This window comes from Panthera pardus, unplaced genomic scaffold, assembly GCF_024362965.1.
Source record: "Panthera pardus isolate Hobbes unplaced genomic scaffold, ASM2436296v1 HiC_scaffold_1, whole genome shotgun sequence".
NCBI lineage: Eukaryota > Metazoa > Chordata > Mammalia > Carnivora > Felidae > Panthera > Panthera pardus.
The window spans coordinates 22,159,712-22,231,800 of record NW_026526654.1 but is presented as its reverse complement, the minus strand read 5'-3'; the positions used below and the strand labels follow the sequence as shown (position 1 = coordinate 22,231,800).

The window sequence follows — 72,089 nt, the reverse complement described above, 5'->3', positions numbered from 1 at the left end:
GAGTAGTACAAAGAAGCTGCTGAAACACATTATTTTACAGGTCTTTTAGTGACTATGCATACACATTTCTGTTGTGTATACCTGGGGACAGAGCTGCTGAATAATGAGCTCTCTGTGCCCAGCTTTTAGTAGACATGACTTCAGTTTGCCAAAGTAGTTGTTCTTGGGGAGCTCTTCTGGAAGGACTTTATGCCTATGGTGAATTTGCATCAAGAGCTTATATATCAATTACTTCTGGGGCCATAAGGAGCCACACACCAAAAAGCAATGGCTTAAAACAACAATGTTGCTGTTATTCATGATTCTGTAGGCCAGTAATTTCAATGGCTAAACCAATCAGGTTTTCTGCTAGGGCCATGTGGCTACAGTTATTCAACAGCTCTCCTCGGGTCAGATAGGATAAAATGTCCTCACTTAGGTCTCAGCTGAGCCTCAAATCTTCAGCAGCAAACTTGGGCTTTTCATATAGAGCAGCATTTCAAAAAGACAAGAGCTGAAGCTGTAATATCTCCCAGGTCCAAGGCTAGGACGACGTACAGCATCACTTCTGCTGCCTTCCACAAGTCAAAGCTAGTGAGAAGGCCAACCCACCTTCAAGAGCAGAACAATAAAGTCCACTTCTTGATGGAAAGGCCAGTAAAATATTATGCCCTTTTTTTTTCAAGTTACTAACATCTTCTACCTGAATGCAATATTTATTTTCCTCTCCCATGCAAAATATACTCACCCCACCCCAGGATCCCCATGTGTCTCATCCAATTATGGCATCATCCTCAAAGTATAAGATCGCATCATCAGCATCCGGTCCGGTGAGGCCCCCTGGGTATATCCTCAAGTGCAGTTTCTCTCAATCTGGGTGACTACATAAATAAAACTGCAAACTTTATGCCCCTCCCCCCAAATATACAGAAGGCAGTCCTAATCAAGAGGGAAACTGGGAGAGGTGTAGAAGTCACTGTTCCATGGCAATTCTGAAGTACAGGCACCAGAAGTAGGGAATGTTTCTTGATTGGAGCCATTGCCGCTCTTTGGGTATAGAAGCATCCAGTCCATTTGTCTTGGAGACTCTTAGCTCTGTGCCCTGGGATAGTGGCTTCACCGTCTGAAACAACTTCTCTTTTCCATCAGAAATGGCCCATTTTGCAGCTGAGTAGCTTTCTCAGTCTGCCTTCTACCTATAGAGAGTTGGGAGCCCATTTTGACAGTCTCTGTCCCTTTTAATCTAAACTGGCAATTCTTCTGCCAGTAACATTCCCTTTAAAATTGTGTGGATTTCCTATGACTCTGATACAGGTCTACTCAATGGGGCCAAAGTCACATTTCTGATTCTTTTTGAGACAAGTCTCTTTCTATTTTGGGTCATAAGTCAGGCAATAGTGGGACAATGTTCTTTGGTCTCCTGAGAGAGTCTAGCTGGCACTGCCTTCAACTTTTCAGTGATCTTGAGCATAATCTGGACCTTGGCCCCAGGCCTCATTTCATTTTGAGAATCTTTTATTGTCTGTGGACACTGGGGGAAATAAGCGATTTTATTTTCCAGCCCAGCAAATCTTGGACCCTTTGTATTTTCTCTGAATTTTGCTTGCAAATGCAATAGTTGCATTTTGACCTCATCTGTCTCTTCTTATACCTTATCATATGCATCCAGATCCAACAGACTGACACTTTCCACATTCTGCCTGGTGATTTCTTTAGCCAAATCCAAAAGCTTATTAGAAGCATTTCCCATCTTCCAAATTATTACAGACAACAGTTTTGCAAATTTTGGTACCACTACCTAATGCCCTTTGCCATTTACACAGATTCCCAGAGGAGTTTCCTCACGGCTTTTCCAGTCTCTGCTAACACTAGCTTTGCACACATCCAGCCTTTACCAGAAGTTTTCTCATCACTGTCTAATCTTTCTCTGGGGCAGGATTGTCTGTTTAGCTGGTAACCTTGAGAGATGTAAGATCTCCCTGGAGACAAGAAGCAGGCTTGGTTGCTGCTTGCTTGAAAAGAGGCGGGTTCCCCAAGCTCTGTGTTTCTCAGCTGCATCTGAAACCCACTGCATGGATCACATTCATCTGGGCCATACCACATTGACCCCAGGACTTAGGGGCAAGGAGGACCAAGGCAAATGTGTGGATACTCATGCTGCTTTTTCTGCCAGGAATAATAAAGTGTTCTATCTCAGGCCCAGCAATCTGTCTCTATTGCCAGCACTTCCGAAACAGCAACAGGCTCATCTCCTGTGGCCTGTATGTAGGGAGCATCAAGTCCCAGACCTTACAGTCTCCATCAGCAGAAGGCATTCTCCATTTAGCTTTCAATAAATCTTGACTTGGGGTGTGTGGGTGGCTCAGTTGCTTAAGTATCTGACTCTTGATTTCAGTTCAGGTCATGATCTCACGGTTCATGAGTTAGAGCCCCACGTTGGGCTCTGTGCTGCAGTGCAAAGCCTGCTTGGGATTCTCTCCCTCTTCTCTCTCTCTCTCTGCCCCTCCCCAGTTCTTTCTTTCTCTCTCTCTCTCTCTCTCTAAAAATAAAGAAATAAACTTAAAATAAGCAAGTAAATAAATAAATAAATCTTGACTTAACACTACCAAAATCTGGCTTTCCAAAGATAAGATTGGAGGCAGCAAACTTTTTTAAAATTCAAGACTACATCAGAATTCAGAGATTGAAACAAATCATATTAACGACTCTGCACCCACGTTATTGCATGTCTCCAGAGCTGGCCTAGCCTCAGATTCAGAGAAATATTGCAGCATTGTTGAAAATTGTGTATTCTCTTCAAGAAAATTTTATCTGTTGGGCCACTTATCAATCTAGCAACAGAAAAATCCAACAACTGTCCAACGTCAATGGTCTAGGCAATTTCTAGATAAACATTGTAATTTTGTGTATGTTTATTTATTTTTGAGAGAGAGAGACCCAGAGTTAGAGCATGGGAGGGTCAGAGAGAAAGGGACACACAGAATCTAAAGCAGGCTCCAAGCTCTGAGCCATCAGCACAGAGCCCAATGCAGGGCTTGAACCCATGAACTGTGAGATCATGACCTGAGCTGAAGTCAGACACTTAACCGACTAAGCCTCAGGCACCCCACATTGTAATTTTTTTTATATTCATTTATTTTTGCAATAGAGAGAGAGAGAAAGAGAAAACGAGTGGGGGGGAGGCAGAGAGAGAAGGGGAGAGAGGCTCTGAAGCAGGCTTTGCACTGACAGCCCCAGTGCAGGGCTCAACTGACCAAGCCACCCGGGTGCCCCTACAAACACTGTAATTTTTAACTCTCTGGTTCCCAAATGTGTCTGTCTCACAAACTAATAAGTCAAAGGGAGTACAGGGATATTAGAAGGTGGAGAAAGGATAAGTAACACTCATATAAGAAAGACAAATACTGTGTGATCTCACTTACGTGTGGAATTTTTAAACAGTTGAATTCACGGAAGCAGAAAGTACACTGGTGGGTACCAGGGGCTGGGGGACAGAGGGAATGGGGAGATGTTGGTCAGTGGGCATGAACTTCCAGTTACAAGATGAATAAGTTCCAGGGATGTAATGTACAGCATGGTGACTGCGGTTAACAATACCATATTGTATACTTGAAGGTTGCCAAGAGCAGATCTTAAATGTCTTTACCACAAGAAATAAAATGTTAACTATGTGACCTGATGGATGTGTTAACTAACCTTACTGTGGTAATCACTTCACAATATATATGTATATGGAATCACCACGCTGCACGCCTTCAACTTCTACCACGTTACATTCCAATTATATCTCGATAAAGCTGGAAAAACAATTCATGCCATATGCCAAGGAACCGCAGAAAGTACCTTGCTGACATTTAGATGAAACCTTCTTATAACTGTTGTCATATCAATTTCCCAAGAAATGCTACAGCTTAGGGCCTAGGAACGCAGGCTCTGGAAAGAGACCACCTTTGCAGGTAATGAGCTCTGTAACGAGGCCTTTTTTTGCAGGAATATTCTCTATGCCTTTGTTTCTTCATCTGCAAAATGGGAATATTGGCTCCTACTTCATTTGGGTTTTTGCTTTATTTGAGTTCAAAGGGTTAACAAGCACTGTAAAGTGCTTGTAACAGTGCTGTTTTGTTACAATAAATAGTATCTACGTCAAAGATAGTTGGTAGCTGAAGAGGATGAGGGGAAAATGTTATAATGCACGGGAGCAAGAATGACCATTTGCTGTACACTCTGCAAATTCCAAGAAACTGGGATGAAGAACTAAAGTCCCTGAATGCCTGAATTTCTTGATAACTAAGAAACCAACTCCAAAAACTTTTCTTTTGCTTCAACATCTTTCTAAAATAGAGGAATTTAGGGGCGCCTGGGTGGCTCAGTCGGTTGAGCGTCCGACTTCAGCTCAGGTCATGATCTCACAGTTTGTGGGTTCAAGACCCGCATCAGGCTCTGTGCTGACTGCTTGCTCAGAGCCTGGAGCCTGCTTCAGATTCTGTTTCCTTCTCTCTCTGCCCCTCCCCCGCTCACGCTTTGTCTCACTCTGTTTCTCAAAAATAAATAAAATGTAAAAAAAAAAATTTAAAAAATAAAATAAAATAGAGGAATTTAATTCCTAGCTCTTGGATTTCTAGCCTCCAGAACTATGGGACGATACATGTGTTCTGTTTAAGCCACCCAGTCTGCGGTCCCATCGTGATGGCAGCCACAGGAAACAAGTACAAGATACTATGTCGGACCGTTTTTTTCTTTCCTAGTTTTTTCTTTTCTAATCAAAGTAAGACATAGTAACAAAGTGCTTATAATGACAAGGAACACCTTCTCACCCCATCCCTCCTCTCTGTTGCACCCGGAAGAGGCTTTTTCTTTTAAGTTTACTTATTTATTTTGAGAGAGAGAGCATGCATGCATGCGCAGGCAAACGGAGGAACAGAGGGAGAGAGAGAAGCCCAAGCAGGCTCTGCACTGATAGGGAGCCTGATCTGGGGCTTGATGTGGGGCTCTAACTCGTCAACATTGAGATCATGACCTGAGCTGAAACCAAGAGTCGGACACTCAACCGACTGAGCCATGCAGACGTCCCCAGAAAGAGCCTTTTAAAAGATTCTTATATGGTCCCCTCTTCAAAGCCCTTCCCAGCTTCCTGGAAATGAGCTGTTGGGTTTCTCATTTTTAGTCAAATTACTCTGATATGAACGCTTCCCTTTGAGGCACAGGAAACTCTTATGCCACGCCTGTCATAATAGATGTTTTTTTTTTTTTTTCTGTGTTTGAACTACTCCAAGTCAGTCTCCTTTGGAAAGAGGTTTGTTGTTGTTTTTGTTTTTTGGAAGCTTGTAAACCTATTTCACCCAGAGGTGCCGCGGCCAAGTGCAAATAGCAGAGGCTTCATGCTCAGGCCACTTGGCCCCCTACTCTATCTGCCACTTAGCCGGGCTATTTCAATGCCTTACTCATGGTTATTAATTTCACAATGGATGTAGGGGACTAATATCTCAAAACACTAAATTCAATGCTCTTCCTCTCTTCTTATCTTAATGATTGCATTATGAGATGCAAAGCAAGCACAGAGCTATGTGTCCAGGATACGTGTGATTCTAAAGTAACCACTACCCAAGTCAGAAGAACAAACATTGCCCTGCTCCAGTGATATTCAACATCACCAAACACTAAGAGGATGCAGACTAGGACCGTGACGATCTATCACTGCACACTCTATCAAAACAGCTCAAATTTAAAAATAACAGCAAGGGCGCCTGGGTGGCTTAGTTGGTTAAGCAACTGACTCTTGATTTCGGCTCAGGTCGTGGTCTCGCCGTCGTGAGATTGAGCCCCACGTCGGGCTCCGTGCTGAGTGCGGAGCCTGCTTGGGATTCTCTCTCTCTCTGCTCCTCCCCCACCCCCACTTTCTCTCTCTCTCAAAATAAATTTAAAAAATAAACCTTAAAATGAATAAACAATAAGTAAATAAATACAAAAAAATAAAAATATTGGCAATACCAAATGCCAGCAAGGATGCAGAGACACTGGATTCCCACACATTGCTAATGGGAATTTTGGCTTTGTGTTATTATATATTCACCATCTCTACATGCTTCCCTAAAAACATAGTGTATTTTTTTTTTGCCTAATTTAAGCTTTACGCAAATGGAAGCCATCACATGGAGTCTTCTCAATTTGGCTTTCTTTACCTAACATCATGTTTGTGGGTCTCATCCATAACATTGGTGGCCGTAAGCCCTGTATTCCATCAAACAGATAGGCCACAATTTATTTGTCCATTTTATTACAGTTGGCTTCTGGGGTTGTTTCTAGTTTGGGGCTCTTAGGAGCAATGCTGTCATAACATTCTTATACCCTGGTGCACATATGAATGCATTTTTCTAGAGAATATACCCAGAAAAGCAACGGCTGGGTCCTGGGGTATGTTTATTTTTGACTTGACGAGAGAACGGTAAACTATCTTCCAAAGAGTGGGTACCACTCTTCATTCCATCAGCCATGGGATGATTTCTTATTGCTCTTTCTGAGTCTAAAAGACAGATTTTAGCCATTCTGGTGGGTGCATGACTGTGTCTCATTGCAGCTATAACTCGAATCTCCCTGACACTCTTCAGTTGGGCCTTATTTCATTTATTGGCTGCTGGGATTTTCTCTGTTGTGAAGTGTCTGCTCAAGTTTTTGCCTCTTTTCTACTGTGTATCTTTTCCTTACACACTGGTAGGAATGTTTACAAATTCTGAATACTAACATTTTGTCTGTGGCTTTTCTTTTCTCTTTTTCCTATTTTCCTTTCCCCGACTCAGCATGGATGACGCTAACCTTTTCAGTCAAACGCATCCATTACCACAGGTAGAAAGATAATCAATAATAGAATTATTGAGAAAAATACAGCTTTTGGTCTCTTAAATTGATTATTGAATCCATATTAGTTACACCTATGTTCATAGCAGTGTTGTTCACAATAGCCCAAAGGTGGAAGCAACCCAAGTGTCCACTGATGGATGAGTAGATAAATAAAACACGGCATATACACACCCTGGAATATAATTCAGCCATAAAAAAAAAAAGGGCATTCTGACACGTGCTACCACATGGGTAAACCTTGAAGACGTTATGCTCAGTGAAATACACTAGTTACAAAAGGACAAATACTATGGGGCACCTGGGTGGCTCAGCCAGTCAAGCGTCCGACGTATGCTCAGGTCATGATCTCGCGGTCTGTGAGTTCAAGCCCCGCATCGGGCTCTGTGCTGACAGCTCGGACGGAGCCTGGAGCCTGCTTCGGTTTCTGTGTCTCCCCCTCTCTCTGCCCCTTCCCCACTTGCTCTTTGTCTCTTTCTCTCTCTCAAAAAGAAATAAACATTAAAAAAAAAAAAGAACAAATACTCTATGATTCCATTTAGATGAGGTATATAGAGACAAGAAATGGAGTGGTGGTTGCCAGGAGCTGGAGAGAGGGGCAAATGAGGAGTTACTGTTTCACGGGTACAGATTTTCAGTTGGGAAAGATGAAAATAGTTCTGGAGATGGACCGCGATGATGGTTACACAACAGTGTGAATGTGCTTGGTGCCACAGAACTAGATACTTAAAAATGATGAGAACTGTAAATTTTATGTGTATTTTACCACAATAAAAAAATACCTATGGAATCATTTTTAAAATGATCTTTTATTCATATAGAAAGAATATCTATGCATTGAAAAAAATAGACATGTAAGAATAACTACAATTTTTACATTTCCAGCATCCAGAGCCCCTCAGAGTGGTCTTGCAGATCTGAAAATGGCCTTATACTGTACCCATGTTTTGTAATCTGTTTTAATGAGTACATGATCTCTACATTTCTACATTAAATTTTTTCCAGTTGACCTAAACGTGTAGCAATTGTTTTAAAATAATAGTTTAAAACAACTACAACCTATTTTTTCTTTTTATTTTTTCTTTTTCCTTCGCCCCCCCCCCTTTTTTTTAAGTCAGAAGGCAAAGCTCTGAAGAGGCCATCCATGAAGTTTATCCTTAAACAAGAGCTCACATGAGATCACCTAGGGGGGCACGAGAAAACCAGCGAGGGTTCAGAAGGGGAGAGGGTGGGTCCCCAGCTCCTGGCCCTATCCAGATGAACACCTTGAGTCCCTGCACTGTAAGTGAGCTGGGACCTCAGCCAAAGCTAGCAACCACCACTGTCATTCATGAGCGGTTCTTGTTGCTATGCTAAGAAGCTGCCATGGTTTTGCTGTGTCCCCAAGAGGGCCTCCCAGCAACAGCGAACAATGTGCCAGGTGACCCCTAGCAGCAGGGACATCTGTCAGCAGCTTCAGAATTTGCACAGCCCATCTGGACTTGTCCAGGGCCCAGGACATGTGCGTATGTTCCTGAATGCACCCCAAATCTTAAGCAAAGTGCCACCCATCTCCAACGGCTCTTTTAAGGGTACAATGAAGGCATCCGGAACAATGTCAAGCTCAGCTCTATGGTTGTCCGTCTTCCTTCCTCTTATAACTCCAGTTATACAGTAATTGGCAGAATGCCAACGTCACCTGTACAAAGCATCCCATTGGCCGATGACTCAGAAGTTTACAAGAAAGAAAAAGAACCACAATTAACCACATTGTGTGAGTGTAAGTGATGAGGTTGATTCTCCCAAACATGGCAATCTCACCGAACAAAATTCCTAACACGGAAATTTCCATACAGGTTTGAGCAATGGTACCACCGCTGGAAAAAGCATACAGTCTGCTTTGAAGCAGCTTTGAAGATCAGCCTTCATGTAGGTGTATAAACTCTCATGTCTGTTGTTCAGCTTTCTAAGTCTTGTCGTTATGTACTTGGCCTCATGACTATCCTACTTGTTGCCTAAGATGCTTTTAATTAGCTTTCAAGGTCCTCAGAAATCATTAGGCCCACAAAAAAAATAATAATAATCTATCTGGGCTAGAAAACTTTCATTTTTATATTTATAGTTAGCAGTTTAATAGGCAGGCAACAAATAACATCAGTGCTTGCTGAGTAAATACCAGGTACATGTATTGTTACAGTCACTGAGGTGTTACAAAGAAGAAATCAGACATGGTCCCTCGACTTCTGGTGTCTGTGATCTGACCAAAAAGATAAGACAGCTTAAAGATGAGATCTATAGAGATATGGGGGAAGGGTCAACTAGAAATGTCCTTAACACTTTTTATAATTCACATAGGCTTTGACGAGGCCAAATTTGAAAGGAGAATATTTTGTTAATTTTTTATATTCTTAGCTTTATTCACATCATGACTTCATTAAGCTTTCATTTTCATGTTTGCCTTAAATTTTACTATGCCATATTCATTAAGTTTAAGAGGAGATGATAAGACCAAAGTGAAATGGGTCAAAAAAAATTAGATGACATAGTTTTTTTGAAGGAAAGAAATCTGTCAATGACAGCATTTTTGTTTTGAACAAAATATAAACCATTGTTAAAATTTTTGCCTGACAATATCCACTCATTTAATCATTCAATGGAAACATTTCTTAGAGTGAGGTGTGCAGGTTTTATGATGCCCCCTCTATGTAAAAGAAAATGTAAGGGTGCCTGGGTGTCTCAGTCGACTTTGGCTCAGGTCACGATCTTGTGGTTCGTGGGTTCGAGCCCCGCGTCGGGCTCTGTGCTGACAGCTCAGAGCCTGGAGCCTGCTTTGGATTCTGTGTCTCCCTCTCTTTGCCCCTCTCCTGCTCATGTTCTGTCTCTCTCTCTCAAAAATAAATAAACATTAAAAGTTAAAAAATTTTTTGAAAGAAAATGCACATGAAAGGTCATGTGACTTCTCCAAACTCTCACCATGAGTCATAAAAGCAGAAATCAAGTGTCCTATGGGGTGTCTGGGTGACTCAGTCAGTTAAGTGTCCGACTTCGGTTCAGGTCGTGATCTCGCAGTTCGTGAATTTGAGCCCCGCATCGGGCTCTGTGCTGACAGCTCACAGCCTGGAGCCTGCTTCGGATTCTGTGTCTCCCTCTCTCTCTGCCCCTCCCCTGCTCACGCTCTGTCTCTCAATAATAAATAAACGTTAAAAAAAATTTAAAAAAAGAAATCAAGTGTCCTCTTAGTCTTTTGCTGTGTCCACTTCACACTAGGTTCACTTATTTCAAATCACAGCTACTTCAATGCATTTCCAGATTCTTTTCATAGCTTATTAATTATGCTTACAATGGCTCAGGAAAATATCTTTATCTTATATGCCCATGCTTTCTCAAAGGATATAGACATTCACACAACTTCAGAACTGTAAGGGACCTTTGAGATCTAGTCCAACATTCTCGTTTTATAGATGAAGACACTGACGCCCAGAGGTGAAGCAGCAAGACCAACAAGATAAAAATGGATTCCACAAGAAAAGGCTGAAGACACTGAAGTTGTTTCCTCCAAACAGACAATAATGACCTTTGAGTATTAGAATTATGATTCGAGATAAGGAAGTTGTTTTTTGACTTTTTTTTTTTTTTTTTTTTTTTACTTCTCTTTTTCATTACCAAAGCCAAAACAAGAAGGAATCAGTTTTGATTACGGTGAGCAAAAACAATGAGGCTGAATGTAAAAAAGAACTTCTGGCAGTCAGGATAATCAAAAACTGAGATAGGAAATCTAGACCTATAATTTACATGATCTACAATTCACCCACCTAACGTGCACAATTTGTGGGGCACCTGAGTGGCTCAGTCAGTTAAGCGTCCAACTCTTGATTTCAGCTCAGAGCATGATCTCAGAATCGTGGGATCAAGCCCTGCATGGAGCTCCATGCTGGGTGTGGATGGATTCTCTCTTTCCCTCTCTCTCTCTCTCTCTCTCTCTCTGCCCCTCCCCCACTTGTCTTCTCTTCTCCCTCTCTCAAAAAGAATTTTTTTTTAAGAAATCATTTGTTTAAAAAAAATAAAGTACGCATTTCAACGGTTTTAGTGTATTCATATACTAAATGAATATACAACCATATGTGCAACCATAAACAGAACCCATTTTAGAACATTTAATCAATTCAAAAATCCCCATACACTTTAGCCATCATTCCCCGTACCCCCATCTTCCCCCAGCCTTAGGTAACCACTAATCTACTTTGTCTCTGTGAATTGCCCTAATCTGAATATTACATGTAAATAGAATCATATAATATATGGTCTTCTCTGTCTTCTTTCCATAGCAAAACGTTTTCAAAGTTCATTCTTATTGTGGCATGTATCAGTACTTTATTTCTTTGTATTGCCAAATAATACTCCGTTGTATGGGTATACCACATTCTGTTCATCCATTCATCGGTTGTTAGACACTTGAGTTGTTTCCACCTTTTTGGGCTTTTATGAATAATGCTGCTATGAATATTCATGGGCAAGTTCTTATGGGGACATATGCTTTTATTTTCCTAGGGTATATACCTAGAAGTAGGTATTGCTATTGCTGGGTCAAATAGCAACTCTTTACTTAGCTTTTCGAGGAAAAAAGACTGTTTTCCAAATCGGCCACACCGTTTTGTATTCCTACCAGCAGTGAACGAGGGCTCCAATTTCTCCATATCCTTACCAATGTTGCTATTATGACTTTTTTTATGATAGTCATTTTAGTGAGCGAAGTGGTATCTCATTGTGGTTTTGCTTTGCATTTCTTTGATGACTAATGGCGACTAACATCCTTCCATGTGCTAAGGGAATATTAGCTAATACTTATATATCTTCTTTAGAGAAATGTCTGTTCAGATCCTTTGCCCGTGAAAAATTTCTTTTTGAAAGTTTAGGTGTATATTCTTAATCTCTGGATTGCTTCAGACCTAAGCCTCCATTATATAAATTATATGAGTCCTAATCAAATGAATTTGATTTTTTCAATTTTTTTTTAATTATAGAGAGAGAGAGCACAAGCAGGGGAGAGGGGCGGAGAATCCCACGCAGGCTCCACGCTCAGCACAGAGCCCCATGTGGGGCTCCATCCCACAACCCTGAGATCGTGCCCTGAGCTGAAATCAAGGGTCAAATGCTCAACCAATTCAGCCACCCTGGCACCTGCATCCAAATGAATTTGATTTATTCTAATTCTTTCTAGTTCTATGAATCTATGGTTTGAAAGAATTTTCATATCTTAAGGTGGATTTTTACAGAATGGAAGCTGAAGATAAAATGCTACAAAGGGTCCCCACTTCCTGCAGAGATGAAATCTGAGTGCAGCCTCATGGAGATGCATTTCAGGAGGGCTCTTGGAGTGACGAGTTCTGCAAAGCAGACTCTACATCGGTGCAAAAACTGACACAGAAACGGGCCAGTGGGCAAATGTGCTTCATTTTCTGTGACACTTTGAAATTATTGCCTGAAAAAACAAACCCAGTTTTTGTCTGAATTACATTATGAGATGATCCGTCTTCCACCCCAGCTGAGAATAGAGCTGAGCTGTTTCAGTAAAAAATGACGTTACATGAAACCGTGCATCTCAAGATAGGCAATTCAGCAGGGTCTCAGTGTGAACGTGTTCCTGAAGGGTACAGCCACGGGTGGAAAAAGCCAGCACTTTGCTTCCGGACCTTTCCCTTCATCTCTATAATAATTTACCATGTTGCTTCATTTAAATATGAACATTTCAAAAATATTTTTAAGGTTTTTTTTTTTTTTAAGTCTGTGGGCTCAACAGTCCCCAAAATAAGTCTCACGATGGTAGGAAGGAAATAAGTATGTACCCACTTGTGAGTTGGGTTGACGTAAGATTTGAGAGTTAAGAGTAAAAAATTATGACCAGTTCTGGGGCAGCTGAAGGCACCACAGTTGATCACTTGAGCACAGTATGAGTTCATTGAATACTTAAGAACTGAGGATGGGAGTTTCTCTTTTTTTAAGACACAAGGCCATTTCTATTATCGCTCACTAACATCATCCATCCCAAATAATGTTGTGAAGGCCACGTGAACAGTTCGGAGGATCAGAATTTGTTAACTGAACAAGGGCAACATATCTAAGTGATCACTAGGAAGTTTACATTTTAAAAAGGAGAGGAAAAACAAGTCACCGAGCTTTCTGATTACCCAAGACTTTCACAGCTCATCTCTGGCTGGATCTTGAGCGGAATAAAAGGCGAACGGAGCCATAAGGCACAACATCCCCCTCAGTCCTCTCCACACCTGACTCTCTAGCCTTCCTTTCTCCACCGTGATGATTCCTACTCAACTTTCTTCCTCTTGTTGTGTCTGCTAATGAACAAACCAACAGATATTCCCCTGAATCCAGGCTTTGGTGTAGGTTCATAATGCCCAAAGGCCAGCCAGGGCAGGCTAGGTCAGCCAGCACCTTCCATAAAATGAACGGACCCTGGGACGATGACCTGCGCCAAAATCGAGAGTTGGATGCTCAACCGACCGAGCCACCCAGGCGCCGCTGGAATTCATTCTTTTAACGTGTTCTTCATACACCTTATAATCACTTTATTATCATTCAATCACTGACTCTTAAGCTGCAAAGGTTCAGGTGTGGGACTCTTGGTAGGACCCTTGAATAAAAAGTCATGAAGATATCTCACTGCCATCACCCCTGCCCACGAGCCAAAATATCAGAACAAACAACATGATTGGTGGAAATGAAAACAATGAAGCAAGGAGTGGAGCTGAGGAACGTTCAGGATTTACAGAGACCTTGAAAGTGCGTAGACCTCACATTTCACCAATAAAACTATGACCCGGGGCGCCTGGGTGGCTCAGTCGGTTAAGCATCCGACTTCGGCTCAGGTCATGATCTCGCGGTCTGTGAGTTCGAGCCCCACGTCGGGCTCTCTGCTGACAGCTCAGAGCCTGGAGCCTGTTTCAGATTCTGTGTCTCCCTCTCTCTCTGGCCCTCCCCTGTTCATGCTCTGTCTCTCTCTATCTCAAAAATAAACAAGTATTTAAAAAAAAAAAAAAAAAAAAAAAAAACAACTATGACCCATCCTAAAGGGTTTGAGCATGTATTATGAAACAATTTTAAAAATGAAAAAGTTTAGTTTTAATTAATTATCCGTGAAAATTAATAATGGAATATTAGATGTAGCAAAACTAGGTCACAGAGAACCAGGACAATCTAGGCCAAACTTGGTAAGTTAATATATCATGTCAGAACTTAAAGTACAAACCAAAAATGCCAAAAAACATATTTAATAAGGAACTTCTTTTGTTTCCTAGAAATTTATCCTTGTCTATTGTAGAGATCAGTTTCTCTTTTCGGTATTAATTACTAGAATAGAAGCGAAATCCATAGGTAAGGAAACTAATCACACAGTTTCAAGGCTTAAGTTGATGACACATGTATACCCAATCTGAGTAGCCCTCAACAGCATGAGTTTTGAGTTCTCAAAGGTCTGAGCTCCCTTTCCTTCTATGGCTTTGGGAATAGTCGAGTTAGCCTATAATATCTAAATGCCTACATGGCCTCTAAAGCTGGCATGGTGGGCAAATTGAAACAGGCCAGCTGCAATGACACTGCTTACCTGCTGCGGGTCACAATTGCAGTCAGATGTCTCCATGGTGACCTCTCTGAGCCATGAGGCCGGAACTGTGGGATTAACATCCCACGACTGGAGCAACCACAGTGCCGAGAACAGCTTTGACTACTGTAAGTAATCCCTAAACCTCAAATTTAGATGAAAAACTTTAAGAACTTAATCCATACCGAGGGACCAATTTGGGTGATTCTAGAGGGAAAGTCTTTCTGTGTGAGATCCAGGAGGAGCTTTTAGCCCTCGTAACTTCTGGAGTCCCCACAGTAGTATCTATGGGGAAGGGAAAGGAGAGAGAACTTACTAGACAGAAACCAAGAATGAAAGAATGAGAATACCACGACTGGTCATTGTTCCTTGACACTGTGTCTTAAACTAGCTGGTGACTGCTTCCATGTACTTAAGAAAGCACCCCTTGAGCAGAGGTGACCAAAAGAATGTAGACCATTGTCCTGTGTATAGGCATCCTGAAACAAGAAAAAAAAAATGAGTTTTTATTTCATTTAGGTGGTTCCAGGGAGAAACTTTGCCAGGACCCACGTATGGGCACAGCTGTTTTCCCTGATCAGGATCTTTGCAGCACCCAAGTAAGACTATAATTATCAGATAGATCTTGTTCTGTCTCTGGCCACTGCTAATTGCGTTATTTCCTTTAAAGCTAAAAAGTCCCCCTTTTTCCTACAATTGTGATATCCATGATCATTTCGCCTTTTGTTCACCAACTAACCAAACTCCAATCCACCAGGATTTTCTATCCTACTTTCCTATAGAAGAAGTCTTAAAAGTCTGACTTTTAAGGGCTCTTTTTTTTTTTTTTAATGTCTATTTATTTTTGAGACAGAGAAAGATGGAGCCTGAACGGGGGAGGGTCAGAGAGAGGGAGACACAGAATCCGAAGCAGGCTCCAGGCTCCAAGCTGTCAGCACACAGCCCGATGCGGGTTCGAACCCATGGACTGTGAGATCATGACCTGAGCCGAAGTCAGACGCCCAACCAACTGAGCCACCCAGGCGCGCCTAAGGGCTCACTCTTAATTTCTCAAGTGTCTCAAAATAAGTTCTGTTTAAAATCTTTCGAGGTCCCACCTTAGGCCCCTACATATTATGGTGGTGTCCTCTCAGGGGCTGACCACATTTTATCTTAATTTGCAGAGATCACTAGTCAAGTAAGTGAGGGAAAACATAATTTATTTTCATTGTGGGAAAACTAAATCAACCACTGTGTAGTAAAAAGACTACTAACCTAATGGATTACATTACTTAACTGTTTCTCCTAGAACTTAATCCCCTAAATAGGTATAAAAAAGCCAAAATTAACAAAGGAAATGACTAGATGCAGGGGACTTGTCACTGGCAATGCCCTTATTACATAAGGTTTAATTTAGACCTTTCTAACCAGTTTTGCTCTATCGTTCTGTCACTTGTTTATGTGTATATATGTTAGAACATCCATAACTCTAGTAGGGGGAGACAGCATTGTGTTAGCATCTGAGTAGAGCTAAACCATTGGAACAGAGTTATGAACCACCAAATTAAAAATACCTGGGCAGCCAAATAATAATTGTCCTAAGGCTCATGCAGGGTACTCTACAGGAAATATGCTCTACTCTCTTCTCTGTGTCTATTTCATATCCTTTTTAATGCATGTGGTTATCTGATTTCCAAAGCACACAGCAAACCAGATGATAAGAGGAGCTGACCAGCAGAGACGGCCATCATTTTATGTTGGCAGATACATTAAGTGGCAGATGCCTGAAAGGAAAAATGAAAAAAAAAAAAAAACTTTGAGAAAAGCAGGCAGTGACGTAAGACCTCAAATCTCAGAGACCCAGAGCAATTTCATTTCAGGAGGAGCAAACCTAAGTGGCTTCTGCAGTCATCACCCTATTTCAGTGCCGTATGATAACTGACTTAATGACCCTCAAATGCTGGGGCTGAGAAGATACCCTAGGGATCAAGTCCAACACTCCCAATTTACAGATGAGGAAGTGGAGGCTAGAGAAGCCTTGAGGGCCCAGTTCAGGATCATAGCTGGCTAGTGGTGGAGCTCCCATTGGAACCAGGATCTCCTGACCCCAATGCATTTTTTCTTGGAAAAAAAAAAAAAAACGGTTGAAGCCTCATTGCTTAAACCCAACGATTGAATGAAATAATGTACAGAAGGTTAGCACTCAGACATGGAAAGAGAGCCAAGTTTTGTCAGTGATTGTGAATAAAAAATCTGATATAAAGAATGGTTGAGCATTTTTGTAACTTTTTTTTTAATGTTTATTTATTTTTGAGAGAGACAGAGACAGAACGCAAGTGGGTTAGGGGCAGAGAGAGAGGGAGACACAGAATCCAAAGCAGGCTCCAGGCTCCAGGCTCCGAGCTGTCAGCACCAGAGCCCGACGCGGGGCTCAAACTCACGAGCTGTGAGATCATGACTTGAGCTGAAGTCGGACGCTCAACCGACTGAGCCACCCAGGTGCCCCGGTTGAGCATTTTTAATATGAATCTTTGAAATAACTTTGCTCTTTTGGAAAATTAATTTCCATGAAGCAATCCAGTCTCAGATGTTACAGTATTACGTCTCCTGAAAGGTCTCCCCTGACTACCCTTTTGAAAATAGGACCACTTTCACTTTCTGTCTCTTTCCCTTGACTTCTACCAAGCAATATTCCTGTCTTAAGCTGTGCTGTATCAAGATTTTCTATATGAAGTTATGTTTTAAAATACATGACTTACAGCTGAATCCAGGCAAACAAGCCGTTTTAAAACACAGTTCCAATATCACTCTTATTTTACATGGCAGTGAGAACTTAAAACACATTCCTGCTTTTCCCCACTCCCTTTCTACATTCTTTAAAAGGGCAGTAACTATTATCTCTCTGCATAAAGAAAGTTAACTAGATACATGCGTCTATTGAGGTGGAAGACAGCATCTGACATCTGAGTATTAGTTTGAACTAATGTCTTTAAGTAATTATTTTCATTCCACATTAGTACAGCTAGTTTCTAAGTGAGAGGCAAAGAGGTAGATTAGGTTGTAAGAGAGCTGAGTAGTTGAAGCAAATTTAGAGAAAGTAGTATTTCCTTAGCACCAAATAAATACTACTACTCCTGAGTGGAAAAAAAAAATACAAATAAAAAGTAACCCTTTCAAATAAAATGCTATGGGATTGAGTTTTTCTTTAACATCTGTGCCCACTTTTTCTTCCAACTAGCTTTACATTCATGAGTGGATGCCTAGGTGTTAACCCCTTGCCCAGCGGAGATCAACAGGGAATTTGAACTTAAGGTGACTAATAATGCTCAGTGTAGGTAGTACCATCAGTTCCCTCTTAGGATTATCTTTATATTATATGAATTATAAACCTCCTCCACCTGGCCCCCAAGTGCTGGGATGTCTCACGGCCGAGTCCTTGACCATCTTCTCTCTTCTCCAGGCGACGTTATCCACTTCAGCAGTCTTGAATGCCATGAATGTGATGACTCAGTTGGTATTTCCAGCCCTGCTCTTTCTGAGCTCCAGGCTCCCCTGTCCAACTGCTTACTGGACATCACCACTTGGATGTCTACTAGGCATCTCAAACTGACTATGACTGAAATTCCCCTCTTGATTTCTTCTTGCCACACCTTCTCCCAAACCCATCCTCCTTTTAGTGGCATTACCATTGCTCAGACCCAAATCCTAAGCATTCTCGACGTCTCCAATTTACTCCAATTGACCAGAGGAGGATTCACCATGGAGCTCATGAAGCTTGAGCTTACAGCCCATTCACTCGCACAGAGCCCCTCCAAGAAACCTCACTTTATGTTCAATTTTTTAATTTGTCTTACAGAGGGCCCTCAGATTGTGTCAAGTTTCGGTTGTTTTTAACTTGGATCTGCCTCTGCACCCTACGTCCTGCTCCATTTCCAAAAGAAAAACATCTAAACCAGACCACTTTGGACACCGTTGATCGCCATACTCCAGGCCACATTATTCTCCTGCTTGGAGTACTATCGTGACCTCCTCATGCTTCCCCAGCTTCCTCACTCCCTCCTACTATTTCCTATATTGCAGCAAAATGACCTTTTATAACTGTTTAAATGTTCAATGATCTGTGAAAAATGGTCATACTCTTTACTTAACCCGTTTTGCTTAGAATAAGTTATACTACTGAATGATCACAATGCCCCAGGTGATGTGCCCCACCCCCCGCAACTTGCTTCTCAGCCCTCCCTTCAAGGCTTACCCTTCTCTGGCTGTACACTTCTTTCCTCACTGGAATACACCAGACCAGTTTCGCCTGGGGGCTTTTGCACTTGCTGTTTCCTCTGGTGGAAATAGGAATTTCTCCCATTACTTTCTTCACCTTGGCTCAAATTTCAAGTCTCAGCTCAGATATCTCCCTCAAAAGACTGTTTCACCGAAGTAGCACCCAACTCCACGCCTTGATCCCATTATCTTCCTTTCACTGGTCACTATAGAATGTTCTAATCTATGCAGTTGATTTGTTGATTGTCTGACTTCTCCCAAAAGATAAGCTCCATGGAGGTGGGAACCCAGTCCTACTCACCTCTGAATCTCACAATCAGTGCCCACTGCAGAGAAGGTGCCCAATAAATATTTGCTAAATAAGTGAATAAGTAAATGTTAAAAACAAATGCTAATATAGTAAAGTGAGGCATAAAGTGATAAACACATAGCATGGGTGGAATTGAAGAGTATGAACTGTATTACGAGGTCCTTTTTGTTTCTACCTCATTAATTACAGCTAAAAAATCTGTTGCAAGTAGATGCAAATTTGAGCTGTACATTGATGTCACAATTGATATTCCACTAATAACGTCATCATAATGCATGAGGTAAAATTTGCGTGTCATAGTATCCAAACTATGAGATAATTACTATAAATAGCAAATATATGGAGAGGAAAATATATAGACTGAATCATATCTGTATCTCCCCAGTCCTTTTCCTCCAAAATAATGGTTTAGGAATGCTCAGAAGGTTTCAAGGTTATGAATGCTATCATCTATGTACTCTGAATTGAGTTAAAAATAGTGTGAAAATAGAAAAAAATAGTAATTGAGGTCCGGATCAATTTCCTTCAGATAGCTAAGGAAAAGCATTTTTTAAAATCACACCTTTATTGAGATATAATTCACATACCATAAAGCTCACACTTTTTAAATGTACAATTCTTTAGTATATTCACAGAGTTAGTCATCCGTCACTGCTATCACATTCCAGAACATTTCATCACGCCAAAAAGGAACTCCATACCCATTAGCAGTCATTCCACCTTCCTTCCCCTCCCCTCCAGGCCTCTGACAACTACGAATCTACTTTCTGTGTCTATGGATTTGCTGCTCCTGGACATTTCACATAAATGGAACCAAAAAATACGTGACTTTTTGTGTCTGGCTTCTCTCACTTAGCATCATATTTTTAAGGTTCATCCATGTTGCAATATGTACCAGTATTGTTTCCTTTTATTGCTAAGGTGATATACCACATTTTGTCTATCTATTCATCAGTTTATGGATATTTTGGATTGTTTCCACATTTTGGCTATTATGAATAATGCTGCTATGAACATTCATGTACAAGTTTTTGTGTAGACATATGTTTCCATTTCTCTCGAGCACAAATGCTGACTCATATAGTAACTTTATGTGTTACTTCTGAAGAACTTCCAAACTGTCAAATTGACCACACCATTTTAAATTTCCATCAGCAATGCAGGAGGGTTCCCATATGAGGGGCCCAGTTTTTCCACATCCTCATCAACACTTGCTATTGTCTTTTTTATTGTAGCCATACTAGCAGTATCCCCCCCTTTTTTTGGGGGGGGGGGTTGGGGTTTAATTTATATCTCCCTAATGACTAATGACATCGAACATCTTTCAATGTACTTATTAGTCATTTGCATTCATGTATCTTCTGTGGGGGAAGGTCTATTTGAATGTCTGTTTTGCCTATTTTTTAATTGGGTGGGTTTTTTTGTTGTTGTTGTTATTGAGTGCAATGGTTCTTTATGTAATCTGGATACAAGTCCCTTATCAGATGTATGATCTGCAAATATTTTCTTCCATTCTATGGGGTGTCTTTTCACATTCTTGATGGTTTCCTTTGAAGCACAAAACTTTTTAAAATTTTGATGAAGTCCAATTTAACTTCTCTTATTTTTGTCTTTTGTAATTTCAGTGCCATAACTAAGAAACCATTGTCTAATCAAAGGCCATGAAGTCTTATCTTACATTTTCTTCTAAGGATTTTACAGTTTTGCTCCTACATTTAGGTCTACGCCCTATGTTGAGGTTTGCATATGGTATGAGGTAGCAGATCAGCTTCATTCTTTTGCATGTGGATATCCAGTTGTACCACAACACTTGTTGAAAAGATTATTCTTTCACATGAATGGCCTTAGCACCTATATTTGTCAGGATTCTCCAAAGAAATAGAATCAGTAGGATCCCCAAAAAGAGATCTATTTTAAGGAATTAGCTCATGTGATTGTGGGGGCTGGCATGTCTGAAATCCTTAGGGCAGGGCAACAAGTGGAAATTTAGGCATGAGTTGATTTTGCAGTATGGAGTCTGAAATTTGCAGAGGAAGCCAGTATGTGTTTCTGTGTTGCCATCTGTCTTAAGCCAGATCCGAATTGCTTCTTCCTCTGGAAACCTGTCTTTGCTATGAAGACCTTCCATTGGTTAGATGAGACCTACCCACAGTATGGAGGGTAATCTACTTTACTTAGAGTCAACAGACTATACATGTTAATCACATCTACAAACGCCTTCACGGAAACGTCTAGACTAGTGTTTGACCAAACAACTGGGCACCATAGCCAAGCCACGTTGAAAAATAAAATTAACCATCATAGCACCCTTGTCAAAAATCAACTGACCACAAATATAAGGTTTGTTTCTGAATTCCCCATCCAATTTCACTGATCTTTATAAAGGTCTATCCTTAGGCCAGCATCACAGTGTAGCTTTAAAGTAAGCTTTAAAATCAAGGTGTGAATCTTTCAATTTTTGCTGGGTTTGAAATTATTTTGGCTATTGGTAGTCTCTTGCAATTCATATCCATTTTAGGACCAGCTTTTTCTGAAGAAAAAAGTGGTTAAAATGTTAATATGTATTGCTTAAATCTGTAGATCAATCTGGGGAGTATAGCCATCTTAATTTTAAGTCTTCCAATCCATGCACGTAAAATGTCTTTCCATTTATTTAGATCTTTCTAAATTTCTTTAGCCATGTTTTATAATTTTCGGTGTAGAAGTCTTATATGTTTGTTAAATTTGTTCTATTTTATATTTTTTGATGCCATCATAAATGAGATTTTCTTAATTTCATTTTTTGATTGTTCATGGCTAGCGTATAAGTGCATGATTTTTGTGTATTGGCCTTATATCCTGTAACCTTGCGGAATGCATTTATTTTTCTAACAACATTTTTGTGGATTCATCAGGATTTTCTCTATACAAGTTCATGCCATCTGTGACTCTCCAGTACAATATTGAATAGAAATGGTGAGAATGGGCATTCTTGTCTTGTTCTTGATCTCAGGAAGAAGGCATTCAGTTTTCCCCCAGTAAGTATGATATTAGCTGTGGGTTTTTCATAAGTGGCAATCAATTTGTTCAGTTTGTTGAGTGTTTTTATCATGAAAGGGTGTTGGATTTTGTCAAAGGCTTATTCTGCATCAATTGAGATAATTATGTGGTCTTTATACTTTATTCCGTTAATCTGGTGCATCACATTGATCGATTTTCTTATGTTATACCAACTTTGCATTCCTAGGAAAAGTCCCACCTAGTCATGATATATAATCCTTTTTACATGTTGCTGAATTCAGTTTGCTAGGATTTTGTTGATAATTTTTGCATCCATATTTATATTGGTAGGCATTTTCCTTGTGATATCTTTGGTTTTGGTATCAAGTTAAAACTGGCCTCATAGAGTGAGTGTTCACTCTGCTTCTATTTTTTGGAAGAGTTTAGAAAGGACAGGTGTTAATTCTTCTTTAAATGTTTGGTAGAATTCACCAGTAAGGCCATATCTTTTCTTAGAATTTTGTGGGAAATTTTTTTATTACTAATTCAATCCCTTTCATTGCTATATATAGGCCTATCCAGATTTTCTATTTCTTTTTGGATTCAGTTCAGCAGTTGTGACTTTCTAGGATTTTCTGTTGAATCCAGGTTATCTAATTTGTCAGCATACAATTGTTCAGTTTTTCCTTTTAATTCTTTTTATTCCTGAAAGTTTGGTAGTGATGGTCTGTCTTTTATTTTTAATTTTAGTAATTTGAGTCTTCTTTTTTTCTGGGTCTAGCCAGAGATTTGTCAATTTTGTTGATCTTTTCAAAGAAACAACTTTTTCCCCCCCTCTGTTGATTTTTTAATTCTCAATTTCACTTATTTCCTTTCTTGTTTTTATTGTCTCTTCTGCTTGCTTTGGGTTTAGTTTGCTCTTCCTCTAGTTTCTAAGAAACTAGGCGAGACTATTGATTTGAGCTCTCTTCTTTTTAACCAAAGATGTTTACAACTCTAAAGTTTCCCAAGAGCACTGCTTTCACTGCATCCCATAAGTTTTGGTCTCTTGTGTTTCTGTTTTCTTTCATCTCAGAGTGTTTCCTAATTTTTCTTGTGATTTCTTCTTCAACCCATTTGTTATTTAGAAGGATGCGGGTAATTCCCACTTATTTGTGAATTTCTCAAATCTCCTTCTGTTCTTGATTTCTAATTTCATTTTGCTGAGGACAGAGAAGATATTTTATATGATTTGAGTCTTTTTAAACCTATTGAGACTTGTTCTATGGCCCAACATGTGATCTCTTCTGGAGAATGTTCCCTGTGCACTTGAGAAAAATGTGTATTCTGCTGCTGTTGGATGTAGTGTCCTATGGATGTCTGTTAGGTTTAGATGGTGTATAGTGTTCTCCACATCTTCTATTTGTTGTTTGTCTTCTGCCTAGTGGTTCTATTCATTATTAAGAGCGCAGATAGAAGTCTTCAACTATTTTGCTGAACTTTTCCCTTCAATTCTGTCAAGTTTTGCTTCATGTATTTTGGGGCTCTGTTGATGGATACATGCGTTTATGATTTTTGTGTCTACCTGATTGATTGACCCTTTTATCCTAATAAAATATCCTTCTTCGTCTTTGATAATTTTATTTTAAAATCTATTTTGTCTGATAGCAGTATAGCCATTTTGGCTCTCTTTTGGATGGCATATCTTTTTCCATCCTTTCATTTTCAACCTATTTGTGTTCTAAGGAAAAAAATACACTTAACACTAAATTCTTCTGCTAAGTATATTTTTATTTCAGGTGTTAAAAGGCAGCAAATGATGGTTTTTAAAATCCATTCACATTTAGGGGCGCCTGGGTGGCTCAGTCGGTTAAGCGGCCGACTTCAGCTCAGGTCACGATCTCGCGGTCCGTGAGTTCCAGCCCCGCGTCGGGCTCAGGGCTGATGGCTCAGAGCCTGGAGCCTGCTTCCGATTCTGTGTCTCCCTCTCTCTCTGCCCCTCCCCCGTTCATGCTCTGTCTCTCTCTGTCTCAAAAATAAATAAAACGTTAAAAAAAAAATTTTTTAAATAAATAAAATCCATTCACATTTAAATGAAAATAATCAACATTAAAAAAATAAAAGATATTCTTCCTTCCTCCACCTCTTCATCAGTTCTTGACTTAACTTATAAGGATTTATTCTAGGGGATCAAATCTTGAGTCTTCCTTACCTTCGAAAGGTTCACAAATGTGTTCAATGTCAAACCAGCAGGGAAAGGACATTCCTAAGCAAGAAACACTGCTCAGGAAGTACTGCACCATGTCTCCAGGTCCCTGAGAATCAAGTCAGAAAACTGGAAGCAACGGAAAGCACTATAAGGTAACTGATCCTCACTTTGTGACAAGTCATTTCCTAAATATAAATGAACAAACTATGTAGCACACTTGTGTGTAACTAGTTGATTATTTTGCTCCCAAGCAAAGCAGTGTTCAATAGAAATATCACGTGAACCACAAATGCCAGTCATATTTGTAAATTTTTTAAATGTTTATTTGAGAGAGAGAGAGAGCACACATGCAAGTGGAGGAGGGGGAGAGAGAGGGAGAGACAAAATCCCAAACAGGCTCCACGCTGTCAGCACAGAGCCCAAGTAGGGCTCAAACTCATGAACCCTGAGATCGTGACCTGAGCCGAAATCAAGAGTTAGACACATAACCGACTGAGCCAGTCAGACGCCCCCCCATATATGTAATTTTAAGGTTTCTAGTAACCATATTTTAAAAAGTAAAAACAGGAAAATTAATATAATTAATAATTATCATTTATTAATAAGCATAATTAACATATTTTATTTAACCCAATATGTTGTCATTTCTACATGTGACCAATATGAAATTGTTACTCTTCATTTTCTTCCAACTCTCTGAAGTTTAGTTTGCACCTTACACTTAAAGCACACCTAATTTCAAACTAGCCACATTTCAAGTGACTGATAGCCACAATGGCTAGTGGCTACACTCGGACAGAGAACTGTAGCATTTAAAAGTGAAAATGACCTTAGAATGCTCTATGATGATCATGACCTGAGCCAAAGTCAGATGCTTAGCCGACTGAGCCACCCGAGCGCCCCGTAAATTTTTTTTTTTCCTTAACATTATACGTTGCTATAACATGACTGCTTATATAATAGGAGTATAAAAATGTAATAACCTAACAAGTAGATGTGCAATCCAAACCAACAAATCTTGGAGGTTTTGATCTGCATCATTAAGTACAGTTAACTTTATTAAGCATTTACTCTGTGCCAGCACTATGCCAGGTATTTTGATGCATGGTGGAAGGTACTACTGTTATTTCCATTTCACAGAAGAGGACACTGGGGCTGAGAAAGGTTAAATAACTTGGGCAAGATCACAGCATGTAAGTTGTGAAGTCATAATTTGAAGTCTCATTCTGGCTGGCCCTTGGAGCCTCTGCTCCTAAGCCTCCAAATTCTACACGTCCTTCAAATGTATCCAACCACCAGCTGACATTCAGTGAATTTCATATATAAAACTATGAGAGAGAGAGGGCAAAAGAAACTAACCGAATCCAAATTTCCCCTGCCTGTGTTCAATTCCACAGTTTGCTGACTTGTGTGTTTAGTGCCCTTTGGGAATACAAGGTTTCACTTGCCCCTGGCCTGCATGCTCTGACTGTAACAGACTGCTTCAGACAGGGGCTTAAAAATCTTGATAAAAGGCAGCTGAAGATGTGGAAACAGCTTAGCATTTTCTTTTCAGCAGACAACTTTCCTCAACAGTTCTCATCTTTTCTGCTGGCTCTTACCTAAGCAACAAAGAGCATCGATATTAGGAAGCATTAGAAATTTTATTTATCAGCCAAATGCTTGTTAACCATCCTTAATCCATCAACATACCATTTTACTCTGCATAATTGGGAGGGAGACTAATAGAAAATATACAAATACACTTTATTACACACACAAACGCGATGCATACATCTATATCACATGTAGCTTTAAGAGTAATCACCTGTCTGAGGCCTATTTCTTATTTAACCCTAGAATCCATCTAACCAATAATAGCTGATAACTATTGAGTGCTACGGTGTCTGCAGACACCATGCTATGTGCATTTACAAATATTATCCTACTTTCTACAACACCCCTATGAAGAAGTATTATTCCCCTTTTACAGATGAGGAAACAAAGACAACTTGTTATGTCATACCATGTTAACTATTAATACAAACACCTGTAAATAATACCATCTGCTTATATCTGTGTAGTTATAGATTATAATACTTTCACTTCTATTATTTAAACTGCTCCTCAAAATAAGTTGTGCTATAGAGAGCACCTGTGCTTACCACTACCAGGACAGCGGAACTTATGTTGGAGTCCCGGGGCAACTTTTAAAAATTTACAGATTGTTCACTCGGGAGAATCTTATTTACATTCAGAACCCAATAAACCAGAAATGACAGACAAGACCAAATTCTACCCCAGCTGAAAGAAGCTTTCGCAGGGGTTTTATAAGCCTAACTTCTCCAGCCACTCCCATCAACACAACACCTATAAAATCAAGAGCAGTACCCAAGGAAGATTCTGCTGCTCTCTTGTTAAGGAGTCTGGCCTCCTGTATTATTATAAAGAGGGCATGGCCAGGCTGTGCAGTACCTTCTGACAAACATCAAGAATCCTAAATTCCCTAGATTTCAAGTCTCAGTTGAGAGAAACTTCCAGCCTTCCATTTTCCCAACCTCACCCTTTTACGCAAGGGCTTATAAATGCTCTGAGCAAATATGCCTCCAGAACTTAATGGAGGTAGGGTCAGGTCTAATAAGCTGAAGTGAAAGGCATCAGGAGCTGGCTGTTCACAGTTGACTCGCCCAAAGCAATGGCGGCTAATCGGGAGTGAGCAAGACTTTGTTCTACCCCTCCATTTCATTTCCAATTATAATTTAATGTCAGAACTTTTCTGATTAATAATAGCATACTTTAACAGCCATTATTATTCCATTTTATAATGAGAGATTGAGGCTTAAAGACATTAAGTGCTCACTCAAGTTCACATTAGTAAGACACTAAAGACCCACATCCACTCAAGTTCAAGGTTCTTTACCTTCTACCATCTAATCTCCTTGGGAAATAAACCTATGTTCTTATGGACTGCCATGATACAATATCTGAGCTATTTTCTCAGGGGGAGATTATGTTCATAAAACAAATAGGACTCTCTCCATGGGAAATAGGTTTCTAAGTGCAATACATTCCCTGAAGGCTGAGCATTACAAACTCTCTAAACTGGCAGGTCTGCTGTTGAAAATGCAGTCCCCACTTAGGAGGAGGTTTCCTGGACACAAGAACTGGTCTCCATTGTCAGGATGGCTGATATCCATGCCAAGTTTACAGGAATTTCTCCCATTTGGGGATCTCTTTTTTCATTACCCATAAAAATCTCCTTCCTTCTTACTTAGCATATTAAAATAAAGCTGGGCTGACATTTCATATTGTAGCAGTTGATGTCACGACTAACACTGACTTGTTTTATTTGTAGTCTGAATAAGTTTGTGCTTTGCCTCACCAAAAAATCAAACTCTCTCGGGCACCTGGGAAGCTCAGTCGGTTGAGCATCCAACTCTTGTTTTCCGCTCTGGTCATGATCTCATGGTTGGTGGGATAGAGCTCGGCTCTGCACTCAGTGCGGAGCCTGCTTGGGATTCTCTCTCCCCGTCTCTTTGCCTCTTCTCGGCTCATACACACACACACACACACACACACACACACACACACACATTCTCTCTCTCTCTCTCTCTCTCTCTCTCTCTCTCTCTCTGCCCCTCTCCTCTGATAGCTCTCATACTTAATCTCTCTAAAAAAATAAATAATTTTAAAAATTAAAACAAGCTCCCTATCTTGACAAATCCGTACACATACGTTGTAATTTCTATTATTTAGTAATTATTAAACAAATGTATGTAATCTACAGAGTCATTGCCAATAAAACACATACCACAGCAAGTGTTATAAAGTAACTGGAGATCAGGACTTACAGTAAGCAAGCCTCCAGGCAATTCATCTTATTTCACTGGTAACATAGTCATAAAATAGGCTGGATAAGTAATTCCCCAAATCTTAATAACCTTGGGTGAGCAAAAAGCCTCCCAGAATCCAGACATGACCACTGCTGACATACATACATACAAAACAAGCAAAAACAAAAACAAAAACCTGTCCCAAATTAACGTGCGTGATGTTCTATCTTTAAAGAAATAATGTGTCATAAGAACAACAAATTGTCACCTCTAAGGAGCATCAATTCTTCAAAGATAGGTCTGCAGACCTCTTGTAGAGAACTCTTATCACTATCACAGCTAAAACTTTCTAAGGGAGTTTTTTTCTCCACGAATCAGAATCCTTTAAAAGATCTTAGCTGGCAATCACAATTGCATAGCGATCCCGGGGCCTCGGCGCAGAGATTCTGGACGCAGTGGCTGGGATTCTAATATACAGCCAAGGTTTAAAATCATTCCCTTTAAAGCAAATGTTTTAAGTAGACTTCCAGAGAACACAACTTCCGAGCAGTCAACAGGAAATTAAATTCCCTTCGGGCTGCCAGAAGTGTGGTCCATCTCACCCAACCTGGAATCTCCTCCCTACCAGTGTCCTTTTGAAGCAAAGATGATGAATTATTTTCTCCACTGTCACCCTTAGCCCAAAACATTGGACACAGTAGGGGCTCAACAGAAGTGCCCTTTGATTTGAACACTGCCCTCTCCCATTTGGCAGCTCCAGTAGCGAAGAAAGATTGGGTGTATTGTCTATGCAATTGAAATCAGGTCTCTGGGTCCCGCAGTACCGGCCGTAATCATTTAAGCATTTAGATGAGCCTTACAAACCAGGATTCCGTTAGGGAGGGGTGATCTGTCTTAGCTTCTCCCAATCATTGAAAGAACGGGACCCCAAAACAAGGAATTCAAGGGAAAAGTCTGGGATCCCGGTTGGGGAGGGGATGGAGGCCTGTGTTCTACGTGTACAACTCAGGACGACCCTGGGCTGGGGAGGGCAGAGGAGGGCAGGGGAGGGAGGCCTGGCGGGAGAGCCCAGGGCTGAGTAACACCTCTCCCGGACAAGCCGAAGGTGTGAGTCACTGATGAGCGCGGCTGGAGCAAGGGGTGGCCTGAGTCACAGCCCTGGGGGAGGTCGGAGGGTCTGACAGATAGAGAAGTCTGTAAACCCGGGGGTGGAACTGAATGGGAAGTGAGTTTCGAAGGAGCTCCTCCCTGGGGGGTGGGGGTTTACGGTCCTAGAGACTGCGGGGGCTGGAGTTGGGGGGCGCTCCGCGGGCCGCAGGGAGAGGGTGGCGGGCGGCAGCAGAGGAAGCCGGCCAGCCCGCGGCGCCGAAATCTCCCGCGCTCTGGAGCTGGCCCCACCTCCCCAGCCGAACCTCACGCCCCTCCGCGCGGCGCGGCGCGGCCCGCCAGCCAGCCCCTCCCTCCCGCCACCCTCCGGACGTCACCCCAGGCCCCAGCTGGCCGGCAGAGTCCCCGCCCCACATCGCCCGCGACCAGCCGGGCCGCCCGCCGCGAGTCGCCAGTGACGGCACTGCAGGGTGCGTGGCCAATCGGCGCGGCCCCGGAGGAGGCGGCCTCCGCCCCGCCTCCCGCGCCCAGAGCCAATGAGACGCCGGAGCTGGGGGCCGCGACTGGGTGAGGGGTCACGAGTCCCCGCCCCATCCTCCCCTTTCCCCTTTGCCCCGCCCTTTCCCGCCCGCCCCCCCCCCCCCCCCCCCCCCCCCAGCCCCGCGCCGCGGCTGGTGCAGGTCCCCGCGCTGGGCCCGCCCCCACCCCTCCCGCCGGCCCGCCAGCGCGCCTCACGGCTCCTGTCTCCCCTCCCTCCTTCTCTCTCACACGCCTAGCGCAATGGCGGCGGCCGCGGCGGAGCAGCAACAGTTCTACCTGCTCCTGGGAAACCTGCTCAGCCCCGACAATGTGGTCCGGAAACAGGCAGAGGTAACCGAGCTCGTCGCCCCTGACTCCGTGCCCCGGCCGGCGCGCCGGCCTGCCCCCGACGCCGCCCCTCCGGGCCTCGGTCGCTCAGCCGCGGCCGCGCAGGCCGGGGCCGGGCGGCGGCCGCGTAGCCCACGTGTGAGGCGGCCCGCGGCTCCCGGCCGTGCCCCCGGGCCCTCCCGGCCCTTGTCGCCGCGGCGCCTGGAGCCAGTTACCTCCCCGCCACCCCTCGCACACACGTGCGGCCACTCCTGACACGCTGCCCCCGCCCAGATGGGGAAGCCGGGCGGCGGGGAGGGATGTGGGGTGTGGGGCGGGCCGCAGGGCTCCCCTCGCCCCTTTCCCGCTTTCTCCCCGTGGGAGCCTCCCCCGCCCTTCCAGCCTCGGTCTCCAGCCGGCCTCGCCCTCCTGGGTCCCCAAACCCTGCCCGCTACCTGACCCTTCACCCCGTCCTCTCTCCTGTCCCCTCTTTCTTCGCTACCGTCTTTCCCTCCCTCCCCCATCCCCTCCTTTCGAAATGTGTGTCTTGCTCTCTTGCCTTTCCACTCACTCCATTTAGTCCTCTTTCTCTTGTCTAGTTTCCTGACAATCCATCGGAAGCTGGATTTCCCTCCTCTCCCCGCCCCCCCCCCCCCCCGCCCCCGGCCCTCGCCACAATTCTGTAAAGTTGCCTTTAGGGTTTCTTTCTAAGCCGCTTGCACCTTACTTTATTCTTCCTTTAGACAAATTTTCTTTGATCTGTAGAGATTTGTGGTCTCATTACTGCGATGTCCTGGGACTTCCGTTGTTTAAGTGGGCCAGTGCCACCATATGTTTAAGTCTTTAATTTCATGAAATCCAACCTGAATCAATCAGTCAATCAATCTCTCTCTCTCTCTCTTTTTTTTTTTTTTTAACCTCCTCTGACTGCTGGCCTCCAAAATGTGGAGCTGTGGATATTTTCAAGAGACAGTATTTCAGATGTATCTGCACGTTCTTTTACCAAGTAGCAGTGAGAAACACTTGGTTTAGTAGAAGACTGATGTTAAGGCTGTCAGTGTTGAGACCACAATACATACGTGAGACAGTGTAAGGGAAGGGCAGAAACTTTCCAGTTTCTTTTAAGTGCATTATAAGAACCTGTCTTCAAACTTGGTTATATGTGGAGTTCTCTGCCACCATGTGATCGAAGATTTTTATAAGATTCAGCAGAAGATGTTCAACCAGATGTTTTTAGGGAGCAAAATTCATTTTACGTGTAGCTAACAAAATTGGGGGACGAGTCCTCTTCTGTACTCATGGGTTTTATAGATAAACTTTAGAATCACAATGTTGTTAGTACTTACTTTGAGTAGATTAGGATATGCTGGTTATACTTAGTGGTTTTACAATATTTGAAGTAAATACACTGGAAGTTCAGTTCTGTATGAGAACGCGCTTTAAACAACTATTTAATGATTTTTGCTTCATGTATTATACATGTGATATGTGTTCAGGGTAAAATTTTAAACAGTGCAAATAGTTTTTTATCCCTTTCCCCAAAGGTAACCACTTTTAAGTGTCTTGTGAGTTATCCCTGAAAATACCTTCACAAGTGTAAATGTATACATTCATTTTTACATGAATGGACCTTAATACACATACACATATAATTCATATGCTGTGAACCTGGATTTTTCACTCCATATATTTCACGTTGCCACATACAAGATTTTGTTAAAGCAGCTATGTAGTAGTCCATAATATGGATGTATTATTTATTCAACCAACCCACCTATGAAAGGACATTAAGGTTTCTAGTGTCCTTTTAAAAATAAGAGTACATCCTAAAAATAAGAGTACATGCATACTTTTCAGACTTTGCCAGGTTTACTTGAAATACTTAAAAGTAGTATTTGTCCTTGGAAGTAAAGTGCATTTATTAGTTGCATCAATTTGCACTCCTGTATTAGTGGGATGTGATGATGCCTATGAAAACATTTTAATGCATTCTGCTAACTCTGGGGGTAATTTTTCACCAAAATAAGTTCCTAATCCCAAACCATAATAGAAATTGCCATGTGTTACAAAGCAGAACAGCATTGTAATTAGTAAGCTAGTTTAATTCTCCCTCTTCCCTCCAGTTGCTTAAGTCTCTATTGTCAAGCCTAGTGGGGAATCTCTCTTCTATTGAACTAAATACCAGTGTCTGGTTCAGCTTGAATTCCGATTGGTGCCTGTTGTAAATCTTTTATCACTTGCATCACTTTGGGGATAATTAGCAGCATTCAGCACATTTTCTCATAAAGAACAATTGGAAAGTATAGTTGACCCTTGAACAACACAGAGGTTAGGGACACCAGCTCCCACCCCCCTAACACTCCCAAAACTTAACTACTGATAGCCTCCTGTTGACTGGAAGCCTTACCAATAACATAAACAGCCAGTTTACACATATTTTGTATGTGTGTTATATACAGTATTTTTACAACAAAGAAAGAGGAAAAAAACGTTATTAAGGAAATCATAAGGTGAAAAGATACATTCCAGTACTGTACTGTATTTATCCCCCTCAGAAAGAAATCCACATATAAGTAGACCTGCACAGTTCAAACCCATGTTCAAGGTTCAGCTGTACTGTCAGTCTTTTTATTCCTAGTGAAAACATTCAGGTAGTACATTTTTACTTTCTTTGTATATCCCAGGAATATATTAATGTGTGAAGTAAGTCTTATAAAACAGAATATTCTTAATTTGACACCAAAAAAGGTAAATGTTAGAGGGGAAGTTTCCTGATGTCACATAACACAAAGTTTGACGGTAAATAGAGCTTAAGAAAGCAAAATATTAGTTGGAAAAGTAAATAGCTGTGCATAATGATACTTTATTAATGCCCCTTTTTTTGCCTTATGAAATGAGCTGTTTATAAGTAATGAAGCCAAATTAAATTGAGTATTACAGTCTGATATGGCAAATATAGAAATTTTTTTAACTAAAAATTGGCAAAAGCTCAGTAAGTATTTTTGTAATTTACTCAGTCAAAATAAAAATACTTAGTTGACACAAATACTGAACTGTTGACCAAGGTAACTTGCATTCAAACATGAAATGAAGTACAGTAAAGGACTCATTGTAATATATTGTTGAAATCATTGAAAGTCTTGAAAAGTTTTAAAAGTTTTTAAAATTTCCATTATATAAACTATCTGGTAGGCTTTATGTTATATTTCTTTTAAATCTTCAAGAATTTTTCTCTTTAACTTTACAAAAAATGTTTCTGATGCTTGAAGAAATGATTTAAATGCTTCTAAGTCTAAAAATACAATGATTAACATGAATAAGCAATTTGAATAAATAGTTGACAGGGAGTACAAAGTTGAATGTCCATGGCATTCATGACTGGACATTTTTATGTGACACAAGCTTAAGTATTTTATTAAACATATGCTTGGATTTTATATTCTTAGTTTTTCCATTGACTTTGTTCTTCATTGATTGTAGTATAGAACTACATCAATGAGATTTGAATTGGAGGAGGGTAATGTATTGAAAAATATACCTGATTTTTGAGGAACCAGGTTGTTTATTTACTAGGTAAAAATTGTACCAGGTAAAACTTGCCCCCTCTTTTCATATGCAAGGTTGGCTCACCATAAATATTTACGGAATGAGTGAAATGAGTATTTATTAGCGTTTCTCCTTTGTATGGACAGAAACGGGGGAGGTGAAATACTTTGCATTGTGTGAATGTGCATGGTGAAATCAAATGGAGTTGAAATTCTGTTTGCCAGGAAACTGGCAACATTCATTGAACCTGCCTGGCCTAGGGCTAGGAATATTCTTCGAAAGATTGTTTATATATTCTTTATATAGATATTCTTTACATTTGCTGCACTCTGATGTGCTAAGTGCTGGAATACAAGGAGATACCAGCCCTGTCTTGGTGGCACTCAGTCTGTTTAGGGTTTTAAGGTTGTGCTCTTTTTGCCAAACTATTATCCTTGACCAATGTTATGGTGTAAATGTAATACTATATCTGGATTGCTACAGTGGAACATAACAAATGGGAGAACCCTCTCTCAGGAGTCAGATGTCACTCATACCAAACTCTCTCTCCATTGACTTCTAATTCTAATTCCTTATGGAATAGAGTTCAGTATTGGACTTAATATTTCTAAGTCTCTACTAGAATTAGCACAATATAACTGTCACACTAATAGTCCCAGCTGGGCATGGTTTTCCGAGAGTGATATCCTAATAAAGAATTTTTTTCTGAAACTTGATTTAGACCACTGGAAATTTAACTGTTTAACATTTATGGCAGATACAGTGCATCAGGAGCTAGGCTAGATACAAAAATAAAAAGGCATTTTTATTATACACTGAGAGACTGTGTTTAAATGGAAAGGCTACACCGGTCGTTCAGTTGCATTCATAAAGATTAAGTGAGAAACCTCAAGGTACATTTCCATTTTTGCAATCATCTTATGAATATCTCTACATAAATTATCTCATTTCTGTATACATAAATTCAGACCATCTTCTCTCCTCAGCTGTGAATGCTTGTCACAGTTTTCGGCATTGTTGTATTCCTCTGTGCTTACGCGCTTGAGAGGAACTTGAGGTTATCAGAGGATTTTGAATTCTCCTCTTCCCCCCAGATGTGTTCTTTCACTGAGATATGTTTGAGAAGTTTGAAAACTGTGCAGCACTGCATAAACAGAACTGACTGGTTGGTGGAGTCAGACCCCAGAAGCAAAACCCAGAAAGAACATTCGGTGCTGGGGAGATTTTGAATACGGTTGGCCTCAGGAAACCAGAGTTCTCTGCAGCATTTATTGTATTTGACCTTGGGCAGGTCATTTAACTTCTGAGCCTTTATTTCAGTATCTGTCAATATCTCAGGGATGCCACAGAGCGCTTAATAGAAATTACGAGGTAGATGTGCATTTGGGGAGACCCTGTTTTCCCACCCTTTTCCTTGTCACTTCTGTCCAGAGGAACTAGGTAGGTTATAGGGGTAGTGGCTATTAGAGAGTAGACAAGTGAAGAGTTGTCTTTGGGAGAACAATTCTATACTTCAAATAATGATTTTTTTTGCACAGTAAAAGACTACTATTACAGAATTCTTTATTTTATTTTATTTTTTTAATGTTTGTTTTTGAGAGAGAGAGAGACAGAGCGTGTTTTAATGTTTATTTTTGAGAGAGGGAGACACAGAATCCAAAGCAGGCTCCAGGCTCTGAGCTGTCAGCACACAGCCTGATGTGGGGCTCGAACTCACGGACCGCGAGATTATGACCTGAGCCAAAGTCGGACGCTTAACCGACAGAGCCACCCAGACGCCCCTGTTATAGAATTCTTAGAATACATGCACATGAATCTATACTTCTCTTTAGCTTTTGTAGACAATATATACTTAGATCTTATATTTTGATCTACTCTGACAATCTGTCTTTTAATTGGTGTCAACTTTTTATTGTTAACCAATTTGCTCATTTTACGTTATTCATGGAGAAGGGAAGCAGTGCCCCGAGTCACAAAACTAGATTTCTAGAATATTAAAACAGTATTGAAGAAATTATGTTAAAATCTCCTGGCCAAATTTCTCCTGGCCATATTCATTTATTTGTGTATATAATATGGCTTTAGTATACTCCCTCTCTCGAGAGAAGAATTTGAATACTTTCTTCCCTTTCTTGGATTTACTTCATCTGAGGTATGTTTCTGGTAGTTTGTAAGTAGTGGTAACATAAACCAATTCTACTTCATGTGATCTAGAAAATGTTACAAGATAAGTAGTTTTCCATGTTGTAAAGGGATACTGGGTAAGCACTTGCTTTACAGCATGGTGGCTCAGGTCACATTTAAGAATTTTTTGGCCCTCATAGGCCTTGAGTTTTGTTATTCACAGAAGCAAAAGTTGGGAAAATATGCACTTACATTAGAAAAATCTAAGAGCTAAATGTAGAAAGGAGCTTGAAAGTCACTCCCTGGACATCCTCTCTTTCCTTACCAGGAGAAAATTTTAACACCAGACCTAGATTACATGACTTCGTATGCACAGACCTTTCCCAGTCTTATTTCATTTTTTTTCACTGGTGTGCTCGTGAAGTTTTTGAACATCTTCTAACCTTTAATGTTTTTCTTTTCCCTGAAGGAAACCTACGAGAATATCCCAGGCCAGTCAAAGATCACATTCCTCTTACAAGCCATCAGAAATACAACAGCTGCTGAGGAGGTACTATTTTAATATTTGAGGATATGACATTCTTCCAAAACAAAATACAAAGTTGGGTATTAGATGGTGGTCCATGTGGGTAATGAGAACTGGTGATTACTGCATACATGGTACCAGAACTTTGAACTTACATTTGCGAAAAGCTACTTTGCAGTTACATTTTTTTTAAGTACTCTATTAAATAATTTCTCTTTTCCATGTCAGATGATGTGTTCAGGATATTTGAGTTAATAGTTTTTAAATAATCACATAAAAATTTATTAAATTTAAGTGATTTCTGTGGTTATAAAAAATATTTCTTCCTTGAAACCATCCTAAAGGAGGAAATTTAATTCATTCGTTGTTTTACTATGTTGCCAGATGTTTCTGAAAAAATATGTTTTGTCTGTCTTTAAAATTCTTATGCTTATTATAATCATCCCTAGGTGGTGAATAAGATGTGTTAAAGATGTTTAGGAACAAAGAGACACTTTGTTGAATCCTTTATAAACTGGTTTTTAGCAAATGACCTGATGACTGTACCAAATTCAAATGTGTTTTTCTTACTGGTTTTATATACATTAACAGCTGATTTTTTTTTCTTGCCCAAAGTAATATCCTTACATATATTGAACGTTAAGTGAATATTTTATTTATTTCACAAAAGGTGTCAAAATATCCAAGTCTAGAAAACTAATCCCACCTATGAAACATGGAATTTAGAATGTGTAAAGTGAGGGGTGTTCTAGCTGGCTTGTTGATAGAGCATGCGACTCCTGATCTCAGGATCGTGAGTTTGAACCCCACATTGGGAATAGAGGTTACTTTCAAAAAATAAAAAAGTGACAGAATTTGTAAAGTGAGACTTCTGCTAATATTAAAACATGATGGAAACAAAGCCACACTAAATTTCTACATACTATTACACGTGACTTCTTGTAGTCAGTCGGTTTAAATTGGCAATTTAGTGTTCTGTGGTATTACTTAAAAACAGTATGAAAGTATCCCAGTTTGTTTTTTTTTTAATTTTTCTTTTCAATGTTTATTTATTTTTGAAGGAAAGAGACAGAGTGTGAGTGGGGGAGGGGCAGAGAGAGGGAGACACAGAATCCGAAATGGGCTCCAGGCTCTGAACTGTCAGCGCAGAGCCTGACATGGGGCTCGAACTCACAAACTGTGAGATTGTGACCTGAACTGAAGTCGGTCGCTTAATCAACTGAGGCGCCTGGGTGGCTCAGTTGGTTGAGCATCCGACTTGGGCTCGGGTCATGATCTCACAGTTCGTGAGTTTGAGCCCTGCGTCAGGCTCTGTGCTGACAGCTCAGAGCCTGGAGCCTGTTTTGGATTCTGTGTCTCCCTCTCTCTCTCTGACCCTCCCCCATTCATGCTGTGTCTCTCTCTGTCTCAAAAGTAAATAAACGTTAATAAATAATTAAATAATTAAAATAGATGACAAAAGGTGCTTCTTCACCTTTGTAATATATCCTTTAATTCCAAATGAATGTTAAAATATGAAGTAACAAATCTCTAGAAACAATTGGCTATTTTAATTCTTGAAAATTGAATCAAGTTAATTATGAAACACATTTTAAAGCCAAGAATAAACAATACTAAAACTGTCAAATTTTACTTTCAAAAACCTACATTGAACCTGTTTTAAATCTTGAATTAGATGATGATTATGAACTAGCCTCAGTGTCTTCATTATGGCTTCATCGTTTTCAGTGTGTGAGAACTGCACAAATTTTAGGCACTTTTACAGGGATTTTAACCATTTTGAACCCTTTCTAGAGCATTGAAATTTCTTTAAAAGTTTGCTGTTTGCCAAAATTGAAACAAGATTCAGGGCCACCTGGGTGGCTCAGTCCTTTAAGCATCCAACTTGGGCTCAGGTCATAATCTCACAGTTTGTGGGTTCAAGAGCCTGCTTCGGATTCTGTGTCTCCCTCTCTGTCTCTGCCCCTCCCTTGCTCACTCTCTGTCTCTGTCTCTCTCTCTCAAAAATAAACAAGCATTAAAAAAAATTTTTTTAAGTAAAAAAAGATTCAGTGAAAAATAACTTCAGGAAAAAATTGGTACATTTTATTTGTATAGCTTAACTTTTTTTGTTGGTCATAGTCCCAAAGTAATTATAGTGATAATGAGTAGCCCATGAAAAATTGGGTTTAATAGTTTTAATGGCTTATTTATTTAGTATGATAAAATTTTAGAATGATTTTTTTCTTGACTCATTATAATCTAAAGGAATATCATATAAAAAACGCCAAACTTAAATATAGTCTACAGATTTTTAATTGGGATAAGAATGTACACATTGATATTGATTAGCACTTGTAGGCATTAGGAACTTGTAATGTTTGTCTGCTTGAATGAAGCATAAAGATAAATGGATTTGATAGCATGTTATCAAAGGTTAATGAAAGGGCTGTGATACAGTGAGATAAGGCCAGGCTGGGAGTAAGATTAGGTATACTGGAATGAGAAGTAGGACAAGAGCATTCTAGAGTTTGCAGTTTATATTAATACTTATTTTTCTTCAAAAAATCTATTAAAAATAGCAATTAAAGATAAGTTTACCATTGCTAAGGTATATTTTTTAATTTGTGATCTGATGTATTCAGGGCTTTTCCTTACTTATTAACAAAAAGAGCTTTTGGGTAGCATGTCAGTACAGTAGACTAATGTGATTAGAGAGAGTTTTATGTATTTTATCTTTTTTAAAAAGAATCTAGCAAAGTGTTTTAGAAATGAATTGTAAAATACACCCATGGTGGAGTGAATGTAGTTTGTGAAAAATGGTTTCTCTTGAAAGATACCAAGTTCTTAACCATGCTCTCCATTTATAGGCTAGACAAATGGCTGCCGTTCTCCTAAGACGTCTTTTGTCCTCTGCATTTGATGAAGTCTATCCAACTCTTCCTTCTGATGTTCAGACTGCCATCAAGAGTGAGCTACTGATGATTATTCAAATGGAAACCCAGTCTAGCATGAGGAAAAAAATCTGTGATATTGCTGCAGAACTGGCCAGGAATTTAATAGGTGTGTATGCAAATACATTCATTATTACGTTTTGGAAGAAAATGAGTATATTCTTCCTTTTTTTTTTTCTAAAGTGGAGTCTTTTTAAAATTTTTTTAAAAATGTTTATGTATTTATTTTTGAGAGAGTTGGGGAGGAGCAGAGAGAGGAGGAGACAGAATCCCAAGCAGGTTCCCCTCTGCCAGCATAGGGCCTGAACCCACAAACTGTGAGATTATGACCTAAGCTGAAATCAAGAATCAGACACTTAACTGAGCCACCTAGGCGCCCCTGGTGGAGTCTTTTTAAAGGAAGATTTATAAGTACCTGAGTACCATTTATTCTGTTCAGAATGAGAGTGATTATGGATTCTGCATTTAGAGCCAAAAATCTGATGTTTTGAAGTGCAGTCATAATACTTACCTGTTGGTTTTCAGAGCATCTGTGTGGAGAAATAATTTTGTAGTTTGCTTGAAAATTAATCAGTTTTATTTCCCCCCTAACCTGTTAATTTTTGAAAGCACAGTCTAACTTATAACCCGTTTTGTAGATTAAACTTGCCAACAGAAGTAAAAATCAGTGGACTCCAGGAGATTTGGTGTTACATCTGTATGATAATAAATTTTGCAATAGGCTATTATACCACTATACTGTATACCTTCTAAAATACCCCAAAATATTTTTAAATGATGAAATCAAAAGAAAATCTCTAAAAATGCACTTTGCCAACAGTCAAACCTTTTTTGGTCACACTAAAAACATTAATAATGTAATTGAATATGCTTTGGTTTTTTTGGGGGGGAGGTTCATAGATGTGATTGTAAACTTCATTTAGGCAGCATTTTTAAAGGTTGAAAAGGATACCTCACTAAGATAAGATTTTTTAATCTCCACTACCAGGAATGTAGAAATTCTTGTTCAAGTCAGCTTACAGATATCAACTGATTCCTTAAAACAGGAAATGTGTTGGGGCGCCTGGGCAGCTCAGTCGGTTAAGCGTCTGACTTCGGTTCAGGTCATAATCTCACAGTTCATGAGTTCAAGCCCTGCATCAGGCTGTCTGCTGTCAATACAGAGCCTGATTTGGATCCTCTATCTCCCTCTCTCTGCCCCTCCCCTGCTTGCTCTCCCTCTCTCTCTGTCAAAAAAGTAAATATTTTTAAAAAGTAGGAAAAGTGCTAAATTTTTTATTTTAAATAAGTTCGAAACCCACTGAAACTCTTAATTTTGAATTTTTAAAAATATTTATTTATTTTGAGAGAGAAAGAGCGTGACCTGGGGAGAGGCAGAGAGAGAGAGAAAGAAGGAGAGAGAAAATCTCAAGCAGGCTCCACATTGTCAGGCAGAGCCCAACATTGGGCTTGATCTCACCAACTGTGAGATCACGACCTGAGCTGAAATCAAGAGTTGGGCACTTAACCCACTGAGCCACCAGGTGCCCCTTAATTTTGAAAAAAAGAAAGAAAAGGCTGGTGAACCCCCATTGTTTTCTGGGTCTTCTGTGACCAAACTTTATAAATGACATCATTTCTAATTCAAAATCACTTAATAATGGAAATGTTTCAAAGTGCTGTCCACAATTATTTTTTTTAAACCATGATTTCATTCCCTTCCACCCGTAAGCATGATCTTTATGTTAAAAGGACTGATTTAAGGGTGTTTCTTTTAATGCCAGCTCTTTAGAAAATAACCACTGCCAGTATCTGTGCTTATGCAACCCAGATGCACAGTTGCTGTTTACAAGATTAGAATGCCATGTTTATGGTTAAAGGACCTAATTTTATTAGGACGTTTTAAAAATGTGACATTTTCTACTACTAACATACTTTGAGGCTTGTGAAATGAAAGGATTCACCCTTCATTCTTTGAAGTTTTGACTTACATACTTTATGCCTGGATTTCTTTACTTTTAGATGAGGATGGCAACAACCAGTGGCCCGAAGGTTTGAAGTTCCTTTTTGATTCAGTCAGCTCTCAAAATATGGGACTGCGGGAAGCTGCCCTTCACATTTTCTGGTACATACATTGATCTTATTTTCCTGAAAAACTTAAGTGTCATGAAGGTACAAAGCACATTTTAATGGATGTTTTAGTCTGACTTTTTAGACTTAAATAATGCCTTTAGATGAGCTTTCTATTTGTGTTGGAAATAAATTGAAAAAACACAAAGCTTTTAATTTCATATTATATTCCTTTTTGTGCACAGCGGTTGTCTGCAATTTATTTTCTATTCTTTGGCTTTTATGATTCCAAACAAGATGGTTTCTTTTCCCTTTTTTGGAGATCGACACAGTATTAAATATATCTTTTAGAAAGCCACTTTAATGATGAAATCTTGAAGAAGAAAGAAAAGGCTGGTGAACCCCCATTGTTTTCTGGGTCTTCTATGACCAAACTTCATAAAAATACATTATTTTAATAAAATCCTGTATATTTACAAGCAAATGGTCTCAGTTTAGAATTAAAAGATGATTTGCACTAAGAAAAATTTTGTCTGGTGTTATCATACAGTTCTACATTAAAAATATAGTTGGATTTATAACGTTTCAAGATTATATACTTGTTAAGAAATGAGATACACCTTGAATATCAGAAGCGGATAAGGGTAGACATTATACCATCTTCTACTTAATTTGTCAAATGGATCTCATTTGTATCGGTAACCCGGAGTAGAGAATTAATTGCAAGTATTGAATATACTTGTTAGCTACATTTAAAGTAGAGCAGAATCGGGACTCCCTGGGTCACTGACTGAGCCCAGGCACAGATTGTCAGGTAGCTCTGTGACTGCAGCTACCGTCTGCAGCTTCGTGTTTGCTTTTGTCCTGCACTCCAGGTCAGCTTCCTACAGGGACAAGAGTGATAAGGATAAAGTACAGGGCTGGTTGGGCTGCTGAGTAGTGTGTGCGCACCTGGGTCACCTCTGCATCCAGCATAATCCTCTCTGCTAATGTTTGTTGCCATTCGCCCAACCCCCAAAGAGGATTACTTGGAAGATGGATGGATGGTGTTCAGCCATCAGGGTTAATGCACACTTAAGTCAGGCTGATGTTTAAGGTTAGATTAGAACATGAGATGTTCTAGCTGACACCTTACTGAAATATGTCATTTTGAAAGAGTACTTTGGATCTTTTTTAGGAACTTTCCTGGAATTTTTGGGAACCAACAGCAGCACTATTTAGACGTTATCAAACGGATGTTAGTTCAGTGTATGCAAGATCAGGAACATCCATCGGTAAATAATTTCAATTCCACTAATATTAACACCTAATTTAATATAACATTTAACTTGGGAACGGGATTTATGTATTTGGAGATTATCTTTAGTTTTAATACTGCAAAATATAAGTACTGGTTTTACTGATGAAAAATTTCATCTTGAGTAAGAAATCCTGACCTTGCATCCATCAGTAATTTCTCATGCTTGACGTTTTTTGCTGTTTTCGTATTAGATCAGGACATTATCTGCTAGAGCTACAGCTGCATTTATACTTGCAAATGAGCATAATGTTGCTCTATTCAAACATTTTGCAGACTTGTTACCCGGATTCTTACAGGTAAGAAAACGGTATGAAATAAGTGAAAATTATATCCTTTTTTGGTTTTCTGTGGTTTCAAATTCTTACCAGAATTCTCGAATGCTTTCATTTATTCAATCAAGTCATTGGCTACTGTGTGCTAGCACTAGGCACTAGAGGGGATCTTTGTCCCCATTGAACTAGATCTCTTGCCTTTCATAGACTCTTAATCTCTTAAAATACCTAGGTTAGGGTTTCTAAAGTTTTCTATGATGTATGATACAAGTAATTTGTTAAGTAATCACATAGGTTATTTTCACTGAATCAACCAAAAAAACCTATGAAATTTAATGCCCATTTTACATAAGGAGAAACTAAAGAGGGGAGGATAAGAAACTTGCCCAAGGTCACAGTGTCAGTAAGTGATGGAACCATGATTTAAACCCAAATCAGACCGAAGTCCTTACTCTTAATCCCAGGGCTTATGATAGTTTGTACTATAAATAGTTTGTGGTTAATTGTCACTATTGGATCCTAAGGGTGTTATTATTTTAGGGATACCATCTGCCTCAATCAGAGCATAAAATATGATTGGGTAAGTTAGAACAATTATTGTCAACCTTGTTAGACCCAGATTTTGTAACTTTGCATATTCCATTTTGAAATATTGAAATGCACAGGTAATGTACATATGTATATGCACAAATTTTAAAAATAAAAATATTGCCCTAAGTTAAAATACAAAGAAGAAATAAGAAGAAAGTAATACGCAGTAAAATGGTATGCTTTTCAATATATAAATGCTAGGGCATGACTACAATGAAAGACATAGTAAACTAGGTGTTTTTTATTTTATTTATTTATTTTTTTAGAGCATGCGCGGTTGGGGAAGAGGGGCAGCAGGAGAGCAGGGTGAGAATCTCAAGCAGGTTCCACACTCAGCATAGAACCCAGTGCAGGGCTTGATCCCACCACCCTGGGATAATGACCTGAGCCTAAATCAAGAGTTGGATGCTCAACCGACTGAGTCTCCCAGGCATCCCCAGACTAGGTGATTTTTAAGTGATCTATACAAACTCAGTAGCTAAACATGTGGACTGATAGATATCATTGGCAAGGCCAACACCACAAATGCTGTTATTATTGATGATTTGATTTCCAGAAATGGTAAAGTTCTGGACAAAACTATGTATTTATTCTAGATTTATACAATATTTACTTTTGGGGGTGGGGGGAATCATGGTACATTAAAACCAGACAAAATCTAATTGTGACTTAGGTTTTAGGTTCAGATCATTATAAATGAGTTTTTCATTTTTAGAAGTATCTGACATTATCATGTGAGATGCATGGTAAGAAGGTCCTGTGAGTTCCTCGTAAGTATTTGTGTCACAGATGCAGACGTCTAGCAACCCTGGTTTTGGCCCTTCCTGAGTCATTGTGACAACCAAGAAAACTCCTGGGAGAAATAGTGTCCTGTTGAGAACCACCAGGTTAGAGAGGATTCAGAAGAGCTAAAATTGAAAAATCCTGTGTGAATTGTACATGATTCAGAGTAATTTTGTAGGATTTAGTAGAAACTTTTCTCTCAGTGCTATCAAATTGAAAAGATAGTTTAGGTCAATGACAAAAAACATTAACTTTTCCATTCTATCGTTTTAGTCGTTTATTACCTAAAAATTTTGAGTTACTGTTGAAATCTAATCTCAGGTTTTTCTTCCCTTGAATTTAGAGTAAGTTAAAATGTTAGCCAAAACTTCTAGGAGTTGTCACTCTTAAATAGTCAGTGGTTGATACAGAATGTATATTTAAATACCACAGTGAGCTAACTCGATGTCATAGAGAAATAAGTTGAGTAATATTGGACACTTGAAATGTATCCTAGGGCCTAGTATTTATTGTATGTCTGAAAAAGACTAGGATGTGGATGTTGGAAGGACAGAGAAAAGGGATTCCTTCTAGTTATGAAAAGAATTCTTTGACAGCCTCAAGTTTGTTGTGCTGGATGCTATAATTCTGAACTAGATTTAAATCTTTATATGTTTCTAGTTGACAGTCAAAAGGAAGGTGTACATGTGACTGTAGGTAAAATTTCATCATATAGATTGCTAAGTTATTATTTAGCGAAAAATACTCTTTGATAATGCCACTTTGTTGTCTGCCTTTTACTGTTTTGGCAGTGAGGCATCTATAAAGTGACTCTTGAACCCAGACCTTTTTTCCTTTTCTATTTTATTTTTTCCAGGCTGTGAATGACTCATGCTACCAGAATGACGATTCTGTCTTAAAGTCCCTCGTTGAGATTGCAGATACTGTTCCAAAGTATTTGCGTCCTCATTTAGAAGCTACTTTACAGCTAAGTCTAAAGGTAAATTAAATACTTCAGTAAATGTTCTGTTTATTATTTTCAATGAATAATCTAAACTACGAAATGTGTACAAATACATCTTCTTTGTAGTTGTGTGGAGACACCAGCCTCAATAATATGCAACGCCAGCTCGCCCTTGAAGTAATCGTGACCCTCTCTGAGACTGCAGCTGCTATGTTAAGAAAACATACCAATATTGTTGCACAGACTAGTAAGTCAAAGATCTTTAAATAATTTGTGTTCATGTGGAAAAACTCTTCAGTGAATTTGCTGAGAATTGTGTAAGCTCATAGATTTGTTGAGAATATGATGTCCTTTCAAAACAGATGAATCTGGAGATATACATCTCTATACATATTTATGGGCATGGTGGCTATGCTGCACACATTTTGAAATCCCATAATAGGCAAGACATGTGATGCCTGGAAACAAATCCAAAGACACAGAAGACCTTTATGGGGAAATTAGATAACATGTTGAAAGACTAGACTAATAGAGGAGCTAAATACCAGTTCTTCTGAAATTAATCTATAAATTAATACAATTTCAGTCAGAATCCCAATAGAGTTGGACATGATAAGATTGATCCTAAAATTCATGTAGAATAACACAGGGCCTGAAGTAGCCAAGACCATTTTGATGAGCATAGTGGAGATCTTGCCCTCTCAACTATGAAGATTTAGAATTTGTTCGTGGCACAGGTGTAGACAAGTGAATCATCTGAAACAAAAAGACCTATAAGCAGATCCACTCACATGGAAACAAAGCTGACTTGAAAAGATAGATAATTGGGGGGGAAAAAAAAAGATAATTGATAAAGGTCATTTCTGTAGCAAAAATATATCCCAACTTCAGATATCCTATAAACACTAATTTGGGGTGGATTAAACACCTAAATAATAGTTCATTTTTACGAGTAAATCTTGATGATTTGATTTTTTTAAGACTGAATCACAAACCACAGATGCAAATATTGCTAAATTTGCAAATACTAAAATAATTTTTTGACCAAATACTCCGTAAGTGAAATTAAAAGATAAGCTGCAGGCTGGGGAAAAGTAGCTGCAGTGGACAGAGTCAACAAAGTTTAAGTACCTAGAAAATAGATGAAGGCTAGGGAACTGGAAATTCACAGAGGAGGAATCTGAACTAGCTAATGAGTGCTGGTCAGTCTCAAATACCAGAGTAGTTGTGGAGTCCCAAGTTGTCACAAAGTTTGACAATACTGAGTGTTGATGAAAGGTGTTGAGCAGGCAGGACTCATACAGCTTCGGGGCACTTCACACGTTGTTGTGAAATAAGACAGTTATCCTTTTAAACTTCCTCTAGGAATGCAAATTTATGCAACCACTATGCAGAGCAGTTAGTCTTTCTTATAATATTGAAGATAACCTATAACAGTTTCATGCCCTGAACTCACACATTTCAAGGATATGTGTATAGAAAACTCATCAAAGGAAATTTTTTAATAGGAAGAAAATTGGAAACAACCAGAATGTCCATCGATGGAATAGTGTGTTTACATAGTGGAATACTGTGAAGTAATTACAATAAAATCCATATGTGTTGAAAAGAAAGCAAATTGCCAAAGGTTACATGTAGTATGGTACTACTAAATTTATTTATTTAGTAGTAAATAAATTGTGTGTATTTATTGTGTAAAAACTAAAATCTTGAAATGGTGCTGTTTTTTGTATATAGGGAAATCTGTAGTTCAAGTGTAAAAACAGTTTGGGAATGAGAAGTGTCGGTTTTATTCATTGCTCACCTCTGGTGAGTAAAAGAGAGTGTGATAGGATCTAGGAAGTTTGACTTTTATCCTTAGTGGTACTTAAAAAGAACAAGGTCTAAAGCAAATGTGGCAAAAAGGTTAAAATTTAACAAATTTTGGGGGGCACAGGCAAATAATTGTCCTGTCTCTTAGAGGCAAAGTAAACCCTTCATTTTTTACTTCTTAAAATTCTTGTTCATAAATGGTGATACTGATAAAATAAAAAAGCTACAGTCTTCAGGTGTGAAGTGATGATTTACTTTAGTTCCTCAGATGTTAGCGATGATGGTTGATCTTGAAGAGGACGAGGACTGGGCGAATGCAGATGAGCTGGAAGATGATGACTTTGACAGGTAATCGCATGCGCCAGAGACTGTGTGGAGGCTCCTCGACAGAACAGAGAGAGCTCCGGTGGTGACAAGAGTTTAGGGTTCCAGGGTCCATGTCTTCCCACTGTATTCTGTAATCTAAAGTTAAACTTGTCAGTTTGGAACATGGGACACTGAGGCTTTCTGTGTCAAATTTTATAAATTATATTTCATTTACTTTTAATTAAGTAGCCATCTTTCCTCCCCATTTTACTCTGAATTTTCTTCAAGATTTTTTTTTAGTGTAAGAGTATCTTAAAGTCTGTATAAAGAAGCTTTATTGTGAAAAATGCCTTTATATGCATAGACCTCACTTAGAATAGTTGTTTCCACACTGTTCCCTGCAAAATGACGTTTTCCCAATTTCATTCAATTTAACCATAGGCTAGAGACGAGATAGTGGCAAGATTTGCACACTAGATTACTGTGACACTGGAGCTACTGTTTTACTTGTTTAGACTTCAGAGATTCCTTGGAATTCCTGGAAAAGTCCACCAGAATCTATTTATTCACTGTCCAGTGGTGATGATGGCCTCTTCTTACACGCATGTGAGAAGTAGCACTTTAGAACTCTGTTATTTTAACTGATTCTTTCAGTGTTCCTACAGATACATTCTCAGGTAGAGTCAGAAATGGAGAGGGCATTTGAGTGATTTGTCCAGGGTTTGTATAGCCCGTCTGTAGACGAAGGTTTAATGCCAGTGTGTCATATTCTCTTTCTCAAAGAGCTGAAAGTATTGCCCTGAAAGACTGGTAGTTGGTATAAGCTACTATAACAGGAATTAGGTAAAATGAAAGACATTTGACTTGCAGAATGTACAGTGCATCTCGCGGCTTAGTCCCATTATTAAAAATGACTACCCTGGCTTAAATGCCGTTTTGAAGTATATGAAAATAATCCTTCACTGGAAATTACCTCATAGGACTAAAGAGAAGACCAGGCTCAGATTGGGTTTCCTTTCCCTGGTTCAGTTACTGTAATGTGCTGCTGCTCCCTGGCCTTTAGTTTGCCCTGTAAAAGGCACTTACAATTATATGGCTTACGAAGCTACTTTCTCTGGGCTAGATGAGTAAGATTTTCTTATCTGTGGGTAAATAGGCCAGGAATATATTCAAGGTGAGTTTAGATATATTCTAAAAATCATTTATAGTTTCATCTTTATAGTCTCTTCACTGGACAGTTGGAGATGATCCCATGACAAACTCACTACCAATCTTAGAGTTCAAAGCCAGTGCAAAAGGCTCTTATACCCAAGTTTCTTCCATTTTCAGTGAAAACACTGGAATTGAGTCTCACCGGTGCATAAATGTTAGCTATGCAGCTAGTACTCCTTTAAAAGTAGGTAAGTTCACTGCAGAGAAGGCATCCCTGAGTCTGAGCACCGCTTTCAGCGTTCTGTGTTCTGTTGATGGAGTTTGAAGGATGTATGTCCGGGAAATGAGGTAACAGGCTCTCTTGAACACGCTGCTCATACCTTTGAGTCTTGAGAGCACCAAAGCTGAGTGTTAGCCAGTGAAGGGTGTGCGCAGAAAGAGCAAAGTCTTGAAAGTTAAGATTGAGACAGGACTTTTTACATCGTGGTGAATGAATCATGAAAATGTTATGTGTTCTCCTTTTCTTGAGGATTTTGAACCCACAACTTCATGCATTTGAAAGACTGCTTAAATTGGTCTTTCTCAGCCTTAGTTTCATAGCATATTTAGAAATACATGTGCACAGTGCACTGTGTGTGTTGAGCATGTTGGATACGTTCTGGTTTGTGTGCAGCAATGCGGTTGCTGGTGAGAGCGCTCTGGACCGAATGGCCTGTGGACTTGGTGGGAAGCTGGTGCTGCCGATGATCAAGGAACACATTATGCAGATGCTCCAAAATCGTAAGCTGTGTCTCCCTCGGATGCTAGCATAGTGCATGTGGCTTTCTAAGTCTCAAACTGACAAATGCTTAGACTTCATCTTTCTTTGCCTTTTTATATCCAATGTTTAGCCTAATTTTTGTGTTATACTGATAAAATTCTGTTTAGTCCTCTTTGGAACCATCCAATCTTATGCTAAAGAATGTTTTTTCTCGCGACTGCAGATACTCCATTTCCTCTGTAGAACTGGCTTCAATGCATAGGAGATAATTACAATACCAAGGAAAAACTATAGATTTTCTCCCTAGCCAGAAGTATCTAGGTTTTAATTTAAATAAGACATCGTCATTTGATGTTTACAAATATTAGCACATTTGATTCATATGATCTTCCTTAGCCACTGTCTGTTATTTTTAAAAATATATAATCAGGGGGCGCGTAGGTGGCCCAGTTGGTTAAGTGTCCCAACTTTGGCTCAGGTTATTATCTCACGGTCTGTGAGTTCAAGCCCCACGTTCGCCTCTGTGCTGACAGCTCAGAGCCTGGAGCCTGCTTCCGATTCTGTCTCTCCCTCTCTCTTTGCCCCTCCCCTGCTTGCACTCTGTCTCTCTTTGTCTCAAAAAATAAAGAAACATTAAAAAATACATGTATAATATATATATAATCAGAAGAGAAGCCACTTCTGGGGCCCTGGGTGGCTCAGTCGGTTGGGCATCCGACTCCATTTTGGCTCCATGATCTCATGGTTTCGTGGGTTCGAGCCCTGCATCAGGCTCTGTGCTGGTGGTGTGGAGCCTACTTGGGATTCTCTCTTTCCCCCTCTCTCTGCTCCTCCCCCACTCACGCTATCTCTGTCTCTCCCAAAAATAAATAAACTTTGAATAAAAAAAGAGAAGCCACTTCTATTTCTTTTATTGTTTTCATGACAAATATCTGGTCATTTGTCAGTCAGCCTCTGTACCTGTAATTTATATCTATATCAAAAATTGTTGTATACATGTTATATTTTTATGTTTTTTTAAGATTTTATTTTTAAGTAATCTCTATACCCAGTATGGGGCTTAAACTCAACAACCCTGAGATCAAAAGTTGCACATTCCACTGACTGAGCAAGCCAGGCACCCTATGCTTGACTTTTTTTAAAAATTCAAAAACAGAGATATATAGACTAAAAGTCTCTTAACTTATTAGATTTTGAGGTGGCCACTGTTAATTGTTTTCTGAGACTTTTCTTTGACCTCCATCGTGCATATATGCAGTTTTTAAAACAATGTGAACATACCATATAGATACACCATACTTAAGCTTTTACCCCAGGGTATATCCTATCACCACAGAATAGCCCCCTCATAGCATTCCGTAATACCCCATTAAATGTTAATAGTTTTTGTTGATACAAATAATGCTAATGCATATACTCTTCCACAGATATCCTGACTTACTTAAGTATGGATAGTCCTATCTATAGGGTACATTGCAAGAGACACACTTGAGGGTCAGACAGTTGATTCAAGGTCTTAAAGTAGTAAAGCAGGGTAATAACATAATACCAGTTTCAAATGAAAGGAACTGTTGAGAACTGTAGCCCTTTATACAATTTACTTAATTCTTATCCTATAAAATTCTTCTGAAAAGGCATGGCCCAAAACAATTAACTCTTTTTAATGATGTGATTGTATACATGGGTCTTGAATAGTTGTTTCCCCCCTCTTTTTTAACTGTTTATTTTGAGAGAACATGAGCAGGGGAGGGTCGGAGAGGGGGAGAGAGAATCCCAAGGAGGCTCTGCTCTGACAGTATGCAGCCCACTGGGGGACTTGATCCCACAAACGATGAGATCATGGACCTGAGCCAAAGTCCAGAGTCAGACGCTTAACCGACTCAGCCACCCAGGCAGGTGCCCCAGTTTTCCTTTTTTTAGCTCCTCAATTTTTTGAGGGTTTTTTTTTTTTCCCCAAAGGAATAGAGACAGCTTCACAGATTGCTTAAGAGAAAGAATCTAGCTTTTCCATTTTTAAGATGAAGAAGGTAGCCTACAGACATAAAAGATTGTAGTCACTGTTTCACTATTGGTTGATGGTGATCTTCAGATAGATCGGTTGTGGATGTGGTTGTGATTTGTAATTAAAGAATTTGGCTTTTCAGTTTTTCTTGCTACACCTACCAGCTGGATGCAAGAGGCTTTATTATATATGGCAATGAACTCTTAGTAAAGATCTGTTATTGTTAATTGTATGGCTTTGAGCAAATTTTCTGCACCTTAATCTCCTTGTTTGTAAAAGAGGCAAAAATGATGTTTGCTTTATGCCCAGGCTTGAGATTAGATCCAAAGATGTAGCTAATGTGTGTGAAAAGTGCTTTAAACAGTGGCCAACGACATGTATCTCCTAGTAACTTAACACTTTATTTTTAAAGATAGTTTTACTGGTTTTACTTTAAATAATAAATAGCAAAATTTAAAGGAGAAAAACCACTTCTAAATCCCCATAGCATACCATCACATTCTGCCGAACATACTTTCAGGAACTCTGCCTATTAGAGATATACAGACATATCTTTTTATTTTTATTTCTCTGATCCAAATAAGGACACCTTTCTGTATCAGTAAGTATTTATTGCATCTCTTCTTTAAATTAGTAAATCCAGGGCGCCTGGGTGGCTCAGTTGGTTAAGCGTCCGACTTTAGCTCAGGTCACAGTCTCATGGTTCGTGGGTTCGAGCCCCACAACAGGCTCTATTCTGACAGCTCAGAGCCTGGAACCCGTTTCAGATTCAGTGTCTCCCTTCCTCTCTCTCTCTCTCTCTCTCTCTCTCTCTCTCTCTCTCTCGTGTGTGTGTGTGTGTCTCTCTCTCCCCCCAAAATAAACATTAAAAAAAAAAACTTAGTAAATCCAATATGCAAAGGTTAGCATCTGATTTACTGATTTCCTAGGATGATTATTCCTTAGTTGAAAAATGTTGGCTTATTGGTATATTAAGTAATTGAAATGCATTAAAAATAAATATTTAATGTTAATAATAAAGTTTTAATACTTAACAGCAGAATTAGGAAACTTTCAGAAAGTCTTTATGTTAGAGGGGTGCCTGGGTGGGTCAGTCTGTTAAGCATCAACTCTTGGTTTCAGCTCAGGTCATGATCTCAAGGTTGTGGTCATTAGATTGAGACCCATGTTGGGCTTTGCACTGAGCATGCAGCCTGTTTAAGATTCTCTCTCCCTCTCTCTCTACCTGTCTCCTGCTCATGCAGGGTGTGCAGGAGTGCAGGTGCCCTCTCAAAAAAATTCTTTATAGTAGTATATTGCAACGGAGTTCATCTTGGGCTCCCCAAAGTGAAAAATTATTAATTCTGATATAATTTTAGGCTTCTCTACAACTTTTGTTAACTCTTCTGCCAGTGGTTCACAAACTTTGTTTTTAAGATCCCTTTACACTCTTAAAAAAAATTTTTTTTTTTTAATATTAGAGAGAGACAGAGAGCCAGCATGGGAGGGGCAGAGAGAGAGAGGAAGACACAGAATCTGAAGCTGGCTCCAGGCTCTGAGCTGTCAGCACAGAGCCTGACACAGGGCTCGAACTCATGGATTATGAGATCATGACCCCAGCCGAAGTCGGATGCTTATCCTACTGAGCCACCCAGGCGCCCCTACACTCTTAAAAAATCAACTGAAGATCCTAGAATGCTTTTGTTTATGTGGGTTATATCAGTGTTTGTATTATTAAAGATGAAAAACATTCAAAATGTTCATTTAAAGATAGCCATAATAAACCCATTACACATGAACAGAAATAACATTTTTCGTGAAGAATGACTTCAAAACAAAAATATGTTAGCGAGAAGAATGTCGTCTTATGCAGTTTTGTAAATATCTTTAAGTGTCTTAGCTGAGTTCTTGTTTCTGCTTCTTCATTCGGTGTCAGTGGATCATACATGTGTTGTAATCCCTGGAATACTCCACTGGACCCTCAGAGTGAGAGTGAAAGAGTATTATCAGGACAGTAATCCCAGGGTTCTTGGGCCTCACCTTGAGAGTCACTGCTTTACACAGATATTAGCTTTCTGTATTTATGTATGTCTTGCTTTGTTCCACAAGTTGTGTGAAACCGCTTAAAGGGAACGATAATGTAATGAGCATAAACATTTCGAAATGAGAGTCAGGGAAATTACATATTAGAATATGATATGAAGATCAGTATAATAAATACTGCTTAGCTAATATTCTAGTCTAAAACCAAGTAGCCATTAGTAATATTAGAATACATGTAATGTTCATCTATATTCATTTACCATGTTGTTACATAAAAATTCTTTAAAAGCAGTATCTTCTCCTTGGCTTTTGTTCTTTTTAAAGAAATGTAAATTTCCATGGTTGGACAATAGTGAATCTCTATGTTCAATAAATAGCAGTGTGTGGCACAAAATCCAGGTATTTGTTGCTAATGGTAAATCTTAGGGGGAAAAGGCTTTTTTTCAGTAGTTGTTATAAATACTAATAAACTCTTTTCTTTCATATTGCCTTTGCACTACTTTTGGAATAGAAATGCTCGTCTGACATAACCATTACCATAGTGAAATAGTCCAGTCGGGCACTTTTTTCTGTCCATTTTTCTAATTAATGTATAAAAATATTTTGGTGGTCTTTTCTAAATAAGGAGAGCTTTTTTTATGCTTCTGACTACCAGAATGACATGTTTGTACTGGCTAACTGTTCTTTCACCTGTAATTCTTTTTTGTAGCTGACTGGAAATACCGGCATGCAGGATTAATGGCCTTATCTGCCATTGGTGAAGGATGCCACCAGCAAATGGAAGGAATTTTAAATGAGATAGTAAATTTTGTTTTGCTTTTTCTTCAGGATCCTGTAAGTACCAGTAAATACCTGATTCATACTTATTACCATAGTTCCCATGTGGGAACCCCTTACCTTTACTTACACAAAGTCCCCTATTGCAGCATCCAAGAGTAAGGTACGCAGCCTGTAATGCCGTGGGACAGATGGCTACAGATTTTGCACCTGGCTTCCAAAAGAAATTTCATGAGAAGGTAAGTAACAATGCCTCAAACACTCAAACAGAGGAGGTGTGCTTGGAAATGTGGTGTTTCAAAATGTGTGTTTATCTGATTCCGTTTTCCAGGTGATCGCGGCCCTGTTGCAGACCATGGAGGACCAGGGCAATCAGCGAGTGCAGGCCCATGCTGCTGCCGCTCTGATCAACTTCACTGAGGACTGTCCCAAGTCACTGCTTATTCCATATTTAGACAATTTGGTGAAACATCTACATTCCATCATGGTACTTAAACTTCAAGAGGTAGGTTTTCAAGGTCTTTAAGCTCCTATTTAGAGATTAATGTAGGTTATTTTAGTGGGTAAGACCTGGAGAAAGAGACTTTTCAGCCTGGCCATAAAGAATAGAAAGTCAGGTTAGGCTGTTTGAAGTAGAATAATTCAGTCTTGACCAGAGAATAGGCCAACATTGGAATTGGGAAAGAAGTTATAGCCTAAACGTTAGGTAAAATCAGTATGTGAATTGCCTTGAAAACAAGGCAGTTATTTTGAATTCTGATTTGTGTAAATTTGGAAGACCCATTTTGTTCTTAACTGCTGCAGGAAATCCTGATAATGTGATTGTAAGAAATTAGCTGTGGAGCATTGTGAGGCGTAAATAAAACGGGAGAAAATTTAAGACTGTCAAGATTATTGTTCACAGAGCTTGGGTGGTAATAGTGGAAATTAGTGGGGAAAGATGATTCTAAAAGTCATTTTTTGGGAAGCAGTAACAGTTTCTACCAGTTTGAATTTTAAAAGATGAAAGAGAGGGGGTGCCTGGGTGGCTCAGTCGGTTAAGTGTCTGATTCTTCGTTTTGGCTCAGGTCATGATCTCATGGTTTGTGGGTTTGAGTCCCACGTTGGGCTCTGTGCTGACAGTGCTGAGCCTGCTTGGGATTCTCGGTCTCCTTCTGCCCCTCCCCTGCTTGTTCTCTCCCCTCCCCAACCAACCCCCACCCCACCCCCTGTCAAAAATAAATAAACTTAAAAAAAAAAAAGACGAAAGATAAGTAAAAAAAGTTGACCCTTCTTCTCACCTAGATGACAGAAGTAGACAGATGAGAAAGAATATCATTTTTACGTTAAATAAGTTGAATTTTAAAATCAGGCCTGGCTGTCCAAATAGAAGGTTTACAGTGATAGCTTAAATAAGAAATAGAACCTAAGAGACTCAGTTATGTTAGTACAGCAGTGTGTGAGGAGAGGATGCAAGTGAGAAAGGCAAAGATTCAGGCTCAGTTTGTCATGAAATGAATAAAAAGGACAAATAAAAACCTGTTAAGAAAACTCCTGTGTTTAGCAGACACAAAGTTACTGTCAAATTGCTATAAAAGTAAAGTTTCTAACGTTACTAACTCAATTCTCACACATCAATTCGTTATGAACCAGGAAGAGTTAGTAAACCACACTTCACGTAGTCATGTTCTAAAGGAGAACAAGGTGGAGACAAGATACAGTGTCTCCGAAGGTGAAGAAAGGGGCTTTTGAAATATGACAGGTGTTCCGGTGTTCAGTGTCCGGTGACAGCAGACCAGGAAGGAACAGGAGTGAATCTGAAGACGGGTAGACCCCAGTTGAAGGCAGATGAGTTTGTTGGTTAAATCAGGAACGGAAGGGTCAAACGTGACTTTACAAGTGTGTTTGGGTAGAGGGCTGAAGTGTAAATAGAGTTTCAATTGCATCCCCTTACTCCAAAGAGGCAACAGGTCAGATTTTTTAAAGACTAAAAGAAGGAATTGTTAAGATGGCCTGGGGAAGAAGGTAAAGTATGTGAGCAAAAGTTGTGCAAAGAGAAGGTAGCCGATGAGGAACAACGTTCCTCGGAGATCAGAAGCAGTCAAGACCTGAAACGTGGAGCAGATGCAGAAGAAGGGAGTGAGTTACCCTCTTACGGGGCAGTGGAAGTGGTCGTGCAGGGGGAAGAACTCTGCTCAGAGTGGCTGGAGTTGATTGGGGGGAAATGAAACAAATCTGGAATAGTCCCTGGGTCAGGTACTCCTGTGAATCCTCACGGGTTAGAAAATGTTACCAGGTGACAGCATGAGCCCCGCTGCAAGTACCCAGTGTTTGTTACTAGCCAGGTCAGAGAACCTGTAGGTCTTGAATGCAGGAGAAAGGGGAGCTCATGTGTTTCACCAAGACAGTGAAATGGTTGGCTAAAAAGCTCTGGCTCTGATGGGATCATTAGTGCTACCTTCTGGGGAGAGTCGCATGAGAAGATAAAGGAATGGACCATGAAGGGGATTCTCTCATGCATGGTAGGACGGCACAGAGTGTACGGTAAGTAGTGGGAGTCAGTGAGGTAAAAGGACCGAGAAATACGGGTGTCAAGCTGGGATACAAAAATTGGAAAAGGAATCAGATTTGTGCTTGAGAATTGGTTGCTTGGAGTTAAGGCAGACCTGAGTAAGGAGCATTCCATTAACAGAAGAGAGAGGAGATCCCACATCAGTAGTTCCGCAGGGATTCTTTAATTTGCTCCGGAACCTACGGTCTCCACTCGGGCTGCTGGAGGGTGGTCTCCGCTGGCTGTCTCAGAGAAGCCTGTGAGAACTCGGAGCAGGTATTTCTTCCAGTTTCTCGTTTGCATGATTTATTTTGTGTGTCTTCCTTCTCCTAGTTGATTCAGAAAGGCACCAAGTTAGTTCTGGAACAAGTTGTGACATCTATCGCATCAGTTGCAGATACCGCAGAGGAAAAATTTGTCCCCTACTATGACTTATTTATGCCATCACTAAAGCACATCGTCGAGAATGCAGTTCAGAAGGAACTCCGACTTCTCAGAGGAAAAACTATTGAGTGCATCAGCCTCATTGGTCTAGCCGTTGGGAAGGAAAAAGTAAGTGATTTGTAGAAGGCTGAATTTACTGTCTGTAGTTTGGCTGTGGAGGCATTGAGGGAGGCACTTAGAGGCCTTTTCCTTCTGCTAAATGGTTTTCCGGATACTTGTTTTTTTTTCCATTATCTTACTCTCCTGTAATTCTAGCTTTATATGGAAATTCATTTTTTCAGCATTAATATTAAGGTTTTTTTCTTAATTCATTTATGCTCTTGAAACCTCCTCCTCTTCCTACCACATGTACAGTCTACTGGGAGGCGTGTGGAGTTCAAGATCCATATGTTTAGCTTCACTCATTTAAACACGTACTTGGTAACATTCCGTTTGCTTTCTTGTTAATCCAAAAACCATCAGGTGTCCTAAGAGAAATCTCTATACATATAGTTCTGCAGAAAATAATTAGCAAGGACCATTGGCAGATGTATTTGTCTTCCAGCCAGCATATCAGAGTCTCAAAGCTGATCCAAATGAAGTCCCCCCTGTCATTGACCTCTCGCGCTCTAATTCTCAGAACTACCAACAGTAGAACCTCTCCAGTTGGTCTCCTCCAAAACCAGCACCAGTGTTAACTTTACCTTAGAAATTATTTTCTGTGAGATACTGAGAACCTAATCAATACAATATTTTCATGTTCCTACTCTGTCTGATTTTCAAACTGTCTCTGAAACACTGCCTGTTTATACAGTGGGGATTGGCAGAACTACACAGAGTTACCTGAAAATCCTATACTTCTAGGGAGCAATCCAAAGTTTTCTTTCTGGATTTGGATTATCTTTTTACTGCTGGAAATACATAAACTATAGACCAAAACTTGATATCATTAGAAATTCCTTTATACTGCAGTTCACTCTGACCTTCACTGTAGAATCTATTTTCTAGAAAGAGCACTAGGTGTGTGCAACATAGATGAAAATTTTTCAGTGTGATACTTTTGTCTAAGGGGTTATGACCCATGTGGGAAATGTAATGGATTTTCTTTTGGAAAGTTGTGTTATTATACAAGAACCAAAATTGGGTAGTGGTGAGCACCTCTCTGTTCTGATAGCCACGAGAAACACCGGTGTTGATTTTCCCAAATATTTTCTTCCAGTTCATGCAAGATGCATCAGATGTGATGCAGCTCTTGTTGAAGACCCAGACGGACTTTAGCGATATGGAAGATGATGATCCCCAGGTAAAGCAGCTTTCACATGTCGGCCTAGATGTACATCTAGTATAAAGTTAAAAGTACTCAAAAAAAGAAATTGAGTGATAGTTTTCTTGAGATAATCCCTGGTTGCAGAGACGTTCTTCACTGGCTTTCCTTCTACTTCTCATGCCATCTTTTTCTCAGTCTGCTCTGGCTGCTCTCTCCCCTGACTCTGGCTTTTGGTTTTTGGTTTTTTGGGTATTTTTATGCTCTTAGGGTTCTGTCCTAGGCCCTCTTCCCTCCTGAGCAGTGTCATCCACACCATGGCTTCAGTTTTCCTCCGTGTGCTGTAACTGCCAGATCTTTCTCTCAATTCAGGGTTCATTGATCCCCCCGCTTACTAGACATCTCCATTTGGACATCTCTCGGCCCTGTCATTGCCACATGACTTCCCACAAACCTGCTCTGCTTTTTTCTTTCTGCCCATGAGCACACATTCATTTCACCCCTGCCCCATGCAGCCTGACTAATCCCAGCTCATATTTCAAGGCCAGTATAAGTCTTGATAGTGGGTACTTACGACACAGTGTTGTAAATTGTAAGTGTGTGTCATGGTCCTAATAGTATTCACGATGCCTAATGAATAACAGTGACTCCATAAATAATTGCTGGGTTACATTTGGACTTTACACGGCCATGCTATCATTATTTCCTATGAACTTAGATTGTTTTTTCTTTTGTGTGTGTGGGGGGTTTTTTGGTTTGTTTTAGAGTAGGTGTGGAGAATATGTGTGTTTACGCACGTGAGATATATTAGTAAAAATCAACTCACTTTCTGGGTTACAGGGATGATGAATTAGAACTAGATCCTCTGTTGGTGGTTTGCAGGTGATTCAGACTATGTAAACACAGTAGTAGAAGAGGTGTCTTAAAAACACCCAGCCACTTACACAGAAAATTGAAACAGCTAGGAGAAAGGGATGTTCTCTCTGGTGTTAATAAATGTTTAATGAATGGAATGCTAGGCAGTAAAGGTACAGTCAGATAAAATATGTTCTTGTCTTCAAAAAATGTAGGGCCTAGGAGTTAAAATGGTTAAGTAGATTTTATATATGTGACTCACATGCTATTAGAGAAAATTATATATTGCTTCTTGAAAGTAAGAAAAAAATAAGACACAGTCCTGGTGTTCCTCTTTTCCCTCACCTGCTCTCTCTATCCCAGGGCAAAGGCTCACAGTGATTTTGTTTCTGAATGTTTTAAGTATATGACTCTAGGAAATGTACTTTCTGCTTGAAGGGCTATGAATGTGAAATAAAACATTGTTTATATGAAATAGGGAAATGGCTTCTTTGTGATTGTCTATTTACCATTGTTTTGAAATCAATTTTAATTTTTTCCCCCAGATCTCTTACATGATCTCAGCATGGGCCAGAATGTGCAAAATTCTTGGAAAAGAATTTCAGCAGTACCTGCCAGTGGTTATGGGGCCTTTAATGAAGACCGCTTCAATTAAGCCTGAAGTAGCCCTTTTAGATAGTAGGTGTCTTCATGAAGACATAACAGTTGTAAAATTCCTCCCTGTGATTATTTTTAACGTGAATTTGTTTTCTTCCTTGTTAATAGCCCAAGACATGGAAAACATGAGTGATGATGACGGTTGGGAGTTTGTGAACCTTGGAGATCAGCAAAGTTTTGGTATTAAAACTGCAGGACTGGAAGAAAAGTCCACTGCTTGTCAGATGCTGGTGAGTGCGTATAGTGTTTATCAGACTTCAGTTGACGAGTTCTTAGAACACATTCATACACACATTTCAGAGGAGTGCCTCCCATAGATGTTAAAGAAATTATTTGAAGAGCAGGAATATATTCTTTAAAAAATAAAATGTAGAAACATTTTGACCCAACATTTCCACTTCTGGATAAAGAAATCATGTAGGTAAACTTCATGATCACTGCTGTTTCTAATAACAACAACAAAAATGAAAAGCCTGAATGCCTGTTATCAGGAAGATAATAATTATTGTACCCAGCTGATACAAAGCTATGTTGGGGCAAGGATTTTTGTCTATTCTGTGCTTAGTGTATAGTAGATAAGATGACCAAGGAATATTTTTTGAATGAATGAATGAACAGAAATGTGCTCATGCTACTGAAAATATAACTGGTATGATGTCAGTCATATAAAAAATATAAACATGGTAGGGACATCAAAATGTTTACAGTAATTACCTCTTGCAGTGTTATGAGGTCTTGTGTGCAAGTTCTCTTTGAGGTTTTTTTGTTTGGTTTTTTCCCTCCCCTTCCCCTTTATGAGCATGTGTTACAGACAGGGACAATAATCTATTTTTCTTAAAGGTAGAATTAAGAAATTATGGTATATTACAAACTTAGCAGATGAGTAAGCCCAAATAAAAGTTAATAACTTAAATTTTATCTTGCATTAATAAAACATTGTTGTATTTACCAGTTCATTTAAACTTGTATTTCTTGAACTTATTTTTATCATCAGTACTTACTATATATTGTAAACATTTATGCCTATAATATAATTCATAGACATTTTGGATTTTTGTGGTATCTTTCAACTAGAGAGTAAATGTAAATGTAACATCTCTAAACAAAATTATCAAATCTTTTAATGTGGAAGAAAGTAAAGAAACTTTTTTTTTTTTTTTAAGTTTGTTTAGTTTGAGAGAGAGCACGCGAGCAGGGGAAGAGCAGAGAGAGAGAATCCCAAGCAGGCTCCGTGCTGACAGCATGACACAGGGCTCACTCAGTCCCACGAACCATGAGATGGTGACCTGAGCCAAAACCAAGAGTCAGCTACTTAACCGACTGAGCCACTCAAGCACCCCGAGAAACAATTATTTTTAAAGCAGCATTATTTTTCTGTTTCACTGATGAAATGATTTTTTTATTACAAAATAACATAAGCCTATTTGCAGATTTACAGAGTGATACACTACAATTAAGTGTTCGGGTTTTTTATATCTTTTTAAAGTATTTTTCTTCAATGATATATTTTGCTTGAAGTACCTCAGAGTGCTGAAACTTTTGCACCATTCTCCCACACACAACACTAAAAACGTGGGGTGTTCCGGTCTTTGAATGACAGCGTATACTGCAGTCACGCCAAGGCCCTTTCCCTTTGTACAGCTTTTTCTACATTTATATTTGTATTTCCCAGATACTTGTCACAGTCCTGCATGCAGCTCTAAGTGTACTTCCAGTCAGGGTGCAGCATTCTGTGGTCCTTACGATTCTGCTATTTAATAAATGTTAGTACCTAAAAACTAACATGGATCTTGATTTCTGATACTTTGGTTTCAGGTTTGCTATGCTAAAGAGTTAAAGGAAGGCTTTGTGGAATACACTGAACAAGTTGTCAAACTGATGGTCCCTCTACTGAAATTTTATTTCCATGATGATATCCTATAATTTTTGAATGCAAAACATTTCTAGAATTAGTTAAATTGTAGCTTGAGTGTTTGACTTTGTGTTAACTGATGTGTGCTTCACTGTGATTGATTGTTTGCACTAACTGTAATTTAAGTTTATAAACTACATTTTTTGCAGGTGCTTTAGTGTCATGGTTTTTGTTTGTGCCAAAAACAAGAAGAAAATGTTACCTATTTTCTAGTTGACAGCTTTTTCTGTGAACCACTGGAAAGATTTTAAGGATTGATATTTTTAGCAAATGTTTGTAGTTGTATATAAGAACTTTTCTTAAATATCTGTTGGTGGTGTTAAGCTAAGACTTTTTTATAATTTTTTTTTCAACGTTACTTTTTTGAGAGACAGAGCACGAGAGGGGGAGGGGCAGAGAGAGAGGGAAGCACAGAATCTGAAGCAGGCTCTAGGCTCTGAGCTGTCAGCACAGGCCCAACACGGGGCTTGAACTCACGAACGGTGAGATCATGACCTGAGCCGAAGTCGGACACTTAACCGACTGAGCAACCCGGGTGCCCTGAAACTAAGAGTTTTCTTAATAGGTTAAGAGACCCGCTGATAACTTTCTGTGGCCTAGTCCTACATTTCAAATGTGGGTATCACCTTGGAGAAACCTTTCTTGATAAATCTGCATGTTAAATGTTTTCCTTCCTAACATCATTGTCGTAATTAATACATGGAAACATTTTTAGGCCTTAACACACACACACAATTTCGTAGATGGGTTTAAAAAAAAGGGACAGCCCAACAGAGTGGTTGAGCCCAGACCCAAACTCAGATCTTCCTGACTCCAGAGCCCCTTTGTTTTAGTTCCTCATGCAGTATCCTGTAGTGGTATCCTTTACAGAAGATGGCTTTTGCCCAAGAGAAACTTACCATGATGAGAGAGGACAAAGGGAAGTCTCACGACCTGATGTCACAACTGACACTAGATAGGGAGGGGCAGCTTGGTCTTCATTGAAACTGAAAAGGCTCTGACAGGAGAACTTAATTAGTGTTCCCAGGAGAAATATAGCTTTGGTTGCATTTATAACATTTTTTTAAATTTTCTTTTTTAAAGTTTGTTTATTTTGAGAGAATGAGCGGTGGGGGCGGAGGGGGCATGGGTATAGAAAGAGGGAGAGAGAAAATGCCAAGCAGGCTCCACGCTGTCAGTGTGGAGCCTGACATGGGCTCACACTCAAAACTGTGAGATCATGACCTGAGCCAAAACCAAGAGTCAGACACTTACCAACTGAGTGCCATCCCCCCACCAGGCTTCCCATTAGAAATATATATTGCATAAGTTTGGGGATGAGAACATACTAAGATATGCTCTAAGGGTCCCAGAACCTTTTACAATCATTTCTGTGTTTGCAGGTCACATTTGAGACTCACTGCTGTATTGTAGGTGACAGAAAAGACAGGGATAAGTCATATGGCCAGGGAGATGTCTGTTTTTATACACACGATATATTTAACACAAGCTCCTGGATAGCATTCTCAGATAATTTGGCCATATGACTGGCACTCGGTGAACACTTTAACATTTACGTAAGCAGAATGAGAGAACAATCTTTCAAGGAGAGGAATTACACTAAGTGTGTCTGAAAGTATTGATTACGTTTCCTTAACAATAAAACGTGTTCGAGTGGCGGCAGCAGAATCCATGCCTCTTCTCCTGGAATGTGCGAGAGTTCGTGGTCCTGAGTATCTCACACAGATGTGGCATTTTATGTGTGATGCTCTAATCAAGGCCATTGGCACAGAACCAGACTCAGATGTCCTCTCAGAAATAATGCATTCTTTTGCAAAGGTAAATATTCTTCTCTTAAAAGTATGTATAAGGTTGTATGTTCATATATTAGTCTTGCTAAAAATAAATAAAATTCGATCTTATAACAAGTGATTTTTTTTATTTACTGAAAATGTTTCTTTCTTATTTTAACGTTTTAGTCCAGTCTTGATAAGTTGCCACCGTCATTTACCTAATAATCCAACTGCAGAATATTGGCTCATCTCCAGCTCACACCTAGTTTCTGTCCTATTCTCTCCTAGATGCCTCTGCTCTTCATTTTCCCTTATGTCTTCTCTGTGCTGAGATCGCCTCCTTTGGTCTGCTCCCGATGTCTCTCTCCTTTCTTTCCCTCCCAGTTCATTCTCCTTTTCTCAGGCATGAACTTCCTCGATACTTGCACTCCTCTTCCCAATATTCCTGGTCACCCCCATTGTTCACGGCTCCATGGTCTGCTCCACAGTTTGGTTTAAAAGTTCTTCATTACCTTTCATTTGTCCCCATTTACACTCTTACAGTTCACATTTCTTCTATTTTAACAAAGGAGGCCCCCCTGGGCCTTTGTGCATGTGATTTCCTCAGCCTGTAGTGCCTGCCCTCCCAGCACCCCCTTGTCCTTTTTCCCCACTGTGTTTGTGTAGAGCGTGTGTGTGGTAATTGAGCTCCTCAGAAGCTGGATAGTCTGCTCCATCTTTGAGATGTCAGCTCCTAGCAGTAATGCCTGGCATTTAAGATCTGCTCAGGACATGTTCAAAATAAAAATATTTTTTAAATTATTTTCTTTGAAGTACTGTCATTGTAACGAACATACACCAAGCAAGTGTAATCTACTCATTTAATCGTTAGTCTTCGACCGTGCTGAGTTATGTTAATTTTTCTCATGCTTCCGTGTTATTCTTAACAGAACTTAACTTTTGACTCTTAAAACACTTAAATCTCATGGGTTGCCTTCTTTCCTCAATTTCATCATTAGTGCATTGAAGTAATGGGAGATGGATGCCTTAATAATGAACATTTTGAAGAATTGGGAGGCATATTGAAAGCTAAACTCGAAGAACATTTTAAAAATCAAGAATTACGGCAAGGTAAGTTCTCCACGCTTTTATTTCTGAATGTAATCCTTGACCGTTTTGGCGACCGTTTAAAAAGACATTTATTTGGGTGTGTTTTAGTTAAAAGACAAGATGAAGACTATGATGAACAGGTGGAAGAGTCACTACAAGATGAGGTAAATTATTCCCTTCAGAACTTAATTTATATGATCATTTGCATCTGGAACATTTTTAAATGCTTAAGTTTCTAATTCATTTCTGACTTGTCATTCTGATGTAATTATCGGTAATTTTTAGCGGAAGAATCTGACATGTATTTCATTTACTAATCTAGAGAATAAGTAATTGAAGTTAGCTGATTTGTGTTTTGGATGCTGTGTGAGTGTTTTTGCTGCAATACCTCCCACATGACAGCACTTCTAAGTTCACCTAGTGTTTCTTTTATATATGCCTCTCAGCAAATTTTTATTGGCTGGCGTATTCACTGTTTTAAAGATTAGTGGACTCAAAGTCAGGTGTTAAATGACTGTCTAAAGCCACACACTGCCGCAAGTCTAGGGCTTAAGGCCAGATCTTTTTGTAACAACAGCTGTCTTTCTACCAGATCACAGGATAGTGAGAATTTCCTTATAAATAATACACATGCAGTGGTTGAAATAAGTCTTCTACGTTGCTTTGTTCAGCTCTCTCATCAAACCACTTGATGCCATCAGATGTATTTCAGCTGCATATTTAGGTTCCAGGATGTGGCACGTAGCCATCCTGGTGGACCAGTGCTCCCGTGCGCGGGTCATCCCCTTTTTGTGCGGGTGCTCCTGTGCACAACTCATCCCCTTTCTGTGCAGGGTGCTCCCACGCGTGGCTCGTCCCTTTTCTGTGCGGGGTGCTCCCGCACACGTCATCCCCTTTCTGTGTGGGGTGCTCCCGTGCGTGGTCCATCCCTTTCTGTGCAGGGTGCTCCCATGCTGACACACACAAATTGCTCCCAGGGATGAGGTGTTGTCAGTTAACTGACCCCACATCTCTCCACCCAGATGCTCCAAAATTAGAAACATTCTTGCAGAAAGCAAAAAATACTACTGAAGTAAAAACACTTCTGTTTCAGAATTTGAAATGTAGGTATGTTCCAAGGAAAGTCTTTGGAGGAAGTGCAGTACTGGCCGCACTTCTCTTTCTGTTGGCAGGTGGGAGGCGTGACACCCGGCCGTAGAGGTGCCCTTACAGTGATGAGTAGTTTAATTTCTGCATTTCCTAGATTTTTGTAAATGAATGTTACTGTTAGCGGTAATAGTGGAGATGCCTTTTGATACATATGGGTGTTGTGTGTGTTTTTGTTTTTAGGATGATAACGATGTTTATATTCTGACCAAAGTGTCAGACATTTTACACTCAATATTCAGTAGCTACAAGGAAAAGGTGTTACCATGGTTTGAACAGCTGCTCCCGTTAATTGTCAACCTAATTGTAAGTGTTACCTCTCTTTGACCGTTATTTTAGATAGTTGACCTGGGATTGTTTCAGTGCAGCACTTGAAAACACACTTCTAGGTTAAAATGGACCTTAGAAATCCTAAAGAGTTTCCATGATTTTATCAGGTTTATTGCATTGCCCTTGATATTTTCTCATTTGATACATGCTAGAAGTTTGCTAATTAGGTTTTCCATAGTTCAGTTAAATCAGAATGCATTCCAAAGACATACAAATGACTTTTCATTATTTCAGGTTATCCGTGCACTGCTCAGTTATCAACATAATTAGTTTTTTTCAGTGGACCCTAGAGGACTCCCTTAAAATCCTTGTTACATACAGCCAGCATTCATAGATTCTGGATGATGGCCTTCTGTATTCAGTCTTTAAAATACACATGAAAAGCAATCAATAGAAATCTGTCTCACTTTGGCTTTTAATCTTGTATTTAGTAGTGCAGCACGTTTTTTTAAAAACTTAGGCACATAGGACTTAGCCTGTTGAGTGGATATATAAAGTTAACATCTTCATAACTTTTATTGTTGTTCTTTAAATACAGCATTATCATTGTCTTTTTTGTGAATTAAATGTACCCACATTGTTGCTGCTGTTGGTTCTTCCGGTATATGCTGATATCAAATTGTGGGATTTTATAAAAAAATCATACAAAGTCTTTTAAACCTGTACTTCCTTAAATCTGTGTTGTAATTTGAGGATTCACAAGAAGTGATTATTACTGTGTTTTTCGTTGCCTGTATCTGGAATATCCATGTAAGCTTATCACTTACATGATAGCCTATAGTGAATTTTTTTTTAACGTTCTTCGTGTACTCCAGTATTCAGAGCTTAAAAGATTATCTCTTTTATAGTGTCCACATAGACCATGGCCAGACAGACAATGGGGATTGTGCATCTTTGATGATGTCATAGAACACTGTAGTCCAGCCTCTTTTAAATACGCAGAATATTTTTTAAGGCCGATGCTCCAATATGTGTGCGACAGCAGCCCCGAAGTGAGGCAAGCAGCTGCGTATGGCCTGGGTGTCATGGCACAGTACGGTGGAGAGAACTACCGGCCTTTCTGTACAGGTACTTCCTTCTGCTCGGTCCCAGGCATCCCTTTTATCGCGCTCTCGTTCTCTTTTCCACATCCCCAAACATTATATAGCTATTTCTGCTGTGTTGTTCTTCCCTTTTTCAAACGTCTCACCTATAACATACACAAATTGACCGTCTTTATTCTCGGAGATATGGAAATGAAATCTGAGTGGAATCAGAGCTTCCCCACCCCCATCCTCCAGAATAGAGTTCATTTTGGGCTTGGAAGGTACACCCCAGCTGCGGCATAGGACTTTTAAAACATATGGGGGTCCCTGTAAAGCCAGTGCAGGAATACAGCTGGAGGCTTTTAAAAGCTTGAAGTACCCTGAGATGATCGGGAATTGAATGTTGAGTCTGCCGACCTCTTGGGCTCCCAGTTAGTGGAGCACTGATGCTCCGGCCCATGCCGGGGCAATCCTCCTTTCCTTCTTAGGTCTGGCTCTGCAGCCAAGAAAACAAAACGGGCTGGAAACTTCAATAATTCTTCACTACAATCAATAACTGGACCGAAGATAAAAAGAAATATTTATATAAAAAATACTGGCTTTGCATGAAAATGTGAGGTTTTAAAAAACTGACCTTTTTGCAATTGCTTATTTTAGAAGCACTTCCACTGCTGGTAAGAGTTATTCAGTCTGCTGATTCTAAGACCAAAGAAAACGTCAATGCCACAGAGAACTGCATCTCAGCAGTGGGGAAGATTATGAAGTTCAAGCCTGACTGTGTGAACGTGGAAGAAGTCCTGCCTCACTGGTTGTCTTGGCTTCCACTTCATGAGGATAAAGAAGAAGCTGTTCAGACTTTCAATTATCTGTGTGACTTGATCGAAAGGTAAGAAAAAGGACAAATAGACCTCACTTTCTTCCTCTCTAAACAGTGTTTCCTGTGCACAGCCCCCCAGATGTATAGGTTTCTAATAATGTTGTCTTTAAAACCGTATCACAGTTAACGCTGCCTTACAGTTAGATCTAGTTTGACTTGTTCTTTATGGAATTCAACAGATGAGGCATTATAGAACATAATGTTTTAAGAAGATTCTCTTTCAGGGGTGTCTGCGTGGCTCAGGTCAAACACCCAACTCTTTTTTTTTTTTTTTTTTTTTTTTTTTTTTTTTCTAACCGTTCATAGCGGTGCCTGGATGGCTCAGTTGATTAAGTGTTCAACTTCCACTTAGGTCATGATCTCAAAGTTCGGGAGCTCGAGCCCCGTGTCAGTTCTGTGCTGACAGCTCAGAGCCTAGAGCCTGCTTTGGATGCTGTGTCTCCTTCTGTCTTCCCTCCCCCATTCACGCTTTGTCACTCTTTCTCAAAATTTTAATGTTTGTTTGTTTGTTTGTGAGAGAGAGTGCGTGCACATGTAAGCAGGGGAGGGGCAGAGAGAGAATCCAAAGCACGCTCCGTGCTGTCAGCACAAAGCCCAATATGGAGCTCGAATTCATGAACCATGAGGTTATGACCCGAGCCAAAGTCAGATGCTCAACTGACTGAGCTGGCCAGGTGCCCCAGGCATCTGACTCTTGCTCTCAGCTTGGGTCCCCTCTCAGGGTCATGAGTTTGAGCTCCACACTGGGCTCCACACTTGGCATTGGAGTCTACTTAAAAAAAAAAAAAGTTTCCCTTTTAATGTTGTTGCCCGTTTATGTCACCAAAATGTCACGTCATGTATCTATTGTTTATTTATTTGGCTTTATATATTTTTTTTAATCCCCACTTTACAGAAGTAGAATTGACATGTATCATGTGTTAGTATAATGAGATCAAAGTATGTCATTAGCACCATGGTTTTTGGATTCAAGAATCAGTGGTATAAGGAAAGTATTCCAGTTGGGTAATCAAGATCTGGCCCTGGGCTCTGGCATTATTAATGCTCTTTTGTGTCCATGAGTATATCTAAGAATTGCAACAACCTGGAGGCTACAGAAGCTATCAAATCAAAGGCATGTTCTGTGGTGTGTTTTTCTAAGTCCAAGTTCTCCTAAATGTTAATCAGATCGAGGCTCTGTCACTACTAATTACTGCTTTTATTCATGAATAACTCCAAGGGCTACAACCACTCATCTGGAATTCGTAGAAATAGGCCAGTGAGCATATTCCTTCATATCTGTTTAAGTTCAGGTTCACACAAGTGTATTTGTGTGTTCCCACTGAGAACTGTCATTAAGGGATGTGCTAACCCTGGTGGAGACTGCACACTCCTTATCTACTACTGCCTTTGAAGTGACCACTTCTCCATCATGCTCTTTGATCATCTCCCTTGGAAAGGACTGTTGTGAAATTCTCTTAATGACAAAGACTGGAATCCTAGTTAAATACACTGTTATGTTTCTTTCCATTAAACTTGCCTGACGTTTATTTCCTGGCTTACTCTTTTTTTTTTTTTTTTTCTTTTTTTATTAGAGAGGGAGAAAGAGAGAATGAGTCGGGGAGGAGCAGAGAGAGAGGGAGACACAGAATCGGAAGCAGGCTCCAGGCTCCCAGCTGTCAGCACAGAGCCCAATATGGGGCTCGAACTCACAAACCACGAGATCATGACCTGAGCCAAAGTCGGACACTCAACCGACTGAGCCACCCAGACTCCCCCTGGCTTACTCTTAAAATGCCCATAAATCCTTTTGAACTTCACATTTATTTGGAAATCATTTTGCCATATAAGAAACTGCTATTCTTAGTAATAGCTCTGTTGTTTTTTGTTTTTTTTTTTTTTAATAAGTCACAAGTTATTTAGAAGGCACTTAGAACGTCCTATTTATTGTTTGGCCCTTGAAACTAACCTGAGAGATGAGCCAAGTATTTTTCTTAATTTACATGGGAAAACACTGAAGAGCTAATAAATAAAATTAGCTGGTTTTCCTGCCACTGAATTTGATTTTAATGAATGCATAATCATTTTATAAAGATCCTATAGCAGAATTCCATATTAGGGGAAGGATATAGGAAAATATGAGTGCTTGCGTAATTTTTCCTTAACTTTCATTTATAATGGCTTTCTTCTCTTTGGTCAGTAATCACCCAATCGTTCTTGGCCCCAACAATACCAATCTGCCCAAAATATTCAGTATAATTGCAGAAGGAGAAATGCATGAGGCAATTAAACATGAAGATCCTTGTGCCAAACGTCTGGCTAATGTAGTCCGCCAAGTACAGGTAAGCTGTTTTGCGGAAATAAAACAGTTTCTTGGAGAGGTGTTTTGTTTTGTTTTGTTTTCTATTCTACAAGGAAAAAAATAGGTACCCAATGAGCAAAGGAAGTTTCATTTTTATATTCTCTTGTCTCCAACCTTCAGATTACTTAATGTATACTCTGTCTATATGTTCTCATCTTTTATCAGTACTAAAATGTTTGTCTTAAACTTGAGATACTTCGAACCTTCCACTTGGTGCTTAGCGCATATTCCTGTAGAAGGTTTTTTTTGCATTGTCTGTGAAGAAAAAAAGATGAGATTTTAATAGTAAATAAGCTGTCAGCTACCAAAGTTTTTTAAGTGATTTATGCTCCTTATTCCTTTGTGTTGTTTACTTGACTGTGTCCTCTATCTAATATAGCTTTTCAGGTTAGATTGGATGAAGAAAACAGTGTGAGTGAAATGAACTTTAAAGAAATGCATAGATTTCTTGCTTTTATGATGGCACTCCTCAAACTACATCGACAGAAAGTATTTGGCATTATTATAGTCTACCTAATGATGATTAGTAAAATACTTCTAAATGACCATTTCACTGAATCTAAATGTTTGAAATTGTTTTTTCCTAGACTTCTGGAGGATTGTGGACTGAGTGCATAGCACAGCTCAGTCCCGAGCAGCAGGCAGCCATACAGGAGCTCCTGAACTCTGCTTGAAGGGCCTTAATATCACCACCAGAAAACTAACTCCAAATAAACGTTTACCCTTTTGTTTAGGTTTCTTTGTTTTGTTTTTGAGCAAAAGAGAACGGTAGAGTTGTGTTGTGTAGGCCATTCTTCTGCAAAGCCACAACAGCAGGAAGAGAAGCACTGGGTTTCAGAGTGGGGTTTGAAAGGATTTCTATGGTACCACTGAAGAGGTTCCCTGTAAGCCCTACAGCAGCACTGAAGAGTATTTTTCTATTGGTATAAGCCACCCACGTGAAGGTGAAAGGGAAGGAAAATTAATTTTTCTCATTAGACTTAAGGAAATTTAAGACAAAACAGCTTTAAGATCAGTTATTCAGTATAGATGTGTACTAAAACAATTTGCTATACACCTAGTGTTCTATTAATTGGATGTGAGTCTTTTTGTAGGGTAGAAAGAAGCCTTCTACCCAACAAACCAGTAGATCTAAAAATTGGAAGAAAAAAAAAGCTGAAGACAAAAACAAGCATGAAGATGTCATATTTGATGTCACTTTCAGTTTTTTCCCAAAAGGCTTATGCAGTGACTCAATCTGGAAAGCTCTCCAGCTTCCAGCCCTTGAATGTGAAGTGTCGTTGGCATGTCTGGCAGTAGTGTCTCATTCACTCAATAAACAACATTGAAGTACAAAGAGATCTGTGTAGAAATTCAGTACTGTCTGGCTTTGATTCATTTAATGTTTTTAATATAAGAATAAGCTAATATTTTTTTAGAGTAGCAACTATGTCTTCGAAGGTTTTCTTTTTCCCCTAATATTTTCCTTGTGCATTTAGTTTTTACCATCTTCCACTTTAATTTAAGCTAAGTTATATACCTATTCCTTCACAACTGGTATCCCTTTAAAGTTTGCAAATTTCAACCAATAGTTTTTTTAAACTAGTGTTGTTCTGGTAGATAAAAAAGATCTGGCTTAGTATTTTCACTGCAAATTGTAATTGATAGGGAGCCACGTACAACTTTCAGACTTTTAATTTTATGATAAGTATTATGCCTAAAATTATTTGCTGATAAATTCAGTAAAATGTATGAAATTTTTTTCCTTGTGTGTTAACCTCATAGCAGTGAATGACTTGCTGTTGTTTCTTTACATAATTTTTCTAAGGGATCTTAATAGATTTCTGTTGAAACTTCAGTGTTAACACTTTTATAGTTTGTACTAAATTTAACCGTGATACAAAAATGAATTTTATGCATAGATCAGAATTTAAAATTAAAAGATTTTTTCTTTAAGTGATTTGCATTACTTTATTAAAATTAAATCTGAAATGGAATAGAAAGAATGAGTTAAAATTAAGATGGTTCACTTGGTAGCAAATATCCTTCAAATATATTTTCAGTTTTCAGCAC

At 39.6% G+C, this 72,089-nt stretch overlaps 1 protein-coding gene across 1 annotated transcript; it reads left to right on the top strand.

Annotated features, from left to right (window-relative positions):
* The first annotated feature begins 14,941 nt into the window (after positions 1-14,941).
* Positions 14,942-70,770, top strand: IPO5 (importin 5). Its single transcript, XM_019444047.2, has 28 exons — positions 14,942-15,021; positions 24,195-24,305; positions 29,849-29,942; positions 36,058-36,138; positions 38,964-39,156; positions 41,049-41,151; positions 42,274-42,370; positions 42,588-42,692; positions 44,899-45,021; positions 45,112-45,232; positions 47,058-47,145; positions 48,929-49,035; positions 53,749-53,873; positions 53,966-54,055; positions 54,148-54,321; positions 56,680-56,898; positions 57,989-58,072; positions 59,434-59,566; positions 59,654-59,775; positions 61,361-61,457; positions 63,103-63,275; positions 64,228-64,339; positions 64,427-64,482; positions 65,648-65,770; positions 66,643-66,862; positions 67,477-67,705; positions 69,876-70,017; positions 70,625-70,770. The coding sequence occupies exons 3-28, from the start codon at positions 29,853-29,855 to the stop codon at positions 70,709-70,711; spliced, it is 3,294 nt and encodes a 1,097-aa protein (XP_019299592.1). The 5' UTR covers positions 14,942-15,021; positions 24,195-24,305; positions 29,849-29,852; the 3' UTR covers positions 70,712-70,770.
* The last annotated feature ends 1,319 nt before the right edge of the window (positions 70,771-72,089 follow it).

Coding starts and splice junctions, on each gene's coding strand:
- IPO5 (XM_019444047.2), top strand. CDS start 29,853: ATGGCGGCGGCCGCGGCGGAGCAGCAACAGTTCTACCTGCTCCTGGGA. Junction 64,340..64,426: donor AAATCAAGAATTACGGCAAG/GTAAGTTCTCCA, acceptor GGTGTGTTTTAG/TTAAAAGACAAGATGAAGAC. Junction 64,483..65,647: donor AAGAGTCACTACAAGATGAG/GTAAATTATTCC, acceptor TTTTGTTTTTAG/GATGATAACGATGTTTATAT.